Below are 72089 nucleotides of genomic sequence, written 5' to 3'. Positions count from 1 at the left end.
ATGGCAGACAATTCCAGAAAACAGGCTTATGGACAAGTAGAGGACGTGTTAGTAAAGGTTGAAGGCCTTTACATCCCTGCTGATTTCATAATCCTGGATACTGGGAAGGATGAGGATGAATCCATCATTCTTGGAAGACCCTTCCTAGCCACATCAAGAGCTGTGATTGATGTAGACAGAGGAGAATTGCTCCTTCAACTGAATGAGGACAACCTTGTGTTTAAAACTCAAGAATCTCCTTCTGTAACAATGGAGAGGAAGCATAGAAAGCTTCTCTCAGTACAGAGTCAACTAAAGCCCCCACAGTCAAACTCTAAGTTTGGTGTTGGGAGGCCTCAGCCAAACTCTAAGTTTGGTGTTGAACTCCCATATCCAAACTCTAAGTTTGGTGTTGGGAGTCTATAAAATTGACCTGATCACCTGTGTGGCTCCATGAGAGCCCACTGTCAAGCTATTGACATTAAAGAAGCGCTTGTTGGGAGGCAACCCAATTTTTATTTATCTAATTTTATTTTTATTTTTATTGTTCTTTCATGTTTTATTAAGTTCATGATCATGTGGAGTCACAAAATAAATACAAAAATTAAAAACAGAATCAAAAATAGCAGAAGAAAAATCACACCCTAGAGGAAGAGCTTACTGGCGTTTAAACGCCAGTAAGGAGCATCTGGCTGGCGTTCAACGCCAGAACAGAGCATGGATCTGGCGTTGAACGCCCAAAACAAGCAGCATCCTGGCGTTCAGACGCCAGGAATGCACACTGAGAAAAGCTGGCGCTGAACGCCAGAAACAAGCATAGAACTGGCGTTCAACGCCAGAAACATGCTGCATCTGGGCGTTGAACACCCAAAACAAGCACCAATTCGGCGTTTAAACGCTAGAATTGCATGCAAAGGCATTTTACATGCCTAATTGGTGCAGGGATGTAAATCCTTGACACCTCAGGATCTGTAGACCCCACAGGATCCCTACCTACCTCCACTCATATTCTTCCCTCTTCTCAATGTTCATCCTCTCTTTCAAATAAACACCCTTCCCTAAAACCCTTCACCAATTACCTCAATCTCTCTTCCCTATTACCACCTACCACCACTCACATCCATCCACTCTTCTCCATACACCCCACCTACCTTCAAAAATTCAATATCTCTTTCCCACCCAATCCCACCCATATAGCCGAATACACACATCCCTCCATCTCCTCCATATCTTCTTCTTTTTCTTCTTCTATTCTTTCTTCTTTTTCTCGAGGGTGAGCAACATTCTAAGTTTGGTGTGGAAAAAGCATTGCTTTTTTGTTTTTTCATTACCATTGATGGCACCTAAGACCGGAGAATCCTCTAGAAAAGGGAAAGGGAAGACAAAAGCTTCCACCTCCAAGTCATGGGAGATGGAAAGATTCATCTCCAAAGCCCATCAAGACCATTTCTATGATGTTGTGACCAAGAAGAAGGTGATCCCCGAGGTCTCTTTCAAACTCAAGAAGAATGAGTATCCGGAGATCCGACATGAGATCCAAAGAAGAGGTTGGGAAGTTCTAACAAACCCCATCCAACAAGTCAGAATTCTAATGGTTCAAGAGTTCTATGCTAATGCATGGATCACTAGGAACCATGATCAAAGTAAGAACCCAAACCCAAAGAATTATCTCACCATGGTTCGGGGGAAATACTTAGATTTTAGTCCGGAAAATGTGAGGTTGGCATTCAACTTGCCAATGATAGAAGAGAACGCACGCCCCTACACAAGGAGAGTCAACTTTGATCAAAGGTTGGACCAAGTCCTCATGGACATATGTGTAGAAGGAGCTCAATGGAAGATTGACTCAAAAGGCAAACCGGTTCAACTGAGAAGACTGGACCTTAAGCCTGTAGCTAGAGGATGGTTGGAGTTCATTCAACGCTCAATCATTCCCACTAGCAACCGGTCTGAAGTTACTATAGACCGGGCCATCATGATCCATAGCATCATGATTGGAGAAGAGGTGGAGGTTCATGAGATTATACCTCAAGAACTCTACAAGGTGGCTGACAAGTCCTCCACTATGGCAAGGTTAGCTTTTCCTTACCTCATTTGCCATCTATGCAATTCGGCTGGGATTGACATAGAGGGAGATCTCCTTATTGATGAGGACAAGCCCATCACTAAGAAAATGATGGAGCAAACAAGAGAGCCTATTCATGGATCTCAAGAGATGCATGAAGAAGCTCATCACCAAGAAATCCCTGAGATGCCTCAAGGGATGCACTTTCCTCCACAGAACTTTTGGGAGCAAATCAACACCTCCCTAAGAGAACTGAGTTCCAACATGGGATAACTAAGGGTGGAACATCAAGAGCACTCAATCATCCTCCATGAAATTAGAGAAGATCAAAGAGCTATGAGGGATGAGCAACAAAGACAAGGAAGAGACATAGAAGAGCTCAAGGACATCATTGGTACCTCAAGAAGAAAACGCCACCATCACTAAGGTGGACTCATTCCTTGTTCTCAAATTTTTTGTTTTTTGTTTTCTTATGTTAAATGTTTATCTATGTTTGTGTCTTTATTACATGATCATTAGTGTCTAAGTGTCTATGCCTTAAAGTAGTGAATATGAATCCATCACCACTCTTAAATGAAAAATGTTTTAAAAACAAAAGAACAAGAAGTACATGAGTTTCGAATTCATCCTTGAACTTAGTTTAATTATATTGATGTGGAGACAATACTTTTTGTTTTCTGAATGAATGCTTGAACAGTGCATATGTATTTTGAAGTTGTTGTTTATGAATGTTAAATATGTTGGCTCTTGAAAGAATGATGACAAGGAGACATGTTATTTGATAATCTGAAAAATCATAAAAATGATTCTTGAAGCAAGAAAAAGCAGTGAATACAAAAAGCTTGCAGAAAAAAAAAGAGAAGAAAAATGGCAAAAAAAAATGGAAAGAAAAAGAAAAAGCAAGCAGAAAAAGCCAAAAGCTCTTAAAACCAAGAGGCAAGAGCAAAAAGCCAGTAACCCTTAAAACCAAAAGGCAAGGGTAAATAAAAAAGATCCCAAGGCTTTGAGCATCAGTGGATAGGAGGGCCTAAAGGAATAAAATCCTGGCCTAAGCGGCTAAACCAAGCTGTCCCTAACCATGTGCTTGTGGCGTGAAGGTGTCAAGTGAAAACTTGAGACTGAGCGGTTAAAGTCAAGGTCCAAAGCAAAAAAGAGTGTGCTTAAGAACCCTGGACACCTCTAATTGGGGACTTTAGCAAAGCTGAGTCACAATCTGAAAAGGTTCACCCAATTATGTGTCTGTGGCATTTATGTATCCGGGGGTAATACTGGAAAACAAAGTGCTTAGGGCCACGACCAAGACTCATAAAGTAGCTGTGTTCAAGAATCAACATACTGAACTAGGAGAATCAATAACACTATCTGAACTCTAAGTTCCTATAGATGCCAATCATTCTGAACCTCAATGGATAAAGTGAGATGCCAAAACTATTCAAGAGGCAAAAAGCTACAAGTCCCGCTCATCTGATTGGGGCTATGTTTCATTGAAATTTTGGAATTTATAGTATATTCTCTTCTTTTTATCTTATTTGATTTTCAGTTGCTTGGGGACAAACAACAATTTAAGTTTGGTGTTGTGATGAGCGGATAATTTATACGCTTTTTGGCATTGTTTTTAGTATATTTTTAGTAGGATCTAGTTACTTTTAGGGATGTTTTTATTAGTTTTTATGTTAAATTCACATTTCTGGACTTTACTATGAGTTTGTGTGTTTTTCTGTGATTTCAGGTATTTTCTGGCTGAAATTGAGGGACTTGAGCAAAAATCAGATTCAGAGGTTGAAGAAGGACTGCTGATGCTGTTGGATTCTGACCTCCCTGCACTCAAAGTGGATTTTCTGGAGCTACAGAACTCCAAATGGCGCGCTCTCAATGGCGTTGGAAAGCAGACATACAGGGCTTTCCAGCAATATATAATAGTCCATACTTTGCCTGAGTTTAGATGACGCAAAAGGGCGTTGAACACCAGTTCTACGCTGCAGTCTGGAGTTAAACGCCAGAAACACGTCACGAACCAGAGTTGAACGCCAAAAATACGTTATAACTTGGCGTTCAACTCCAAAAGAAGCCTCTGCACGTGTAAACTTCAAGCTCAGCCCAAGCACACACCAAGTGGGCCCCGGAAGTGGATTTATGCATTAATTACTTACTTCTGTAAACCCTAGTAACTAGTTTAGTATAAATAGGACTTTTTACTATTGTATTTGGATCTTTTGATAATCTTTAGTTTGATCTTCGGATCATCTTGGGACGTCTAGTTCTTAGATCATGGGGGCTGGCCATTCGGCCATGCCTGAACCTTCATTACTTATGTATTTACAACGGTAGAGTTTCTGCACTCCATAGATTAAGGTGTGGAGCTCTGCTGTTCCTCATGATTTAATGCAAAGACTACTGTTTTATATTCAATTCAACTTATTCCGCTTCTAAGATATCCATTCGCACCCAAGAACATGATGAATGTGATGATTATGTGACGCTCATCATCACTCTCACTTATGAACGCGTGCCTGACAAACACTTCCGTTCTACATGCAAACAAGCTAGAATGAGTATCTCTTAGATATCTAATACAGAGGACCGAGTCCGAGATATTAGAATCTTCGTGGTATAAGTTAGAACCCATGGATGGCCATTCCTGAGATCCGGAAAGTCTAAACCTTGTCTGTGGTGTTTCGAGTAGGATCTGGGAAGGGATGGCTGTGACGAACTTCAAACTCGCGAGTGCTGGGCGTAGTGACAGACGCAAAAGGAGGGTGAATCCTATTCCAGTATGATCGAGAACCTCCAGATGATTAGCCGTGCCGTGACAGAGCATTTGGACCTTTTTCATAGAGAGGATGGGATGTAGCCATTGATAACGGTGATGCCCTATATAAAGCTTGCCATGGAAAGGAGTAGGAATGATTGGATGAAGACAGCAGGAAAGCAGAGGTTCAGAGGAACGAAAGCATCTCTATACTCTTATCTGAAATTCTCACCAATGATTTACATAAGTATTTCTATCTTTATTTTCTGTTTATTTATTATTATTATTCGAAAACTCCATAACCATTTGATATCTGCCTGATTGAGATTTACAAGATGACCATAGCTTGCTTCATACCAACAATCTCCGTTGGATCGACCCTTACTCACGTAAGGTTTTATTACTTGGACGACCCAGTGCACTTGTTGGTTAGTTGTATCGAAGTTGTGACAAATTATGAATTAAGATTAGAGCACCAAGTTTTTGAAGCCATTATCAGGGATCACAATTTCGTGCACTAGCAGTAAAGTCACCAAGCACCTTCCTTGCATTGTTGGCATTGTTGTTGTTTTCGGCTGCCATGGCTTCTTCTTGTTTGAAATTTTCTGTTAGGTCCTCTATAGAGAGTTGTACTTTAGCTTCTTTTAGCTTTCTCTTCAAGGTCCTTTCAGGTTCAGGATCAACTTCAATAAGAATGCCCTTGTCCTTGCTCCTGCTCATATGAAAAGAGAGGAGAAGAAAATATGGAATCCTCTATGTCACAGTATAGAGATTCCTTGAGGTGTCAGAGGAAAATAAAAATAGAAAGATGAGGTAGAGAAGAGAGAATTCGAACTTATCAAGAGGGACAGAGTTCGAATTGCTGATAATGGAGAAGTGTTGGTCCTTTAAATAGAAGGATTTGAGAAGAGGGGAAGAATTTTCGAAATTAAAGTAAAAAGATTTTGAAATAATTAAAAGAAATTTTGAAAATTTGGTAAATGATTTTCGAAAACTAAGATTGGGAAAGAAATTAAGTGATTTTTGGAAAAGATTTTGAAATTAGAAATAAAAAAGATATGATTGAAAATTAATTTTGAAAAAGATGTGATTGAAAATATATGATTGAGAAGATATGATTGAGAATCAAATTAAAAAGAGAAATTTTTAAAATTAAAGTTGATTACTTGACTGACAGGAAATTAAAAGATATGATTCTAGAATTAAAATTTGATCATTTCTTAATAGGCAAGTAACAACTTGAAAATTTTGAATTAAATCACTAATTGTAGCAAGGATTTTTGAAAATAGTAATAAATTAAAAAATTGAAAAGAAATTGATTTTGAAAAGATATGATTTGAAAAAAATTTGATTTTGAAAAATTATGAAAATTTGAAAAAAGATTTGAATTAAAAACAAAATCTTCCCTCTAGTGTCCTCCTGGCGTTAAACGCCAAGAATGGCATCCATTCTGGCGTTTAACGCCCAAAATGTTACCTTTTTGGGCGTTTAACGCCCAGCCAGGTACCCTGGCTGGCGTTTAAACGCCAGTTTTCCTTCTTCACTGGGCGTTTTGAACGCCCAGCTTTTTTTTTTGTGTGTAAATCATTAAGAACAACTTGAAGATCAATGAAGAACATAATGCATGTAATTTTCGAAAATTAGAAGAATGAAGACATGCAATTGACACCAAACTTAAAATTAGATGCTAGACTCAAACAAGAAACATAAAATATTTTTGATTTTAAGATTTTAAAAATTTTTTTGTAATTTTTTTGAAAATTAATTGGAAGAAGAGAAAGTAAGGAATTCAAAATTTTTAATGAGAATTCCAGGAATCATGCAATGTTAGTCTAAAACTCCGGTCTAGGAATTAGACATGGCTTACTAGCCAGCCAAAGCTTTCAGTGAAAGCTTCGGTCCAAAACACTAGACATGGCCAATGGCCAGCCAGCTTTAGCAGATCATTACTTTCAACAGCAAGATTGATAGAAATCATCAAGCTCTTGTGATGATAAGTTGAAACCTCGATCCAAAAGTTTAGACATGGTTTCACAACCAGCCAAATTTTAACAAATCATCATGAAACTCTAGAATTCATTCTTAAAACTCTGAAGAACAAAATAGAAATATTTTTGTATTTTTGAAATTTTTTTTTCGAAAATAAAAAGAAAAAAAGCTTAAACATAAAATAAAATTACCTAATCTAAGCAACAAGATGAACCGTCAGTTGTCCAAACTCGAACAATCCCCGGCAACGGCGCCAAAAACTTGGTGCACGAAATCGTGATCGTTCATTCCTTAGTAACGGCGCTAAAAACTTAATACGCACGTTCATAATCTTAGTTCTTTTTCACAACTTCGCACAACTAACCAGCAAGTGCACTGGGTCGTCCAAGTAATAAACCTTACGTGAGTAAGGGTCGATCCCACGGAGATTGTCGGCTTGAAGCAAGCTATGGTCATCTTGTAAATCTCAGTCAGACGGATTCAAATGGTTATGGATAATTGATAATTAAAAGATGAATAAAACATAAAATAAAGATAGAGATACTTATGTAATTCATTGGTAGGAATTTCAGATAAGCATATGAAGATGCTTTGTTCCTTTTGAACCTCTACTTTCCTATTGCCTTCTTCCAATCATTCATACTCCTTTCCATGGCAAGCTTTATGTTGGGCATCACCGTTGTCAATGGCTACTTCTCGTCCTCTCAGTGAAAATGTTCCAAATGCGCTGTCACCGCACGGCTAATCATCTGTCGGTTCTCGATCATGTTGGAATAGGATCCATTGATCCTTTTGCGTCTGTCACTACGCCCAACACTCGCGAGTTTGAAGCTCGTCACAGTCATTCCTTCCCAGATCCTACTCGGAATACCACAGACAAGGTTTAGACTTTCTGGATCTCAGGAATGGCCGCCAATTGATTCTAGCCTATACCACGAAGACTCTGATCGTAGATCAGAAGGCTAAGAGATACACATTCAAGCTTATTTGCATGTAGAACGGAAGTGTTTGTCAGGCACGCATTCATAAGTGAGAATGATGATGAGCGTCACATAATCATCACATTCATCATGTTCTTGTGTGCGAATGAATATCTTAGAGAATAAATAGGCTTGAATTGAATAGAAAAACAATAGTACTTTGCATTAATTCATGAAGAACAGCAGAGCTCCACACCTTAATCTATGGTGTGTAGAAACTCCACCGTTGAAAATACATAAGTGAAAATAGTCTAAGCATGGCCGAATGGCCAGCCTCAAAGGTCTAAGGACTAAACGTCCAAAGATCATTCTTTAAATACAATAGTAAAAGGTCCTATTTGTAGAAAACTAGTAACCTAGGGTTTACAGAAATGAGTAAATGATGTAGAATCCACTTCTGGGCCCACTTGGTGTGTGCTTGGGCTGAGTATTGAAGCTTTCACATGTAGAGACTTTTCTTGGAGTTAAACGCCAGCTTTTGTGCCAGTTTGGGCGTTTAACTCCAGCTTTTATGCCAGTTCTGGCGTTTTGACGCTAGAATTTCTATGCTGACTTGGAATGCCGGTTTGGGCCATCAAATCTCGGGTAAAGTATGGACTATTATATATTTCTGGAAAGCCCAGGATGTCTAATTTCCAAAGCAATTGAGAGCACACCAATTGGGCTTCTGTAGCTCTAGAAAATCCACTTCGAGTGCAGGGAGGTCAGAATCCAACAACATCTGCAGTCCTTTTTAACTTTTTAAGCCTCTGAATCAGATTTTTGCTCAGGTCCCTCAATTTCAGCCAGAAAATACCTGAAATCACAGAAAAATACACAAACTCATAGTAAAGTCCAGAATTGTGATTTTTATTTAAAAACTAATAAAAACCTAATAAAAACTAACTAAAAATACTAAAAATATACTAAAAATAATGCCAAAAAGCGTATAAATTATCCGCTCATCATGTAACCACACAATTAGGCTCAAACCTCACATGCTTGTGTTCTTAGCTCAAAAATCATGTTCCACAAAGTATATAATTCAAGCAAGTTCTAAATTTTTTTTTCAATTGGGGTGCCCTATAGATAAAATCCTTGGAAAATATCATGATTTTGACTAAGCTTAATATATACATATGCAATGCAACCAAAAATTCTAAAAGACCTAAAAATGAAATGCAAAAGTGTTGGGATTAGAAATTTGTCACCCAAAAATGCCGAGCGGTCGGACGACCTCCCTACACTTAAAAGTTTGCACCGTCCTCGGTGCATCCAAAGATGAACAAGGGGGTACGGGGACTCTCCTAGTTGCTACCTTCTGCTGGTAGGTCAACCAATGCTGCGTGTTCTTCTCTCACTTCCGTTTTTACTTATGATGACTCATCCTGAACATAGAAAATAGGAGATAATAAGACAAGTAAATGCACAAGCAAGGAAGCATGGATTGTTGGAATGAGGTAAATCACTAGAATTGGGTGAGTGAATTAGTGTGACATTAATGAAAAATAAGTGTGTGGGTCCTAACTTGCATGCAGTTTAGAACTCACACTCTAGTATTTAGAAACCATGTCACAATTATACAAAAGAAGACACACATTTCACTCATTCTAGTGTGCTTGAAATACTTCAAAAGACTTGTAGGTTAAGTCAACCACACAAGTAGTGAAGAAGCATGGAAGCATTCAAGCAAAAATCAAGCAATTGTGAAGTTGGATAACGCATGGACATTGATTGATATGTAGGTAGACTTAGTGAACAAAATGGTATATGAAACTCACACAACAATCAATGACACATATTGAAGTTGTTGCAACACCTAAGTGACATAGAGGTGAAACACATGGGTGCTATGGAACTTAGGAAAAAGAAGATAGAAGTGGAAATCAATTACATAGCAAGCATGGCCCACAAAGCTTTACAAAGCTCAAAAATATATCACTAGGTAAGCTTTCGATTCAATTTCTCAACCGCACAATTTCAATGCATGAAATAGGTGATATGAGTATGGGTAAATCATAAACAAGTATCACCTAAAAAAATGCAATGATAATATACAATTGCCTAACAATGGATGATGAATGCATGGTGGCCAAAACATGTAATTCAAAAGAGTTAAGAAGCTTATAGGCAATGTAACATTCACTTGGTGCTCACAGATGTTAAACACGAAGACTCAAAACTAAGTGACAAAATATAACCTCAACAATTAAATCCAACAATAAAAATTAAAAATAATGATGTTAAAATAACATCTCGTCAATAATCAGCAGCAAGAAACAGTAAACAATATTAATAATCTAACACTTATAAAGAAAAATAGAAAACAAAATAAAAATGTACTGGTGCACGAAAATTACTTCACACTATGTAATTCCGCACAACTAACCAGCAAGTGCACTGGGTCGTCCAAGTAATACCTTACGTGAGTAAGGGTCGATCCCACGGAGATTGTTGGCTTGAAGCAAGCTATGGTTATTTTGTTATTCTTAGTCAGGATATCAATTATAATTATCAGTTTGAATAACAAAAAAATAAAGGAGTATGAAATAAATACTTATGATGCAGTAATGGAGAATATGTTGGGGTTTTGGAGATGCTTTGTCTTCTGAATTTCAGCCTTTCTCTTGTATTCCTCTTCCCTTATGCATGCAAAAGTGCAAAGTTCCTTCCATGGCAAGCTGTGTGTTGGTGGATCACCGTTGTCAATGGCTACCATCCGTCCTCTCAGTTAAAAGGGTCCACGTGTGCTGTCACTACACGGCTAATCATCTGTCGGTTCCCACTCATGCTGAAATAGGATCTATTGATCCTTTTGCGTCTGTCACTACGCCCAACACTCGCGAGTTTGAAGCTCATCACAGCCATCCAATCCCAGAATCCTACTCGGAATACAACAGACAAGGTTTAGACTTTCCGGATTTTCATGAATGCCGCCATCAATCTAGCTTATACCACAAAGATTCTGATTAAGGAGTCTAAGAGATACTCATTCAATCTGTTGTAGAATGGAGGTGGTTGTCAGACACACGTTCATGGATTGAGGAAGGTGATGAGTGTCACGGATCATCACCTTCTCTATAATTAAGCACGAATGAATATCTTAGATAGGAACACGCATGTTTGAATGGAAAATAGAAATACTTGCATTAATTCATCGAGACGCTGCAGAGCTCCTCACCCCCAACAATGGGGTTTAGAGACTCATGCTACCAAAAGGTACAAATTTCAGATCTAAAAATGTCATGAGATACAAAATAAATCTCTAAAAGTTGTTTAAATACTAAACTAGTAACCTAGGTTTACAGAAAATGAGTAAACTATGATAGATTGTGCAGAAATCCATTTCTGGGGCCCACTTGGTGTGTGCTGGGGCTGAGACTTAAGCTTCTCACGTGCCTGGGCTGTTTTGGGCATTCAATGTCAGGTTGTAACCTGTTTCTGGCCGTTGAACTCCAACATGTAACCTGTTTCTGGCGCTGGACGCCAGACTGCAACATGGAACTGGCGTTAAACGCCAGTTTACGTCATCTATCCTTGAGCAAAGTATGGACTATTATATATTGCTGGAAAGACCTGGATGTCTACTTTCCAACTCAATTGGAAGCGCGCCAATTGGACTCCTGTAGCTCCAGAAAATCCATTCCGAGTATTGAGAGGTCAGAATCCAACAGCATCAGCAGTCCTTTTTCAGCCTGAATAAGATTTTTGCTCAGCTCCCTCAATTTCAGCCAGAAAATACCTGAAATTACAGAAAAACACACAAACTCATAGTAAAGTCTAGAAATATGAATTTTGCCTAAAAACTAATGAAAATATACTAAAAACTAACCAAATCATACTAAAAACTATATGAAATTAACCCCAAAAGCGTATAAAATATCCGCTCATCATGTACTAATCAAACAATTAACTAACTAACTAAAATAAGTGGTTATGGATGGTGTTTGGTAGTGTTGGGTGATGATTGAGAGGTGGAAAGAGAAGAGAAGAAGGAAAGAAATGGAAAGGAGAGAAGAAAAAGAGGTGGGTGAAACAGGGCAATCCACGCGTGCGCGTCATGTGTGCATAAGCGTGGATTGATGAAATGGAAGCGACACGTACACACGACTGACGCGTACGCATGCTTGGCAAAGCAGAGAGTCGACACGTACGCGTAAGGTACGCGTGCGCGTGCCTTGAGCACAAAGTTGGCACACTTCAGGCACAACTCTCTGGTGAATGTATGGGAAGTGGAAAAATTCAATCCACGCGTACGCGTACATGACGCGTGCGTGTGGATGGTCGAAATGGCTTGATTATCGCGTACGCGTAAAGCACGCATGCGCATGGATGGTGCTCTATTTTTCACAATTTTTTCTATGTTTTTGCACCAAACCAAGCATTCCAAACCTCCAAACAACTACCAAAACATCACAAAACCTTATTTAACACACTAAACTACCAAACAAACTTAACAAATCAATCAAAACATGAAATTAAACCTATTTTATCAATATGTACAAAAGAGAAAAATGAAAGGATATTACCATGGTGGGGTGTCTCCCACCTAGCACTTTTGTTTATTGTCATTAAGTTGGACTTATGAGGAGCTCCTCATCAAGGTGGCTTGTGCTTGAATCCATCCTTGAACATCCACCAATGCTTGGACTTCCATTGTGCTTCATCATTCAAGGTTAATAACTCCAAGCTTTGATGGAGTTCTTCACAAACCATAGGCTCCCAAATTTGATCTTCCTTGTGCGATCTGGGATCTCACACTTTGTTTTCACACCCGTCCTTGAGTTTATCATGGTGATTTCCTCCGGGTGGCAAGAGAGATGAATTCTCATGGAAGCGCCAAACTATCCTCCTAGACCAATTCAATTGAGCACTACACCAATCCATGCTTCTCAATTTTGAGCTTCCAACCATAATGAGCTTAGACTTACAACGCCAACCACTAAACATCCTCCTTTTACACTTAATTCCACAAAGCGTCCTAAGTTGGCCATCCGTCTCAAGCAAACCATATTCAAGTGGGATAATAAAACTAAGAGTTAGAAGTTTTACCTACTCAAATGAAGGATTAGATGACAGCCTAGGTGGAGGAGTTCCCAACGGTCTTGACAAAATACGCTCCACTCCCGTCCATCCTTTTTGGAAGGCTTCCACCACTTGGCAAGATACTTCATGCTCTACCTCTTGCCAAGCTTCCTCAAGTTCACATTCTTCTTCACCAATGTCCTCTAGCTCTTCCCCATCACTCAAATCATACATAGGAGGTTGAGTGAAATCTACCTCATCATCAATTCTGAGCATAGTGGGGAAGGATTCTTCAAGCTGAAAAAGATCATATGTTGGTATGGAATCATCATAAATAGGAGGGCCTATTACTTGGGACACTTCTTCCAATTCTTCAATCACATTGTGCCTTGGAGGTTGTGCACTCTCCTCCTCAACATCAACTTCGAACTCTATGGAAGAAGGCTCTTCAATTTGTGCTTCCTCTATGTACTCAACATATCCTAAGGCTCCAACCACTACTTCCTCTTATTCAGTAATCTCTACCTCCTCCTCTTGGTGCATTTCTTGCTTTAACTCCTCTTCTTCACCTTGGAGCTTCAAGTTCACTCCCTCACTAAACTCCTTGGTTGCTTCTCCATATTCAACAATGGGAGTGCCTTGATCGCATAGGCTTAGGCAGGATGAGACTATGTTGCCAACGGCTTCTACCATGATAGCCATTTTCACTCTTAACTCCTCAAACTTCTTTTCATCCTCCTCGTGTCGCCTTAAGATATGATATTCAAGATCTCTCAATTCTAGCATGTGGGCTTCATCGGGAGGTGATGGTGGAAGAGAGAGTTCATTGTTTGAGGGAAGGTTATTGTAATTGGAAGGTGGTTCATATTGGTGAAATTCTTGAGGTGGTGTGTGTGGACTTTGTGGTTCTTGAGAGTATTGGTATTGGAATAGTGGTGGCTCTAGGTATGGTTGATATGGTAGTTGGTATGATGGATACGGGTTGGGATCATATGGAGGTGGATGGTGGTAGAAGGCTTGTGAGTGTGGTGGAGGGTTATGTTGAGGAGGGCGTTCATATGCATGTGGTGGTTGTGGTTGACAATCACAATAAGGGTCATCACACACATTAGATTGGTATGCATTAGGATAAGAAGTATACCCATGAGAATCCGAAGAGTAGTCACGTTGGGGTGGCGCTTGGACGGCTTGGGTGGCAATAAATGCCCTTTGGTCGTCGCGCATCTCCGTGAAGATAGTAGTCATGTCCCCAATCACTCTTGCCAAACTTTGATCTCCAAATCCTTGATGCGTGTTGTCATTTAAGCTTCCATCTCCTACAACATAGTTTGAACCAAACTCATAGCCAAAGTGATGAGAATTCGTGGTGACAAGAGAAAACAAAAATAAACTCTAACAAGAAACAAAGAAAACCCAATCCTAAAACTAGCAAAGACTAACTAACAAACCCAAAAATCAAGCTATTCACAATATATACAATAGCCAACAATATAACACCATTGCAACTCCCCAGCAACGGCGCCATTTTGATAGACGAGAATTTTTCGTATCGGTCTAGACTTTCTTCCTAAAGAAAGGAATTACTTCGTTGTAAGCATAGCTCCAAACCAACAAACAATTCTCACATAAAAAATTTTGGTTGTCACATGTACAAACCCCAAATAAGAATTAACCGGAGTATTCGGACTCCAGGTCGTCTCACGAGGAATTACAATGAAGTGTATGCTTATTGGCTATGAAGGAACAAGGCGGTTTGATTTATAAGGGGCAGAAAATAAATGGCAAGAAAAGTAAATCAAGCAATCAATTAAAGAAAGCAAAATAAAGAAAAGCAATTAATAAAGAGAGACATTCATGGCAAGAATTGAGATCATAGGCCTTCCATCCTAGTCACTAATAACAATAATTAACAAGAATTTATCTTATTACGTCATCCCCAATGATGGAAGAAGATATAGGTTATCTTCCATGAGAGAAAGTCTAACAAGACTAGCTAATCTCAATCCAAATGTCCTAATCAACTCACTAATTGGATTAGCAAGAGATTAGAGTCAATGAAAATCATACTAGCTAACAACTCTAGATCACCAACATAAGTTGGGTTTTCATGACTCAAGATTGCCTAATTACTCTTTCCAAGCCAAGAATGTTCAAAATCTACTCTAACATCCAACCAAGCATTTTGTCAAACACTTGGAAGGCATAAAAGGAAAGCATAATAAATGACAAGAAATAGTAAAATCTACCAACTACAAATTACAAGAAGACAAGATCACCAACTCAAATTCACAATAAAAGACATCAAACATCAATTACATTAATAGAAAATCCAAATCCAACAAGTGTTCATCAATCCTAAACAAAGAGGCATGAAAAGGAAATTAACAAGAGGGAACAAGAAGATTACATCACTAGAGCATGAAAATGTAGAAGAAACAAGATGAAAGCAAGGAATTAAACATGGATCTATGATGCAATTAATCCTAAGAACCCTAATTCTAGAGAGAAGAGGGAGCTTCTCTCTCTAGAAACTAAGCTACATGATGCAAAAAACTTCAAACAATTGCTTCCCCTTTGCTTGGACTTCAATTCTGCATGAAATACACATAGAAACAAGTTGAATTTGGGCCTGGGCAGCTTAGAAATCACCCCCAGCGTTTTGCCTTTAAGTGGGTCACGTGCTAGTATCGGCACGTACGTGCCATGTGCGCGTGCGCGTCGATTGGCTGTTTCTTCACCCGCGCGGACGCATCTTGTACGCGTGCGCGTCTCTATGCAAAACCACTTTTGCGCGCGCGCGCCTTGTACACGTGCGCGCCCATTGATGCATTCCCAATCTTTGTTTCTTCATGCATTCTCCACTTTGTATGCTTTTCTCCTCATTTCTTCCATCCAATACTTGCCTTATGAACCTAAAATCACTCAACAAACATATCAAGGCATCGAATGGAATTAAAGTGAATTAAAATCATCAATTTAAGGGCCTAAAAAGCATGTTTTTACACTTAAGCACAATTCAAGGGAGAATTACAAAATCATGCTATTTCATTGAATAAATGTGGAAAAAGGTGATAAAATTCCCTAAAATAAGCACAAGATAAACCACGAAACCGGGGTTTATCAATTTTACTGTACAAAAATGGCATACTAAGCAAAATCTGTGCTATCAGATATTCTATCTTCTATCTATAAATTCTATGCTGGAAAGAAAAGTTTCCTACTTAGACAATTTATTTCATTGCAACCTTGCAGAACAACTAATATGATGGCTTCATCTATCATTAAGAAGCATTCTTAGCACACTCTTCATATTTGGTCTTACTTTTGGAGATGTACTAACACAAACAAGAGCAATCTGCAGAATTGCTAGCATCTGGTTTCTCACAGCTTAAGATGTTTTGCTAACTTTGGAATCAAGAATGTAGTCTTTATCCATCAAATTATGCAAAACCCACTTCATCAATTTGGTTTCTTCTGTCACTTCTTCTTGATTCTTTATTACACCATCAACAGAGAAAGGAGAGTGATGACAAAGAATGGTGACTGACCAAAGCTAAAAAGTAGTCACACCATCACCCAAAATTTGTTCTTTGACTTTCTTTGCTTGGTAATAACCAACAATGTTATCTTCTTCTCCTTCTAATTCAAAAATTCTGATCATTCCTCTTGTTCCATTAGAACTCTGTTAGAACAACTGAATCACAAGCCAAGAAAGGGATGGCCAGAGCTTGGAGGGAAACTAACCAAGAAAGGAAGAGAGAGCTTGAACCGAGTGTGGCCAAGAGTGAACTCCAACGAGGTAGGGATTAGGCTAGTTTAATTGCATGTTTGTGATTATGTGATTGATGATAAAATGAATGGTTGCTTGATATATTTGCCGCCGATTAAGTATAATGATTAGGACTATAGTGCTATTATGATGAATTGTTGCACTACATTGCTCTTGGATGATTATATGATGAACGAATGATGAAATGAACAACAGCTGAGCTCTTGGGACTATAAGACAAAGATGAAAATTCTAAGAGAGTCTAAGAATAGAATCATGATTAGAAGAGGATTGGAAGCTTAGGTAATCGAATTGGTCAGTTAAAACCTAAGCCAATAGCTGCAGAATCTGTTACCAAATTAGGCAGCAACTTACTCGAATTTCTGGGAAATATCTAGCCATCCAAAATTAAGAAAATAAATATTTTAGTAATCCTTGATGAGTACATAACATTTCCTAAAAATTTCATAATTTTTTATGAGTAGGTTAGAAGATAAAAATTGTTGAAAGTAAATCGTTTCTGTTGAAAAACCTGTTTTAAAGCTATTGCAGCAGCAACTTCCAACCTATGTAACTTTTAAATTTTGATGAGATTTAAGATACAACTAAAAAGAGAGTTGAGATATTGACAAATATCAAGAATAGTGTGACCAAATTTTAGGACAAAATCATTTTTATATAATTAATTATCCAATTTACAAAATGACATGTTCACTGTTTTATTAACATGCAATCCTGTAACTCGTTTAGTTATACCAGCCACTTGTGTGAGCTACCGGTTGATCCAGAACTCGATTTGATGTGAAACTACTTGAGAGTAAAACTTTAGGGTGTCTAATTTTATTTTCTAAAAAGCTCATAATTTTTGGAGTTATACATTGGGAGTTATAAATTTTAAAAAATTACTGCTCACTGTTGGCTAAACAGTATCTCTAGATTTAGAGCAGTGACTTCCTAGATGTATAACTTCTAATCCAGAAGGCACTACAACAAACAAGGATTTTCGCAACGGTCAAAAACCGTTCCCATAGATCGAAAAACTGTTCCTAAAACCTTAGACAATGCTTTGGCAACGGTTTTTGACCTGTGGTATATGCGGCCGTTACCAATACTCATAGGCAACGGTTTTTTACCTAAGGCAGTGGCAACAAAAAAACCGTTGCCATAGTTACCGGCATAGACAACGGTTTTGACAACAATTTTTAAAGAACGGTTTAGAACCGTTACTGGATAGGCAACGGTTTAGAACCATTCTCTTTCATGACGTAACGGTTTAAAACCATAACTGGATAGGCAACGGTTTTAAACTGTTGTAGTTTTATTATTCACAAAGCCAACGGTTTTAAAGCGTTGCCATTAGTGTTATTTTTTGGCAACGGTTTTAATACTATTGCTATTTTGTAATTGTCTTTGACAACGGTTTTAACACCATTGCCTTTTGTGACTTTTGACAACGGTTTTTTGTAATATATAATTCTTTATTTACAATAATTTTCTCATGAATAAAATTAGTTCCAACATTTTTTTAATTTAGTCTCAATAAATAAACTAAACTATTTGAATCAAATTACTAAAGAAATCTAAATTGAACATTTACCATCAAATTTGACTTATAAAAATTGTTGTAAGATCCACAATCACATTATATCATCATTGCAAAATAACATAATACTAGTCTAGGTCATAACTACTTTTACTTATATCTGACATCATTTTTCAAAATACCATAATACTATAGCCTAAGGGTGACAATTTCTTCATTTTTCTTCAACAAATTTGGCGTGGTAACTCTTCCGTGACATCGCACTCGTCCTGCCTTCTCTTTCCCAAATATGGATTGGAAAGCTCTAATTGCTGATTCTTTAGACCTTTATTCTCAGCTTGCACTTGTGCCTATATTAATTTTAAGAAAAATAAGAATAATTAAAAAAAATACACAATTGGACTAAAAACATATATCATTTGACAATATCAAAGCAAAAAGTAGAAATTAAGAATAATATCAAGAGTCTTTAACTCAACTACAAGCGTAAAAGTAACAACTGATGGACAAATTAGCAAGACACAAGAAATCCATAACCTATTTTAACCAAATTAACTCCTAATACTTATAATAAAATCCAAATTGTCTTATCCAAAAGGATTGTTTATTAGAGAGCAAGATTGACCAAAACCAATTGTTGTACCTTTTGAAGCATTTCAAGTTAAAGAGAAACTACAAAAATGCTTCTCAAACTTTTGTGGGGAGCTCTAGACCAGGTTCAAATTCACTTAGAGGTGAGAAGTACTGATCCACCATGTCTTGAGACACCTTTTCCAATGTTGGAGAATCCCACTGCATATATATAGATATCAATTATTATATTATAGTGTTTAAAGATAAATATGAAGAAAACCATTGATGAGATTCTTCGAAATGAATTATCTGTGTCAAAACCAATGATATGCATAACACTGTTGCTTTTAACATATGATATTATCAGAAACTTTGATAAGATCTTCAACTTGGTACCTTTGGTGCAAAGTCCATGTCCACCACACGAGCCCTTATCCCCTAAAAACAATTCAAAGCAATTCACGTTAAATTAGATACAAGTAATTTGTTTCATTTGCTAGATTGAGTGACCCTAATTCAGCATAATCACATAAAATCAGAATTTTCAACAATTCCATCAAAATCAGAAAACCAATATCAGTCACAGCCTCAAACCAAAATTAATCTTGTCAATTAATCACCCACAACAACAAAACCAGTCACATCCACAGCCATAACCTAAACTCAATAAACTAATTGAAACACTAAAACATCATCTCAATATCAAACTAATCTAAATTTTACAACCTCAAACCAAGCTTATTTATACAAATTAATCACACAAGACATGTATAAATTATTTGCAGTTACTCACTAAACTTCAATGACATTCATAAATTAAAACGGTTAATTTTAAAATAAATCTCCTACCTTCGAGTGTCGAAATTAGAAGAAATCCGAGACGGGTTGTGGCGGCAGTGGCTGAGCCAGGGTAAACAGCAGCAGAAACAGGGGCCGAGAAAGGACAGTGGCTCCAATAGTGGCATTTTCCGGCGTCAATGGCGGTGTTCCCCAGCGACCAGCGGTGTGGCGGCAAAACCTCCCTCTCCTCCGGGAGTTTCTCCTCCCTCTTCACGTTCTGTTCATCCCATCAACGTAGCAACTTCTAATCAATGGCGATGAGAAAGCCTCGTTCTCCTCCTTCTCCGTCAGAGCATCCTTTGCGGGTCATTCCCCCCCCTTCTCTCTCTCTCTCTCTCTCTCTCTCTCTCTCTCTCTCTCTCTCTCTCAGACACGTCTTCTTCAGCAGCGGCGAAACCAATCGGCTGCGACAACCCCAAGTAGAAACGGTGACGGCTTCGAAGCTTCCTTTTCCCTCTTCTGTTCGCACATCCTTCCTCCTCCTCTGCTACAGCATCGACGGCGACTGCGACGGCTAGGGTTCGACAGTAACGGTGGTGGCATCTTCGACGACGATCTCAACAGTGACCAGGCGCGACAGAGTTGGCGTCATCCTCTCCTCCATCGCGTTTCCCGCAACGGCAGCTCTCTGCCTCGCACGGTTCAGATTAACGATGACATGACGGCAGCGACGCGTGTGTTAGGCTCCACGGTGGTGAGGCGCGACACCAGCGCGCTCTTCTCCCTCTCCTTCCCTTCTTCTTCCTCGCGGTCTTTAGCTTTCTCTCTTCTATCTGCGTTTCTTGTTTCTCATAAGGGGTGGGGTTCTAGGATTTGGGTTTCTTAAATTGAAAATTTAGAATTAGGGTTAAGTTTTTATAAAAGAATATAAATAAAATAGATATTTTGATAAAATTGGTGAATAGAATAATAATTTTAAAATTAAATGTATTCTATTTAAATTTATTTTAATTTTATTTTTTTAAAAATAATATTTGTTATATATTTATAAAAAAATATATATAATATTTATTATAAATTTATTTTAATTTTGTTTTTTCTAAAAATAATATTTGTTATATATTTATAACAATAGTTTTGAGTATTCTATAAATTTAGTATTTATAGAAAAAATTGTTTAAATTTGTATGATTATTTATAATTATTTTTATATGTATCTTTTAATTTGTATAATTATTTAAATAATATTAAAAAATTATTATTTGATAAAAAATTGTTGTAATAGTTATAAAACCATTCTTTAAAATAGTCAAAGAGAACAGTTTTATTTTATTGGTATAACGTAATGAAAAATTAAATTTCAACAGCAACACTGTAAAAACCGTTGTCTAAGACCCTCTAGTAGAACGGTTTTAAAGTGTAGTATTTTGGCAACAGTTTTTATGCGTTTCTTTTGTACAATTATTTAAACAACAATAAAAAACCGTTGCTTAAAAACAAATCATGGTAACAGTTATAAAACCGTTCTTTAAAATAGTCAAAGAGAACGGTTTTACTTTGTTGCTATAAAATAATGAAAAATTGAATTCAACAGTAACACTATAAAAAATCGTTGTCTAAAACTATCTAAGAAAACGGTTTTAAGGCGTTACAAAATTTGGCGTTGCTAATGCCTATATTTTTTGTAGTGAGGGCTGTTGAGGTAAGATTAAAACCAAATAAAAGCGAATGATTTCTAGTTCATTTAGTTCAAATTTTAGAGCTATAGCAATTATAGAAAATTAGTTATGCACTTTGGAAGTTAACCGGTTTACTGATTAACCAAACAAAAACCTCTCAAAGACAGAATATGCATAACTTTTGTTTTTGAAATGAGAATGCTCTAAACTTAAACCATATTACACTTAGGAGAGTCTACTATAAATGGATTTTTTATGTTTTTTCAAAGTATACTACTACTTGCTGTTTTCTTTAAGAAGTTACCAAACAGGGCAGGTGATAAATCCCAATTTTGTGGTTTATCTTGTGCTTAATTTAGGGGATTTTATAAAATTTTCTCATATTTATTCAATGAAATAGCATGGTTTTTCAATTCTCCCTAAATTTGTGCTTAAGAGTGAAAACATGCTTTTTAGGCCTTAAAATAGCTAAATTTAATTCACCTTAATTCCATTCGATGCCTTGATATGTTTGTTGAGTAATTTCAGATTCATAAGGCAAGTATTGGATGGAAGAAGTGAAGAGAAAAGCATGCAAAGTGGATAATTCATGGAAAAACAAGGATTTGGAGCATTTAGAGCGACGTGCACGCATGACCGACGCGCATGCGTGAAGAGGAGGTTGTCCAGGCGACGCGTACGGGTGACAAGGAAAACGCCAGACGACGCGTACGCGTGACCCATGCGTATGCGTCACAGCCAGCACGTGACCTCATTAAAGTGAATTCGCTGGGGGCAATTTCTGAGCTGTACAGGCCCAAATCCAACTCATTTCTGATACTATTTCATGCAGAATTCAAGATGGGTCAAAGGGGGAGCAATTAGATTAGCAAGGATGATGCTTTAGTTAGTTTTCTAGAGAGAGAAGCTCCCTCTTCTCTCTAGAATTAGGGTTCTTAGGTTTATTTTCCTCTTAGATCTAGGTTTTAATTATTGTTTTCCTTTCAATTTCTTGTTATTACATCTTTGCTCTCTTAGTTCTCCTTGTTAATTTTCCCTTTTATGTCATTTTTGTGTTGATGAACTCTTATTAATTTCCCTTTTCTTTAATGCAATTTTATGTTTTATGTTTCTTTCTTACTTAATTGAGCTGTTATTATTTTTCTTGCATTGGATAGTTGTAGATTTATTATTCTTGCAATTTAACATGCTTTCGTTTTATGCCTTCCAAGTGTTTGACAAAATGCTTGGTTGGATGTTAGAGTAGCTTTTTGAGCATTCTTGGCTTGGAAGGAGAAATTAGGCAATCTTGAGTCATCAATACCCAATTTAGATTGGTGATCTATAGTTGTTATTTAATATTATTTCCATTGACTCTAACCTCTTGCTAATCCAATTAGTGAGTTGATTAGGACTTTTGGATTGAGATTAACTAGTCTTATTTGACTTTCTCTCAATATGAAGATGAAATTATTCCTTCTTCCTATGTTGGAGATGACGAAATAGGATTAACTCTTGTTAAGTGTTGTATTATGATTGATAACTAGGATAGATAGCCTATATTCTCAATCCTTGCCATGAATGTCTCTCTTTATTACTTGCTTTCTTTGGTTGTTTGCTTTACATTTCTTGCCATTTAATTTCTTGTCCCCTTATTTGCAAACCACCCCTTGGATACCATAACCAATAGTACGCACACCTCACTGTAATTTCTTTAAGAGACAATCCGAGACTAATACTCTCGGTTATTTTTATTGGGTTGGACTTGTGGCAACCAAAAATTAAACTTTGATTTGAGGATCTAATTTCGGTTTGGGCTATGCTCACAACGAAATTATTTTGCTAAATTCCGAACCGGTGTAAATCTTCATTTCAGCAAGCGAACTTTGAATATTTATAATAAATAATCCAATTCTTAATACGAACACCCAAAACTAAAACCAAACTGACCCTTAGAGTCCCTAGAATACCTCCATTAGTAATTTGAGTCGTTCTGCTAATATTTCATGATGTATATCCACCTTGCAAAGAAACAAGGTGCTTCTTGAAAAGCTAGCACAGGAGTCTTGGTTTCTCTTCAATAAGTTGAGCTAGACCATTCAGAAAAATGTGATTCTTAATTCTTTAGAAACTTTAGTTCTATATGGACGCATGAATATAAAATTTGCGGGATTTAAAGGTCGTTTGATATTTTTTAGTATAAAAAAGAAATTGGAACGTCGGAGACATTTTAGAGTGAAAGATGAGAAAAAAGTATTTAAATATTTGAAAAAATATTAAAAGTAGTGATCCCTTACAGAAGAAAAAATACAGAGTTAAAAGATTCACCTGAGATAAGAGCTAGCCCCAAGATGCCTTATGCCCCCAATCAAAGAAACATATTGACTGGACAGAAAAACTCCATCTGAGAAAACATATGGATGATAGAGAGAATTACGACGGTTCGGAATTTAGATAAAATAGAATTTCTTCCGTTGCAAGTATAGTCCGAACCGGCAATTTATCCTCTTAATCAAAGTTTAGATTTTCAAATACAAAACATATAAACCGAGAGTCTTTCAACCTCGGGTCGTTCTTCCTTGGGATGCAATTGAAGTGTTACGCTTTCGATTGTAAGGAAAAAGGGGTTTTTGAAATGAAGGAACAAAAGATTAAAAGAACTAAGAAATAAAAGAACTAAGAAATGATCAAAATTGGTATAAATGCAAGTAAAAAGGAAGCTAGATCAAAACTTAGTGAAAATGCAAAGATAAGTATAAAAGAGCCATGACTTGGGAATGAGACTCCAAGGAATCCTATCATAGTCATAACCACAACTATGGCAATTATGATGAGTCAATTTCACTTAGTTAACCCCTAACATCGAAGAGTAGGTCAAGCAAGTATAATTGATCTTAATCCATAAGTCCTAGCTAACTTACCAAATTAATTGGTAAAAAGCTAGCTTCAATGGAAACAAGAGTCAACTAAATACCCAAGAATTACGACTAAATGTTGGACATTATGACTCTAGTATCCTAGGAACTCAAATCCCAAGCCAAGGTGTGAAAATCTACTCAAAATTATCAAGTGGCATTTTCACAAACACTTGGTGGGCACAAAAGCAAAACATGGGAAATTGCAAAGGAAAATAGAAAACTATAACCAACTATTCACAATTCCAACTATAAACAAGTAATCAAGCATATATAAAGCATAAAACATGAATTTCATCAATCAAAACTTCAAGAAACTCAAAATTACAAATATTAACAAAGTGACTTGAACCAAAAGGAAATGAAAGTAAAGATGATGTAATTAAAGAGAGAAATTGAGAGTACTTATAATAAAAGAAGCAAAATCCAAGATCAAACTTGCTATAAAATGCTACAATCAAAACCCTAGGAGAGCATTTTCTATCTACACTACTCCTACTCCTAAGGATGATTTCTAACTAATGAAAACTAAAAACTAAAACCTAAAAAAAAAGCTTGTAATAATGCCTCCTTCATATGTATTGATATCCCCTTCATATAGCACTCCCATTCAGCATCAAACCTTCCCAAATTGGGCCAAAGGCCCCCAAAATCTCGGATCACGTGTTTTATTAATGAAACCACGTGTAGGGACCTGTGCGTACGCACAGAGGGTTATGCGCATGCACACATACTAATTCCTTCTTGTGTGTACGCACGCTTACTTGTGCGCACGCACACTTGGCTGTGTGTGCTTTTTCTTGTTTTCTTCATGTGTTCTCCCTTGTACATGATTTTTTCCACTTTTACCAACCCATTCTTGCCTAAATGACCTGAAATTACTCACAAAATATATCACGACATCGAATGGCATGAAAGTGGAATTAAAATCACTAATTTAAGCACAAAAACGCATGTTTTCACATTTAGGATCAATTTAGGGATACAATACAAAAGTATGCTATTTTGGTGCTTAAGTGTGAGTTTATGTGATGAAATCTATTCAAATCAAGCCAAAATATCTCATCAAATATGGACTCATCAACGGACCAGACAGAGACCCCAGCTAGAAAAAACGTACTAGCTAGGTAGAGTTGTATGTGGGAATGCCTACTTTAAAGTAGAGTTGTATCTGAGTGATATGGATTTGCCCATATGGTACCCCATTTCTCACTGAATGCTCATTTGCTATAGCAATATTACTATAGTAATATTATGATTATAGTTTTAGCCTGACTAATACGGATAAATCTGTGTGGCTTTGGTATCTGACTGACATGGGGATACCCATGTGGTACCTATGCTAACTGATTCAATGGAGAAAATATATCCAGGATTCGTCCCGGATAACGTTGGGTGTGGGTAGCTAACTGACGCATGAGCTCATGGCCTGCATTAGGAACATGCATGCATCGTATTGTTTGCACATTTGCTTGTATTTGTTTATTGTTCATTCTCTGTGTTTGCTATTTGCTATGTTCTTTGTGTGCTTCTTTATATTTATGATTTTTTGTGTTTATATGTAATCTGTAAGTTATGATAAGGATAAGAGAAAAGATTAATAAAGAAACTTTGAAAGTTACGAATACGGAAAGGAGAGAAGAGTTAGTAAAACAATTAAGGTTAAGAAACTAAGTAACAGAATAACTCATGATGTTAGAGCCAAGAACCCTAGGAGCAACAAGAGAGATACATTTTTGCGTTAGTACTTTATTGGGAATCATATAGGTTCTCACCCTTCCTTTTTCCTTTTTTCCACAGATGGAGGATTCCGACTTGATCGCCACCACTAGAGTTATATTCATAGAGGTACTAGAGGAGGATGTGTTTCAAGACCCCATAGGAGATGCTGCGAGTGATGCTCAAGACTGTGTGTGTGTGTGTATGTGATGGGGAGGATTCCGACTTGATCGCCACCACTGGAGTTATATTCATAGAGGTACCAGAGGAGCATGTGTTTCAAGACCCCACAGGAGATGCTATGAGTGATGCTCAAGACTGTGTGTGTGTGTGTGAACAAGTCAGTCAAGTCCGTTCAAACTAACTCTAAATGTATATATATGTGAATGACGTTTTGTTGTACTCTATGAATTATATGCCATTTGTTTTTTTTGAATACTATATTAATTGTTTTATATTATAATCTATATGGTGTATATACGCTGAAGTCTAAGTCTGATTTTAAAACAAATAAAATAAAAGTATAAACCTAACTAACATGTATGATTATGCTAGTGTGGTAGGCTCATATGTATTAAATATTAAAGGGTCTAGAGTTTTATAGGGTTACTGAGAAGTAGCACCTGATGATTGGCTCTTCTTCAGGTAATGCTTCTGAACTTCTCTTTTTCTAAAATAGGAATAAGGTCTGATTTGTTATTATAATTTTGGTTCTGATTAGTTATTATAATTTTGTGTTTGTTATTTTGGTTCTGATTTGTTATTATAATTTTGTGTTCATTATTTGCTTTTGATTTGTTTTGATTATAATTAAAATATGTTTTGAGGTGTTGTTGATTAAACTATTGGTTTGATGATGAACAAATTAAAAGACCTAAGTAGTTAGGAACTCAACTAATTAGTTAACTGATTAAGTTATTTTGTATATGTTGTGGCTATTTTTAAGTTTTAATTTATGATTGAGGTTGGTTGGATTTGTGGGAACCGTAAAGGTGGATATATGTCCAACTTTAGGGGAGGTTATGCCAAATTTTTTTTCTAAATAATATAAATATACACATGATTTGTGTTGTATTTGCCGATTTATGGGATTAAAATGTCTATAAATTTTATTTTTGCTATTGCACTGTTTCTGTGACTAGTGTTAATTGATATGCTCTTTGCAAACATAACGAGAGGTAGAGGTGTCACTAATCGACCTCGTGGTTGTGGTAGAGGAAAAGGTTCTACTGGTACCATTAGGACTTCTCAGTCGTCCTCCTCTACTCCAACTACCCCTGTGATGTCACAGACAATGGGTGCACAGGACCAGCCGGTTCATCATGGTCGCTAACCACAACTACATGACTCATACTGCTGTGCCACCCTCGCAACCAGGAAGTCATCCGTCTGTTTCGTCAGAGTGGACTCCTCCACCACCTCCATCCGCCTAGCAGCGCACTATCTCGACGATGCCGCCTCCAGTGATAGACACCGCGGTGTCAAAATCCTCTCACGGATTCCAGCTAGAAGCCCCTTCACCACCTCTCAAGTACTATTTTAAGTCTTTTTATATGCAAACCATTGTAGTTAGTCAGTTTAGTTTAGTTACACAACTTTCTAGTTTTAGTGGAGTTAGGTTGTTAAGAAATGCACGATTTAGGTTAATAGGCTTGAAATGCTTATTGTGTTTGATAATTCTTGACTTTTAATGGATGTTGCTGCTTAAGTCAAATAATAATGCCATATAAATGAAACTACTAATCTTAATTAATTGAACTACTTATTGTTGATTGATGGATGTTGCTACTTCATTCTTGTTTGTTGATTGTTGATAGATGTTGTTGTTTAAGTGAATTGTTGATGGATAGAGTTTTTGGCGCATTCTAGTTATAGATGAAACTCTACCGAAATTTCTAAAAAAATATAAATATAATTAAAGTTTATAGATTACTTCAAATAACTTTTTAGTAAACTACTAATCTTAAGTTTTGCGTTGATAGGTTTACGCCAAATAACAATGCAAGTACACAAGAGTGTACTAATGTCATCAAGCTTATGTACGATTACTGATAAACCCCAATTTTGTGGTTTATCTTGTGCTTAATTTAGGGGATTTTATCAACTTATCTCACATTTATTCAATGAAATAGCATGCTTTTGTAATTCTCCCTAAATTTGTGCTTAAGTATGAAAACATGCTTTTTAGGCCTTAAAATAGCTAAATTTAATTCACTTTGATTCCATTTGATGCCTTGATATATTTGTTGAGTGATTTCAGATTTATAAGGCAAGTATTGGATGGAAGAAGTGAAGAGATGGAGAATTCATGAAGAAATGAGCATTTGGAGGGTTCATGGCCACGTGCACGCCTCATCCACGCGTACGTGTGAGGAGGAAATTTGCCAGCGACGCGCATGGATCGTCCATGTGCACGCATGACACTGATCACGTGACCTCATTAAAGTGAATATACTGGGGGCGATTTCTGAGCTATCCAAGCCCAAATCCAACTTATTTATGAGGCTATTTCATGCAGAATTCAAGATGGGTCATGGGGGAAAATTAGATTAGCTTAGGATGATGTAGGGTAGTTTTCTAGAGAGAGAAGCTCTCTCTTCTCTCTAGAATTAGGGTTTTATGTTAATTTCATCTTAGATCTAGGGTTTAATTCTTGTTTTGATCTAGTTTTCATTGCAATTTCTTGTTCTAGTACTTTAATTCTCCTAGTTTCTCTTGCCATTTCCTTTATTTTGCCATTTTTCATGTTTATGAGCACTTTGTTGATTTTAATTTCAATTAATGCAATTTATGTTTCTTATAGTTAATTACTTTGTTAATTGTTACTTTTCCTTGCATTGGGTAGTTGTAGATTTATTATTCTTGCAATTTTACCATGTTTTCCTTTTATGCCTTCCAAGTGTTTGACAAAATGCTTGGTTGGATGTTAGAGTAGCTTTTTGAACATTCTTGGCTTGAAAAGAGAAATTGGGTGATCTTGAGTCATTAATATCCAACTTAGGTTGGTGATCTAGAGTTGTTAGTTAATATTGTTTTCATTGACTCTAATCTCTTGCTAATTCAATTTGTGAGTTGATTAGGACTTTTGGATTGAGATTAACTAGTCTTATTTGACTTTCTCTCAAGTGAAGATAACATTATTATCTTCTTCCTATGTTGGAGATGACTAAATAAGATTAGCTCTTGATAATTATTGTAATATGATTAGTGATTAGGATAGAAATCCTAGATTCTCAATCCTTGCCATGAATGTCTCTCTTTATTACTTGCTTTCTTTAATTGTTTGCTTTATTTTCTTGCCTTTTTAATTTCTTGTTTTATCAACCCAACCTCCTTGCATCTCATAACCAATAATTGAGCACTCGATTGTGATTCCTAGAGAGAACGACCCGGGACTAATACTCTCGGTTACTTTTACTGGGTTGGACTTGTGACAACCAAAAATTAAACTTTGATTTGAGCATTACTTGTCGGTTTGGAACTATACTTGCAACGAAGTTATTTTCTTCTAACCGAGAAGAAATTCTAAACCGACGAATTTTGCTCCATCAAGTTTTTGACGTTGTTGCCGGGGAGGTCACCGTCTTCGGTGGATTTTATTTTGGTGACCATTTCAGACATTCTTGTTTTATTTCGCCTTATTTTCAATATTCGCACTTTATTTTACTGCACTTTCAGCTTTTGTATATATTAGTTATTTTGGATACTTTTAAGTTTATCGCATTTTGTACTTTGGCTTGTATATACTCTAGATTGGTAGTTGGATTTGCATTTTTTAGTTTAGTAATATATATATATATATATATATTAGTAGTTGTGATTTAAAAAAATGTGGATTATTGAGCTTAGTTTACCCTTTTGCATATGAGAATTTGGTTTGATAAAAAATAGGGAGTGAACTAAAAATTTTTGGCTTTTCATAATCACAACATTTCATTTAGTATATATATATAGTAAATTTTGGTCAATTTGAAAAAAAAAATTTCAAGGAATGTTTCTTTTTCTTAGAAAGGGCATTGAAAATTCAAATTGATTTGAGTTGAAATTTTTGAACTTGCATGATGTATATATATAGTTTGGAATATGATTTTTGAGCTAAAAACAGACAACCTGTGAGTTTTTGAGCCTAGTGGTATGGTTACATCATTTAACCATGATTTTTATTCTTGTGTGTTTTCTTCTCTATGATTGCAATCTTTGGTTTGTTCCATTCTATATGTCCATTATTTAGTGTATATTCATGCATTTGTGTGATTGAGGCCATCACTTGATGATAAGCTCACTCAACCCAAAGAGCCTACCATTTCATTTACCCTTATTTGCCACTTTGAGCCTTTTAAACCTCTTTGTTCTTTATGCTACCACATTACTAGCTTTAAGCGGAAAATAATTTATTGACTTATTTGAATCTTTGATTAGCTTGAGATAGTGGTGTGTGTGTTGAGTAAATATGGGAAAAAGGTGAAATTCTTGGGTGATGAAAGTGTGTTTTGTTTTTGTTGAGAAATATTGAAGAAATTGGGTGATCTTGAGTCATTAATACCCAACTTAGGTTGGTGATCTAGAGTTGTTAGTTAATATTGTTTTCATTGACTCTAATCTCTTGCTAATTCAATTAGTGAGTTGATTAAGACTTTTGGATTGAGATTAACTAGTCTTATTTGACTTTCTCTCAAGTGAAGATAACATTATTACCTTTTCCTATGTTGGAGATGACTAAATAAGATTAGCTTTTGATAATTATTGTAATATGATTAGTGACTAGGATAGAAAGCCTAGATTCTCAATCCTTGCCATGAATGCCTCTCTTTATTACTTGCTTTCTTTAATTATTTGCTTTATTTTCTTGCCTTTTTTATTTCTTGTTTTATCAACCCAACCCCCTTGCATCTCATAACCAATAATTGAGCACTCGATTGTGATTCATAGGGAGAACGACTCGGGACTAATACTCTCGGTTACTTTTATTGGGTTGGACTTGTGACAACCAAAAATTAAACTTTGATTTGAGCATTACTTGTCGGTTTGGAACTGTACTTGCAACGAAGTTATTTTCCTCTAACTGAGAAGAAATTCTAAGCCGACAGGTTTTGCTCCATCAAGTTTTTGGCGCCCTTGCTGGGGAGTTGCAATGTGTGCTTGTTATTGGTTATTGTATATATGTTGATAGTGTGAATAGGTTTGCTCTTGTTTCTTTATCTCTTAATAGTTTTGTTTTTGTTTTTCCTTTTCACTATGAATTCTCATCCCTTTGGCTTCGAATTTGGTTCAAACTATGTTGTAGGAAATAGAAATGAAAGCTTCAATAGAGGTTTGTATCAAGGATTTAGAAATCAAAGGTGGGAGGAGCCTCAAGTATATAGACAAACTTCTTGGCAACAACCTCCTCCGGTTTCTTATGGGTATAATCCAACTCCTAATGTTTACTAATCTAATGGATGTGGTGACCCTAATTGTGGTTGTCAACCACAACCACCACATGCATACAATTCTTTTCCTCAATATAGCCCTCAACAACCTTACTCACAAGCCCCATACCACCAATCACCTCCAAACGATCCTAATCCATATCCACCATACCAACAACCATATGAGCCATATTTAGAGCCACCACCATTTCAATACGAATACTCACAAAGACCACCACTTTCATACACACCACCTCCATACTTTCACCAAGATGAACCACCTTCCAACTATGATACCTTTCCTCCAAACAATAAACCCTCTCTTCTACCACCGCCTTCATTGGACGAATCTCTTAAACCCCTAATGCAAGAACAAAAAGATCTCTATTCTCGCCTTCAAAATAAAGAAGAAGAGCATAAGGGGTTGGAAGCCATGTTGGAAACTATGAATGAAGCCGTTAGCCGCATAGTCTCCCACCTAAGCTCATGCAATCAAGGCACTTCCATTGATGAATGTGGAGAATCAACCAAAGATAGTGAGGGAGTGAATTTGAAGCTTCAAGGTGAAAAAGAGGAGCTGAAGCAGGATTTCCATCAAGAGGAGGAAGTCGAGGTCATTGATGTTAAGGAAGTGGATAAAGAGTTGAGGGAAATTGATCAAGAAGTGGATTCCATCATTAGTAATTTTTTGTCCACATTGATCAATCCCCTTGATGATCTTGTTGAGTCTTCTTCCATTGGAATAGAAAACGATGTTAAGGAGGATGTGCAACCTCCAAGGCATATGTTAAGTAATGAAGGATTGGAAGAAGTTGAGCAAGTGACAAGTCTTGTTATTGAAGATAATTCCGCACCAACCAATGTGTTATTAGAGATTGTTGAATTGTCCTCATTGTGTTGTGAATTTGATATTGAGGAGGCTAATGCACAACCTCCGACACATTACTTAAGCAATGAGAAATGTGTAGAAGAAGTTGGTGAACAAGGAATTGAAATTGAAGATGCTTGTCAAGAGGTGGAGGAATTTAAAGAGAAGCACAAGGGAGTGGACCTTGCACTGCCAAAATGTGGGGAGGCCCCCCTTCCTAAGTCACCATCGTTCCTTACATCATGAAAGTGGGTAAAGCTCTTATCTCTAAGATTTATCATTCCACTTGAATATGGTTTGCTTGAAATGGATGGTCAACTTAGAGCTCTCTGTGGAATGGGAAGTAAGAGAAAGTTGGTTAGTGGTCGGCACCGCAATTTAAGGTTCACTATGGTTGAGTTTTCAAGCTCTAAGTGCAAATGGGAGCATAATACTCAATTGAGAAGATCTAGGAGAGGTGGGTACTTCAAGGAGAGTTCACAAGTCTTGTCGCCCGGATTGAACTATGGTAGTCAACTTGAAGATGGGTGTAAGAACAAGATTTGGAACCCCGGAATCCACTTCAACACTCAACAACTTTGGGGCCTTGTCACTTGTTTCAATTTGCTTGAAGGCTTTATGCGCCTAATTTGGGATCCCGGTGGACATTGGATATGCAAACATTGGTGGGGATTCAAGGAAGGATTCAAGCACAAGCCGCCTTGACAAGCACCCCATCAATGGTCCAACTTAAGGACTTTAAATAAAAGTGCTAGGTGGGAGACACCCCACCATGGTAAACTCTTTCCATTTCTCTTGTAGATATAATCAATGAATGAATTGAGTTGCCATTATTAGGTAGTTCTTTCCTTTTATTCTTTTGCATATTTTGTTTTGGTTGCTAGGTTGTTTGTTGGTTTTATGCTTCGAATAAGGATGATTCTTTGAATTTGAGTTTTTGCTTGAATTGCAAGTTTTCTCAAATTTTGTGAAAAACCCTCAAAAACTCAAAAATATTGTTAATTTGCATTTTGGTTGGTTTGGAGTTATAGAAAGTGTTAGGAAAATTTTAAGCTCTGTTTTGGTGTTTCTAAAAAAAAAAAAGAGGCCGTCACATGTACGCGTGACCGACGCGTACACGTCAACGCCTCAATGCTGCACCACCAATACAAAATCCAGAGAGTTGCACGAGAGAAGCGCTGAAATTGTGCGTTTAGCACAATTGTGCCCCACGCGTATGCGTGATCGACGCGTACACGTCAATTTCATTTCTCTCCTTTCACGCGTGCGCGAAAACGACGCGTGTGCGTCGTACTCTCTTTACCTTCTCTCATGCCTACGCATTCTGGACGCGTACACGTCAACGTCTTTTTTTTTCCCGTCCACACGCGCATTATCCAAACGTACTCGTGGATTTGAATTCACTAACTCCCCTAACGCGAGAGAACCCTAGCCACTCGCGTCACTTTTCACCTTCTTCCCTCCAACGTCCCTTTCTCTTCCTCTTCAAACTCACAGAACCCCCATTGAGCGACCTTCAACCACTGCCACCCATCATCGCCGGCGAACCCATTACCGCCGGCCGCCAACCCCTTTCTTACCTTTCTTCCCTCTTTCTTCCGCTTCTCCTCTCTCGCTCCACCTTCTCCTCACTGCCATCAAGCACCGCCGCGGCCACCCATTGCCGCTGGCAATCTCCACCCTCTACCACAACCACTCGCCCTCCCTTCTTCTCCATTTCACTTCACTCCACCGTCTCTGTACCAGAACGAAAATCTGGTGCTCCCCCTGCTCCCTGAGTTCAGCGCCTTTATTCAGCGCCTCAGTTCTGCCGTCACCACCGCTATCAGTAGCCGCCGTCCCTGGGTCGGCACTGCTCTTCTCCCCCTTCTAGTCTCCATCTCTGTTTCTGCTTCCCTCCCTGGTTTCCCATGTTCTCCTTTCTGCGCTCTTTTTATTCTGTTAAAGTAGTATAGTTAGCATTGCTTAATTTCTGTTCAATTAGTTAGTTAGAAATTCACGTTAGTTGATTCTAGGTGGTTAGGTAATTTTAGTTTTTTATTAGTGGATTTAGGATTAAATGTTTATTGATTTTGCTGTCTGATATGGTACATGCTTCATTGATTCATGTATTTGATTTTGGTATTTGTTCTCATTGATTTACTTGCTGTATTTGATGCCATGATATTAAGTGCTGCTCTTATTTGACTCACTTAAGCTTGCAATGTTCTATTTTGGTTCGTTCTATTTGAGGTTCAATTGAGTTGTATATTGCTGCTATGCTGATCTAGCTTAATGTTGTCTGAATCATATGGATTTACTGTTTGTTGTACCTCTTTGAATTGTTCTGAATTCATATGAGTTGTTGTTTTGCTGCTGTTTTAATCCGGAAACGTCCAATTTACTGCTGGAATGTTGCCAAAATTTTCTAAAAAAAAACATTGTTTGTTTTTAACTCCCAACTCATGAATTGGATTTGGTACTTTTTGTTTTGAAACTCATTTAGCTTTTCCCAAATTTAGTTCATGGGTTGATTTGTTGGCATTTCTGTGTTTCTTTTGGTTCCTTTTCATGTGCATTTGTGATTGACAAAATCAAGGAACTATTTGACGGATTTCTGTGTCAAATAGGGCCTTGGTTAACCAAGTCAATGCGAACCTTCTTTGTGTTTTCAATATTTCAAGTTTAATTCATAGCCTTTTCGTCTTCTTGGTTCAAGTGCAATTTCCATTTCCCTTAACCAATGAAGCTGTTTTCGTAACTTGGCCATTTGACTTGAACTTGTTTTCTTTTAATTGAGGTTCTTTATATTTGTAACAAATTGGTGCTTTTCACTGGTGTATACCTTTTCAAATGAAAATTGATTTCAACCCTCTTTTGGTTACACAAAGTGCATATTTCAATTCCATCACACCAATTTTTACAAATTTAGTCATCAAACGCATTGATGATGATTTCAATCCTCTTTGTGCTTCTTGCATTACATATTTTATCATCAATGACTTGCATTGTATACATGGATGTGAGCTTGCTTGTTCTTAAACTTTGTGAACTTCTTTTGGTTAAGAACTACATTACCATGCCACTGATTTCTAACCCACTTTTCTAACTTTTGACTTAATTGACTTTCTAACTTTTTTTCTTTTTAGTTTTTCAAACTAACTCTTTTATATTCTTTTGGGCATGATAATTATTGTTTCTTAATAAACAAGCATCTTTACTATCATTGCATGAATTATTGGATTGTTTCTGATTGATGTCTGAATTCTATTTTTCTTGCGTTCCAAGAATTTATTTCTTTGGCTCACTTCATGAATGTACCTCAATACCCTTCTGTTTCCTATTTTCTGTCTGTTGTTTATATACTTGCTTTCCATTCCTCTGCTTTGCTTAATATTCTGTATCTTGTAATTTCTGTTTTTCAAGATGTCCGACAGAGGTAAAGGGAAAGCCAAGATCACCTCCAATAAAAGGAAGAGGTCTCAGTCATCTACTGAGCGGGTGACCTCCGGTCTATTTGAGAAGCGTCTCTCTGAGAAGGAGAAGGCGGATCAAGCCACGCCTCCTACCAACTCAGAGAAGTTTACCAATCTATGTTGTGAGCTCCGATTTCAGCACTTTGAGCATCGGAAGCTCATTTTGGAGAAGAAGCTAGTTATCCCCTCCGATCTAAGGCAGTATACTGAGTGCCGGATTGAGGAGAGGGGCTGAGCCTTCCTAGACAGAGAGCTAGTGAGAGTGAATGAGTCTTGGGTCCAAGAGTTCTATTGCAATTTCTTCAAAGTGACCCTTGACTTAGTTCACCTCAGAGACAGGCAGGTCATGGTCACAGAGGTGGATATTGAGGAGATCCTCCACTGTCAGCCTAAAATCAGTGATAAGGATGCTTTCCACAGGGTTGAGGAGGAGTTGCACAGCATGACCTTTGATTATGATGCACTACATAGTGTGGTTGCCCAGCCTAATTCCCCTTGGGAGATGGGTACCTCTCAAGTGACTCTCAAGGGCATGAAGTTTGATTATCTGACCGAATCGGCGGTTAACCGATAAACCGACTGAACCGGCCAATTTTTTGAAAGGCCCGATTTTGTAATCCAAATTCAGAAACGGCATCGTTTTGACGCCATAAAAAAAAGAAACCCTAAGTCACTAACCCAGTCCCCCAATTCCCAACCCAGCCTCACGAGAACGCCTACCCTCTCCCTCTCCCTTCCAAGTTCCAACCCTAGTTTCCTGGGTAAAGTACTAAATTGGTCCTCTACATTTGGGCATAATTCTGTTTTGGTCCTTAAGGTTTAAAGTATTCTATTTGAATCCAAAAAAATTTCATTTATCTTCAATATAGTCCCATCGTGAGATCAAAGTTAAATAATTAACAGAATGTCCTACATGACAGCAGTACAAGAACAAGGTCGAAAATATGGAGAACAAGTACAAGCTCCAAAGGCACAAAATCAACCATGAATGCATTAATATATTTATTTATCATTCTCCTTAGTTTTATAGAAAATATTTCATTTAAATTGTAAGAAAAATGATAAATAAATATTTTTGATTCATCCACGATTGATTTTGTACCTCTGAAGCTTGTATTTGTTCTCCAAATTATCGACCTTGTTCTTGTACTGCTGTCATGTAGGACATTCCGTTAATTATTTAACTTTGACCTCACGGTGGGACTACATTGAAGTTAAATAAAATTTTTTTGGATTCAAATAGGACACTTTAAAGTTTAAAGACCAAAACAAGATTACGCCCAAACGTAGGGGACCAATTTAGTACTTTACCCTTAATTTCCTTTAAGTCTCCAATGACAGAAGGAACACCTCCACGATTCCTACCACTATCGACGTCAGCCTCTGTCTGCCACCGTGGACACAGCTTCTGCTACATGTGCATCACCACTCACCTTTGCAACAAGAGCGATTGCCCTTGCTGCAACCATTACCTCACCAATAGCCACCTCTTCCTTAACTTCTTGCTCGACAAGATTCACCTCTTCGCATTTTTTGTTCTCCCTTTCAATTCAGTAGGGTTTGTTTCCCAGAGCTAGAAACTTCGAATTCAGTTCGTTTGGATTGGAATCGGTTGTTTCATTTACGTTTAAGAGAGGAATATATGCGTGCTTCGTTGTGAAAAGAGAAAAAAATCTTTTGAATTTTTCTTTTCGCGCTTTAGGTGATATTAATCTTTTTCCAGATTGAAATTGTTCCTGTTGCGTTTAAGAATTACTTTTAATAAACACAAGCAACAATAATTGTGTTTGGTAGCTTTTAAAATTTTAAAATACTATAATAAGCATAAATGTAAGTTAAATTTGGAAATTATTTAATGTATGAGGTTATATTAGATTTTTTAATTTTGATAAGCACTAGCTAACTTTGAAAAGCTCCACCTTAGGTGCTTTCAAAAGCAACCCCATCTTTTAAAAGCCGCAAGCACAAGGACATAATCTTTTTTATTTATTAAACACAAAATGAAGAGCTTATGCTTTTGAAAAGTACAAGCACTTTTTCAAAAAGTTTTACCAAAATAAGCCTAAGTGATATCACAGCGCACATCTGTCAATCGCGATCTCAGATGTGTCGATATCAACCACCCGTCGAGCAGGGACGAAATCGGCCTTAGTGATCCGACGGTGCCGAGTAGAAGGGCCATCGCTCAACTAATTGGCTGTTAACATGAGAAGTTTATGAAATTAGATCAAATCAATTCTAATTGAGGAATTTCAATGCCTCAAGATCTCATCAATTTGGGATCTGATTTAATCTAATTTCATAAATTTATCATGTTAGTAGCAAATTAAGACTATCATATGTGTGTTGTAGTTAGTGTGATGACATTTAACGTACCACAAGCAAATTTTGACGCAATCGATAATGGAAGAGACGGATGAACTAATATGACTAACTTAAAATTTTTGAAGGACAAATTTAATTAAAAAAAATCTTGAAAGCCAATTTAAAAAACAAATAATATTTTAATAATTCAATGATAAATTTGACCATTTATTCTAAGTTTTATTATCCGTTACTATTGCACAAAAGAGTTTGGTTAATTGCACTAAAATAAGATTATTCCAGTAAATTATGATTTGAATTGCAGCATCAACATCAAATATATGAATGTTATTTAGTCTATTAAGCTTATTTTTTTCCACAATATTCCCCATCTTAATAAATTAAGAACTAATCTGCTATTGATTTGTCACTTATCAATAAATTATTATATATAAAAGACAAAATTTAAACCCCTCAACACTTACTTTAGCAAACGAATAAACGACCAATTCAAATTGACTATTTAGTCTATTAAGCAATGAAATATGTATGGGACACTAATGAAATAAATATGCATATACACTGACTTGCAAATTTCAAATTTTTGTTAAAAGATAGAGACATCGTATATATAAAATATAAAGAATTTTATAAATAAATTATAATTTCTTAATATTTATTGATATTAGCATAAAAAAATTTATTAGTTTTAATATATTTTTTAATTATATAAAAGATTTTAGATTTTTTTTTAGTAATGAATTAATATTAATGAGACATTATTCTTAACTCATTTTCAAGAATATAGACAAATAAGATTGGACACCTAATACATGATCATATTTGAGTTTATTTAAATTATTTTTTAATTTTTATTAATACAAAACTACACACAAGACATGTTTATTAGATGAGTATCATCCAAAATATACCCGACACATACAACTCAACAAAGTGTCAGTATTTCATAGCTAGCTATTAAATGAGAAATGTATAGCGAATCATCTCATCATGAAAATAAGTACCATCAACATGGCTTAGGTAATCAGGAATTCTTCGTGCCATGGCTAGAGATAAAAATAGAATCATGAAGAGACTGGCACCAAAACTTTGTATGATTGATATGGAGGGTGAACAAATTTCACCATGAAAGTAAACAGAATAAATTACATATGATGTAATCAAACATCACTAAAGAATTTGAATAGTGTAAGAATTGAATAATCAACCGTGGGAAGAGACGTGATAGATCAACTGAGATCAGGAAGAAACAACACAGCAGTGTCAACGGATGTCCAAGATATACCAGGTCAGCATCTGCTTCACAGTTGAAAACACCCCCCCAAGAGTTTTGATGAATCAAATAGTTTTTACACACTACACATATCAACACCCAACAGAAACCTGTCACTCATGCTAAAATCACTATACAATTTCCACTATCTCTCACCATTTAGGAGGCTAAACCAGAGCTTCATTCACAAGAAGCAATGCAAAATCAAGATCAATTTGAAGGGGAAAAAATGATTTTTGCAAGTCTGTTACTTCTCACCCTGCCACAGTGCCGTCTATTACTTCTCACCATCCACAGAAATTCCAACGGCACACCAGTGAACCAACCACAATTAAATGACCGAAAATCACAATTCTATTTGTCGGGAATTCACGGTGCAAGCTTTAGTTAAAATGGAAAAGGCAAATAATCATCACTGACAAATTATCTCACAATATTCCATTCAAAACCCTCTGGTAATAGTCATACTGCCGTGTCCGCCATGCATCCAGGCTACTGCTGATCAGAGTAAGCACCAATGATACACATTGCTGCCAGAAGAGAAAATGAAAGAAAACACAAATGTAACAATCACATTTAACAGATTGCATTTAAAAAGTCATTAATATTACTATTGAAACCTCTTCCGTTAAACTGAGGTGGAATCGCTTCCGTAGGTTCTGTATTGTCCGTGGACCATTTTTAAAGCAGGGGAAACCAGAGTCCTAATACAAACATTAGGGAAAAAAAAGAATCAGTACAGAGGGATATTTCCTTCTGTTCTCTGTAAGCATCACGAAAGAGGCCCACGTACAGCAGCAGTTGTGTCAAAGGTAACATAAGATATCACGTAAGAATATGTGAACCTCATATCACGTAACCAGATAAGTGAAACGGATAGGTTACAGTCAAGTATGGGAGAAAGGAGAAAGCTCTGTTTCTCTAACTGCTTATCAAACAAATGTAGTGTATTGTAACCTTTTTGCACAAATTTCTGTTCAATGTCAAATACAATGCATTTTCCTTTCACTATGTTTTGGGTTGGAAGGACCATTCTCAAGACAGTGAAATTTGTTTCTCAACCCTGTTCTAAGCAACTCAAGATGTTATTTGCCACCCACTGCCCATTATCCAAAACAATCATGTTCATTCATTCAACTGACAAAGTCATGCTGAATCCCCCCCCCCCCCCCCCCCCAAAAAAAAAAAAAGAAAAAAGAATTGTTTCAATCTCAGAATTCAAAGATGTCTAATGTCTATCCAGGTACTCTTAAGCACTTCACTACCCCAGTAGTATGACAGTTAAGCAACCAAGATTCACTAGGAATCATATTGGATAGGTGCTATTTGCACAATATATGAGCATCCAATCAATCACATTCTTTTTTTTTTTCGGAGAAGAGTGGAAAAAAAAAACAAAAAACAAAACAAAAAGGGAGAAGAGAAAAACAAAGGGCATCAGCCTTAAATCACAGACAACTTCACAAGCAGACTATATACATGTTATATGACAGTGGGAGGAACCACAGGGAGGTAACAATTACATACCTGTAACATCTCAACAAGAAGAATTATTCGCTCAGCATGCTTACGGCAAGTAAGAAAGCCTTGAATGCATAAAACCTGGGTTACAGGGACAAAATGGACATGTTTAGTGCTAATAGATGCAGAGGTAATGTGCAGACTGTATATTCACCACTGCTACCTTGAAATAATCAAAGAATTCGCTTGGAATGCCCTCAGCATCAGAATCCATGACCTATCACAATTGCATTTGTTCATTTTATAGAGCTGACCATTTAGCAAATGAACGACAAAAAAATCAAGTCAATAACAGACAGAAAATTATCTCAGTTTACCTCAAGAAGCTCTCGGGTTAATTTGAAAGGTGCACTTTCAAAATTAACACCACCAGGTGAATTGGAAAGCATGAAGCCAAAATCAATATGTATAATATGACCTTCTTCATCCAATAAGAGGTTCCCATTGTGCCTATCCTTCACCTGAATGACAACAAACAAAAAAATGATAAGTGGGTAGAAAACTAACTCCACAACAACAATAAACAGCACAAATAATGACACAAATTACAATTTAATGCAGTGCTGCACCAGTTATAAAGAATGAATTCATGCATGTACATGATCAGATGTTTCAGACCTGCAGAAGGTAGCAGACTAGGGAATATCCAACCATACTTTCAACGAAGTTCCTCTATACAAAAATAATAAAAAAAATGGTTACATTTTGTCACAGAAGAGATATCTTGTCCAATTTTAACATGGAATTAAGGCTTTCACCATATAATAAGTAAAATGATACAAGAAACATCATGCAAATCATTCAAATGAGAGACGAGGAAATAACCATTTACATTTAGAAGATGATGCACTATACAATACCAGAAGAAGAATGAAGAGTTAAGATTTAAGAATTAGTAGCACATTTTTTCAGATTAACAAGATCAGTTCACAATAATGAGCATATCTTTGCATCTCTATATTTACCTGGGCAAGTTTGAAACTTGGAGAATTTTCTTGATACTTGGCAATAAAGAACCCACGTAAACTTGAGATGTTGGGATATCTACTCTTGATCGAATGTAGAGAAGCCTGCAATAAAGAGAAAAAGACCGATATTAAGCTGGAAATATTATTAATAAGGTGAACTATATATTAGAATATTTTGCCTATACTCTCTATACTAATAATAAGGTCAAGTAGTACTAAAAGTGAAAGACAAGCCTAGTAAACGTAATAGTAGAAACCTAATTGAATAAGTGAAAAATCAGGAACTATAAGAAATCAGCATATAATTCCTAAAAATTATTTCTTTACTTACATGGCTAGTTTGATTTCACAACATATGATACATATATTCTAAGGTAATCTAAGCATAACCTAAATAACCTCCCTAAATTTCATTTGAAATGTCAAAGCACAGAATTACCGTGTCTGGAATAGTTTCAATAAGAGCTGTGTAAGATGATGTACACAAAACTTCATAAGGGCGTAGCCAGAGAGGTAGGCCTGCTTCTTGGAAGATATCTGGCATCAAAGGCTGATAATTGTAAGCAACACATCAAGAAATTCCTAGAGTAGTTTGATATCTGAAAACTCATGAAAGTGCAATTATGCGAGTCAATAAATCTTAAGCACATCCAATCTATTCACTAGACAAATTCCTCTCTAATTAGAAATTTCCAACTAACACGTTGAAAACCACAACCAAGTAGACTGACAGCCAAAATGATACATAGAATGATTTGTGTTGCCTTACCTTTCCTTTTAATAATAGTAATGAAATTAATAGAAACAATGACATTAATTTCCACTACATTGTTTTAAGAAAAGTAAACAGGCTCCACTTCAATCCAGAAAGGCAAGTGGAGAATTTTATTTTATTTTTTATTTTTTGAAAAAAGATTAATTTTATGGTTTAGAAACATCTTTGCGATTTCTTTTCACTTCCCTTAAGTTTGTCTCAATGTCAATTCACTCTATGCTCATCAACAAAAACAATAATTTCTCAAAAGGTGTTATGGCAACACAATGGACACCGTATATGTGAAATTCTGAATATATTTAATTTGACATAATCTTTCCCTTTGGGCTTCATCCCAATATCAACACCAAAAACAAAGGGAAGAGAAGTAAAAGAGACCCCCCACCATAGAAATGTGAAATTAGTTGAACCGCCAGATGCTCCTGTCTGCAATCATCACCGCTCTTTACAATAACCTATGTAAAAAGGAATATTGTGTCATCTTGCTTGAAAGAATATCATCTTGAAGCATTTATTCTCAACCAAAGTACAGAAAGAACCATATGGGAGAAAAAAGAAAAAAAGAGGGTTTTTTTTTTGGGGGGGGAAGACAGTTTTATTGCTTGGATGAATAGTTTTAATACAAAGCTCTAAACAAACAAATGACCTTACTTTAGGCGACAAACAACTATTGATCATCAGATATTTTATTTATTGAAATCAAGACTCCATGACTTCAGAAAATAACAGCATAGCTTTTTTTTTTTTTTTAATTAATAAATGTACTTACAGATCTCAAGTCCCAACCAGGTGAATTGCCGTGAATGGAAGCCTTGCGTATCCTCTCTTTCTTTGCCTCCCAAAGTTCACCAGACAAGGCATCACTCGCTTTGCGGGCAATTCCATTAGCCTGTCAAGAGGAACAGGTCATACTAACAGCTCGTATTTCAAAACAATAAGAACTTCTACAACATGTCTTACCCTTGGTTGTGCATCTGATGAATCCTGACCAGCACCTTTCAAAGGAAGTCCAAGAGGTGCTTCCCCTTTAGCAGCCGCCGCCTAGAAAAGTTGAAATGTCAGCAAAAACTATTACAGTAACATTGATTGGGAGGAATCATACAAAGAAATGAATTATCTACATGTCATGGTCTGTTTTAGAGTTGTGTAGATCTAACAACCCCAGAAGCTAGCTGGTGAGGGTGAGAAGCCCAAGCAATTATAAAGGCTATCATGCCCATATCTCCAAGCAATGGACACAACACACAAACTCTAAACCTAGGGATGGCATCTACAGTGGCCCAATAACAACAATAGATTAGGGTCTAACACATCTCAAAACTGAGTAGGTCTAAATTAATACCAAAAGCTAGCAGAAGGGAAGAGGGATGTCCAAAGACTTAATAAACCGACAATGGCAATATCCCCAAGCAAAGTGGAACTAACCAGTGTGAAATGCATAATCAACGCATAATCTTTAACTAAATGAAGTCATGGATCCGCATTACAGATTAATATCAACAATCTACCTACTGCATGCATGAGTAACTTAATGATTCGAGTTACTCATTATATTATTGTAATAAGATAACTTGGCCAGTCTTTTCAAATTAAAAACTAATTATGTTGACTGGCAGACATGTGTATACATACAACGAAACAGTTGACTTCATGCTGCTGAAATAACTACATTGTAAAATCACTGAATTATTTATTTTGCAATATGGGCACTGATAAAGGAAACCAGATCAAGTGTTTTGAAAACAAAGCTTGAATGCAATATAGAAGAAAGTAATGCAAATAGCAGCATCAATATCACCAAATCAACAGAAGACTCACTTTTACTTCCTCTATTGCCACTGTACTTGGCACACGACGATGTTCCCTCCGCCGTCTAGGTGCTTGTTCCCCAATATCTTCCATTCTAAGCCCAGGATCAGTGGTCAGCACTACCCGTACGCACTTCACATCACTGTTACGTCCTCCCCTTGCCATTTCACCAACACTGTTACTATAAGGACCTCGACTGCTAACATGCAGATTCACTTCAGTTTTCTCTGGCTGAACATGTAATTGTGATTCTACAGAAAGACTCACACTAACAAAGTTGACTTTTGCCTCGGATACATGAGTCATTGCCTGGTCAATTGCCCGCGCAGTTGATCTTGACATCCTATCATTGCTATTACGATAAACCTCTTGTGTTGTCCACAATGGATAAGCCCATGGTGGTGGTTTTGGCAAGAGAGCATCTCCATTTGCCAAGGGAATTCCACCTTTGGAAAGTTTATGAGGACTGGACGTGTCCTTGGAATTGCTATGATAAATGTTTTGTAGTGAAGGGAATATATCAGAAATATGTTTCTCATTTTATGAACTGCTATATTCTTTAAAACTCATGGGGATTACTATTGAAGTAATACCTTGTCATGTCACATCTCAATACTTCAACACAGATCATGTAAGGCGCCTTCTCCCTAGAATTCAAGAGAACAGCTTCATCTTCAGGAATATAAAGCACACGGTACATGCCCTTTCCCAGAGGAAAACAAACTCCTAGGAATAAGGAAAGCAAGATTCATAGATAAATAAGAACCAAGTGAACCCATAAATAAAAGAATGCATACACACAAATTACACACCAAAAAAGTGAGTTTAAAAGCAAAGAACTAACAACAGCCAACAATTCCTTGAGTGCACAAATGAAAAGTTGATTAACAGTACCACTAACAAAATGGCCCCCCCCAATAAACATCAGAATGGAAGTTTCTAAACATGCAAAGCAAGGCAACTAAAGAAGTATGGAAATTGGTGCCATTGCCACAAGGAGAATTTCTCAGACTAGATTTTGGGAATAAAATGACATCTGATTCTGTTCGGACGAAACACATGACAAATAGTAAATCCTTTCAGCATCAAAGAACAATATTGACATCATATCATTCACAGTTAAGAAGTACCTCCAGTATTCTGTGCCTCTGTCAAATGTAAATTGATCTCTGCTAGAGACTTAAAAGTTAAAACACAGAAACAGCAACAAATAGGTGTCAGAAGCCAATGATGGAACAGGTTCAAATAAGTAAATATATACATACATATTATCATTAAAAATATAATAAAAAAATAACCTCATGCAAAGCATGTTTGCGGTCTTCAACTGGAAATACATCAACTAACCCAAATGATGTCTCGCATAATGACAGCACAAATTCCAATGACTCATGGTAAGCTACTTTACGGAAATGTGATTGATTGAACGGAAGTGGAGGTTTTGTTGCAAATTTCTCAGGTGATTCAGGATGCTTCTGCTAAAGTAACATAAAATTAACAGCATCCAACTGAGGTATAAGGATGTCATACATGAGAGAATGCCCTATCACCATTTCTCAATAGTAAAAACCCAACAAAGTATACAACAAAGAAATGACAACAGATTTCAGAATCCATAAATACAAATATTTCTCTTCTAACTCTAACCAGCAAATGCAGTAAGAGATTTCATTTGTAAATATCATAATCAAGACTCTGTCAGGTTTGCATTATGTCTTGCACTCATGCACATAACATTGATAATGAGTCCATATAGAAAAGTATGTGGATATTGAATAAATAAACCAATGCCAAAATCTATATTAAAATTATAAAAGCAGACTTCAAATCAAGATGTTAGAGTGCCTTTATGACTTATCATAAAAAGAAAATTAATCAATGTGTCACGTGTATGAATATGGGGTTCCACTAAAAGAATATTTGGTTTACTTTCTTCCAGAAGACAAACACAAATATTAATTGTTAGTAAATATGCAACAGACCTCTTTCTGCTTATTTGACCCCCATAGTTCTGAATCTTCAACTGAACGTTCACGATCTCTAAACAATTTGCGGAAGAAATTTTCTGTACCTGGACTACTTTCACCGTTGTTTTCATTGGTTGAACTACTTTTACCATCTTCAGGGTGCACACGAAATAATCTTTTGAACAAAGGAAATTCAGAAGGCTCTTCCTCCTCAATAGTGGCAGTACCTTCTTCAATTTTATCATTTGCATCTTTCTTGTCTTCAAATATATCCTTAACAAATTTTCGGAAAAACCCTTCTTTTTCATCCTGTTCAGAATGCTTTGCACCTCTCTCTTCGGAATTAGCATTTTCTCCTTCATCATTCAAATCCTTCTTATCTTCAAATTTTTCCCTGAAAAACTTACGGAAAAATCCTTCTTTCTCCTCTTCTGCCATCATTTTGGTCGGTGTTTTATCCTCAGAATCATTCTTGCTATCACGAAACAATCTCTTAAAAATTCCATCCGAACTTGAGGGAGAACCCTCCACCTCGCCTTTATTGTCCCTCAAGAGCCTTTTAAAGAATCCATCCTTTTCAGAGTCTTCATCATCACCTCTATTGTCCCTTAAGATCCTTTTAAAGAAATTATCCTTGTCAGAGTCTTCATCATATTTCTCGGTTGACTTTCTGAAGTGAAATGCATCTCGGATTTTCTGGCCCAACTCATCCTCACCTTTGCTATCCCTTAAAAGCCTCTTGAAAAAGCCATCCTTCTCAGAATCATTGTCATCTTTTTCCGCTGACTTCCTAAACAGCAAAGCATCTCTAAACTTTGGACTTGGCAACAATTTCTTAAACAAGTTGTTTTCATCAGGAGACTGCGGACTAACGTTCACCTGCAAATTCTTTCCTGAAGAAGGCGAGAAAGACATGGACTTCTGAGGAGGAGGCGTAGGTGTTATCGACAACCGGCGTGTTGAAGACAAGAACCTATTGAAAACTTGGTTCTTGCCTCCAACGCTGGAAGATGAACCTTGAGACCTAATCAGGGGCACCCACTCACCCATCAAGGTGGCCGCAATCCGGCACTTCTCCTGCATCCTACTAATAGCTTCATTATCATTATCATCATCATTGTCCTCAAGCTCAGCCAATAAGAACCAATGCACCTTCAAAGCAATCTTAAGAGACTTGGAGCAAATATCAATGACAAACTTATCCAAAGAGGGGCTAGGCTTATGTATCATCATGTAACACACTTGGAACAGATAGCTCTCAATTCCCTGCAATGGAAGTGTGTACATTCTATTGCAGAGGTAATCGCGCACCCCTGCATGGTCATGCTTGTACAAGTAGCTAACTGCGATCCACTCGCAGAAGAAGGAGGAATCAAAGAACCTGATAAGCCACCCATTCTCACTGGTCTCACTGGTCAAATTGGACCTCGACGTGATTTCTCTGGGCTCATCGGCCCAGACACGACTCAATCCTAAAAGCTTCACCATCCTCCTCAATCTACCATCATCAAACCCTGATGGGGTTAACCGCTACCAACCCCGCAACAGGATCCTAATTCCAATTCAACAACCAGCTAAAGCACAGTAGGATCCTCATCATAAAACCCTACGAATCCCTAAAACCTTCGTTGTAAACCCTAATCCAGCCACGAATAGAATCCCTCACCCTCATCGGTTATCCGAATCGGGTATCTAATGGAGATTCCGATAAAAAACGATGTTGAACAGGAAAATCTTACAGCGTTCATGGAAATAACGGGACAACGCAATCGGGGCAAACTCGAGCAGCGAAAAATTGGAGCTGAAGCAGGAAGAATCGGAGGATTCAGCCTATAAATCAAAACGAGGCTTCAATTCGATAAAAATGAATGTATCTGAATAGCGTAGAAGACGAAATGTGAATCTGATTCGAACCGCACGAGAACGTGGAAGCGAATCGAATGCCACAACGGATCTCTTCGAAACGACGGCGTTCTGGTGGAGGTTGTTGCGGTGGTGGTCGTCGTCGTTTTTTTCGGTATAGACAGATCAACGACAAAGGTAAAGTACGAGTTAATTAGAATAGATAAAAATAAAAATAAAAATAAAAAATAAAATTGAAGGTGCGTCTTCTGAAAGAGTGAAAGTTGCGCACTCCTACTTTCCTAGGAGTAAGAGTTAGATAGAGGGGGGTTGGTTTTGTCTTCTATTGATATATTTAAAGTTGGTTAAACTACTAAAATGTTATCCAAAATTTTACTGATAAAAAAAAAAATTTAAGTATAAAATATGTTTTTTATTTTTAATATTTTGAAATTTTTTAAAATTATTTTTAATGTTTAATTTAATTTAATTTAATTTTTAATATTTTAATAAATTTTAATTTTATTCCTGTTGTTAATTTTTAAGCAGTCAATAATTAGTCAATTATTTTTTTAATTTTATTTTTAACTAAAATTTTAATTTTAACTCCAGTCCATTCAAAAATTCTATCACCTTCTTATTAAATTAGAATTTTTGAGGGGATTGGGGTTAAAGTTAGAATTTTGGTTAAAGGTAAAATTGGAAGAAAATAATTGACTAATTATTGACTGTTTAAAAAATTGACGATAATGATAAAATTGAATCAAATTAAACGTTAGGGACAAAAAGCATCTTACCCAAACCTTAAAAAATATTAATGATAAATAAATTTTTAAAAAATTAAAAAATGTAATAGAAAAAATTATATATTAAATATATATCCTAAAAGTAAATTTTAGAGATTAAATTTTCATACAAAGTTTTACAACTATTATTAAAAGAAAAATGGACAAAAATACACATAAAATTCACACAGAAAATACAATTACGCCTCAATTATTTAATGAGTCATGTGTACACACGAATATAATGCTCCGTAGTCACATCCACCATTTCGACAAAGAAAATGTGTCTCCGTTAATAAAAGTGTACACGTGTAATAATTTTGTTTCATCTGACATTATGTTCACTAGCGGCTCAAAAGGCACTAACGTGCTTATTCAGCCGCTTTTTTATTGTTTTTAAGAAATTAATTTTATTTTTTTTTTGTTAATATATCATTCACTCTTCAAATTTATTAGATAAATATGTTTTTATTTTAATATTGACGTGACTTTATTTATATCATATTTTATTAAAATTAAAATTACTATAAACCAAAATATAATTCAAAAAATAATGATAATAACATTATTCTAATTCAAAAAGAGTATATATAAACCAAAATACATGTTAGTTATTTACAAAAGATAATTTTTACTTAAATGTCTTGGATATTCATATTTGTCTTCATCTTTTTTAAGTGGTAGGCCAAAATATGAATCTAAATATAAAGAGGTCTTCATTTTTTTATAAATAGTAAAAAATAGAATAAATGAGAATTCTTATTTTTTTCGTTTTTAAATATCAAAATATAAGAATAATTAATAAATAAAATAGGAGAGTATAAAAATTGTGTATCTGAAAAAAATTCTTCGTAATTCATCATACATCTTCTTATCAATAACTTCTTTAGTCTTGAAAAACTGTCATATTTATTGACCATAAAAATAAATATATAAGCACTTCAAGATTATTCAATTAAAAATTATGCGTAACAAAATCAAAATAAAAATTTAAAAATATTATTTACAAATTAATTATTTATAAATGTTATTAAGTTTAATTATTTATTTTTAATTAGTATTTAATTTGAAGCCGAGATAAAAATTTATATTCAAAACATTCTCTATCTTTATGCATAATTTCAATTGTTAAAAAATATTTTATTTTTCTTTTTAATTTTATATTTAATTTTTAAATTATCTTTAATTTTATTATATTTTCAAAATTAATAATTTATATTTTTATTATATCCCTTACAATATCAAAAACTATTCTTTCTCTTGCTATTATTCTCTATACACATACATGTCATTGTCTCATGGCCATTATTATTATTATATTACCTTATTCTCCTTTCTCGTTTTTTCCTTATCTTTCCATCTTCTCTTCACCCGACCGTACGTAATTAATTATCACAAAGTATTATTATCGCAAGTTCGCAACTTTTAATCTTGTCTATCACTTTGATTTATAACCATCAATTTTGTTAACTTTTATGAGTTGTTAAAGTTTCGCTAAAAAAAGGTAAGACATAAAACATTTAAAATTTTTACCCAAATTATCAAATTAACTTTTATAATATATAAAATTTATAAATTTAAATTAAATAAGATATTAAACAAATTTATTATGTTGTTATTATGCATAACAAAATTAAAATAAAAATTTAGAAACATTATTTATAAATTAAATATTTATAAATGTTATTAAGTTTAATTATTTCTTTTTAATAGTATTTAATTTGAAGTCAAGATAAAAATTTATATTCAAAGGACTCTTTATCTTCATGTATAATTTCAATTGATAAAAAATATTTTATTTTTTTAATTTTATATTTAATTTTTTAAATTTTCTTTAATTTTATTATTTTTCAAAATTATTAATTTGTAACTTTTATTATATCCTCTTACTATATCAAATACTATTCTTTCTCTTATTATTATTCTCTATACACATACCTGTTATTGTCTAGTCGCCATTATTAATTACTTTGTTATTTCTCGTTATTTTCTTCTCCTTCCACTTTCTCTTCACCCCACCATAATTAATTATTACCAAATATTTATATGTTACATCTTTTATACGTTAATCAAATAACCAGTGCCATATGCCAAACAAATAATATTATAGAAGTCAAAATAAATTATATTTTTGTAATATAATTTATTTATTTTAGTTTAATTTAAAAATAAATATTCATGTACTCAAATTTTAAAAATAATATTATCCCATATGAAGTAATTTAAAAAAATGAATTTAACAAAATATTAAACTTTTCAATTCATCATTGATAGGTACAGACATATTTAAAAAATAAAAGATACATATCAGATGAAAAAAATTAGTTCTTCCTTAGAAAGAGAAAAAGATAGAACACTATCTTTGTACGTAAAATATTGGGGACAAATTAAAAAGGTAAAAGAATGATAAAAATATTAATTGGGTAAGTAAATTAAAGAGAGAAAAAATATAGGTGGAAGTTATACGTGGATGTGTAGTAAAATTAAATGAAATTTGTAAAGATGGATGTGATGAAATCGATGGTGTTGAAGGTAAAAAAATAATGGCAGCAAGAGAAATATAATAAAGTGTATTAAGAGGTAAAAAAAAAAAGCAGTAGAATAAGGTAAACTGCTAGACAGACTATCAGAGTACAGTACTCACAGACATACTCAAAATAATACTATACAAATAAAGACTAACATAAAATTAAACAAAATATAATTTAAATGAATACCTCAGAATATAATAAGATCTATAAAAAAAACTATTTATCACCACTGGTTAAATACTTGTTGGCTTCTAATTATTCTTTTTTCATTTCATATATGGCCACAAAAAAATAAAAAAAATAAAAAAGAGGGATTGTGGAAGTAAAGAATTGAATAGAAGTTATGTGTGAGTTTCTGTAACTGTGAGTGAAATATGTTAGAGAAATAAGTAACTGTAAAATATTTTTGAATTATGTTAGTAGGTTAAAATAGGAAATAGAAAATTGGACACCAAATCCCATCTATTGGCATTATATATTGTTAGGTAGCGTTTGTTTTGAGGTACTGAGACAGAGACGGAGAGACTGAGACTCAGTATTATGTTTGTTGCTTCAGAGACTGGTACTAAAATTTCTGTCTGTCTCTACAATTTCAGTATTTTAGTACCTCCAAAAAGTGGAGACACAGGAGACTAAAATTTTTAAAGATAGAGACTGAAACTTTAATAATATTTTATACTTAAAATACCCTCATTTCAATTAATTAATTCCAATTTTATCTTTTGTGCAAATTAAATTAGAATTTCATTCTTGTTTCAATTTTTGTCTCCCATTTTGCACCAAACAGAATACTGAGATTTATTTCAATCTCTATCTTTTAGTCTTTGTCTCTCAGTCTCAATCTTTCTATCTCTGTCTCTCCACCAAATACTACCTAAAAGCTGCATTCATGAATTGTTATTGGGCTGAATTGAGCCTTGGGCCCATTTTGGGCCCAGTTCGCCCGGTTCGGCCCAATCTTGAGCCAAATTCTTTGAAATTAGTGTCAAAATTCTCGTTTTAATTAGCTCTATCCTAATTTAATATAATATTCATATTTTTAATTTTCTTTATTAAAATTTAATTTGTTGACTAATTATTCGCTAACTTAACGGGATTTACATCTTACACTATCTACATTATTAGCCAACTCTTTTTGTGTAGCATTTTCCTCCTTAAATTATTTCAACAAATTCATAATCATTTCTAGTGTAAAGATAAATCTCTCGTTATCTTGGCAAGCAATGTTAGCTAGTTGTCTAAACCAATCAATCAAACAACTATATTGACTTAGCATCAAAGAATCCCACCTAAATCTAGCCATGTTTTGCAAACCTACTTTGACAATCTTGGTCCACCTAGGCAAGACTAATGACCTTGAAAACTCATCTATATCTTCATGCACCAAGACACAAACTATATGTTCACAAGGTATGCCAAATGATTCCATTCTCATGCATGAACAGTTGAACTCCATCTCAATGTCACAAAAGAATACATGCCACATCTCATTTGGCGTTCGGTCCAAACCGACAAAGTAAATCACATAAGAGCTAGTTTGCCTCATATTTAATACCTTTATTGATGCAGCTCATACAAGAATTGGTTGGAATATATAAAATATTGATAGGTGTAAATATTGGCAACAATCCTCTCTAATTGTTTAAAACACGTTTGCATATTGGGTTTCTTATTCACAGATGCGAGGTCAGCTTGGACCTCTGTCCACCGAATATGGTCAACACTTAAAGTGTTGAATGGACTCAACTTGATTGTACCTTGAATTGATATACTTTGGAATGATCGAGTTTAATCCCTCGCACTAAGAAGTAGTTTGAAAATCAGCAAAAAAACTTCCCTCTTATATGTGTAGTTGTCCACGAATGTCTCTTCTTATACATATCTAGAATCCAATTCTTGTTTTTGACATCAAATTCTTCAACCATTTTAAACCACTTTTGGTGAAATACATCAATTTTATAGTCGCCTAGCATAAACTTTTTAAACATGGAGGTGAATTGGGGCTTGCTAATATTACTTGTTGCATTGCGAATCATACGCCATGCACATAACCTTAGGAAACTCTTTCTCAATGGCGAACTTCATTGATAGATCACCATCCATGATAACCGAAACAGGTGCTTTCCCATTCATTGTACCTTCAATTGTTGTAACAACCATCTATATGTGTCTTTTTCCTCATCGCAGATTAAAGCAATGGCAAAAATAATTGTTTAGCTATGATGATTAACACCAGAAAATACCATCAATAGACACATATATTTATTCCTCTTATAGGTAGCATCAAAATCCAACACATCACCAAATAATGAGTAATCTACCATGCTGAGACCATCGCACCAGAATAAATTTGCAAAGTACTATCGGCATCCATGTGATGATTAAAATACAGAGAAGGGTCATTTGTTACTTGATCTTCCAGATACTTCAAAGCTAGATATGCATCACCCAGTAACTGGCACCTCTGCTTTGCTATTTTATTATACAGGTCCCTTTGGATGAAAGAGAGATACTCACAGCCACCTGCCTGATTTGCTAATGCTCGATATATCTGCCCAACACTAATCCCACCCTTTTTCATGTTAATCATGTGGCCAATATCAGCCTTAAACATGAATTTATGCCCACAAAGCAATCCAGTCAACCAAGGATTCAGAAGTGGATGATTGTGTTCATCAGAAAAATAAGAAATAAACGAACGACCACCAGGTGTATTTAAATGAATCTCCATCATTGTACTACACCCATACCTTGTCTTTGGCGTATGTTTCTTCTTATAGTTTCCAATGCCATAATTATTTTGTGGTATAAATCCTTCACGATGACTGACGATCGGGATTTTTGCCAGTAAAGAATTTCATAAAAATAGTCGCGTTGTAGATATAGTCTCTAAACCGACAGAAATCCCTTCGTACAAAAGTTTTGGTTGTCACAAGTAACAAACCCTATAAAATTGATAACCGAGTATTTAAACCTCGGGTCGTCTTCTCAAGGAATTGCAGGGAGGTATGTTCTTATTATTGGTTATGAGTTTGTAAATTGGGGTTTTGGAAGTAAGGTGGGAATATGTTATATGACAAATAATTTAAATGGCAATTAAAAATAAATAAATACTGTAAAACAAACTTTTGGGCAAGGTATGAGAAATTGGAAGTCCAGACTTAGTTACCCTTATCAATAACAATGAAAGTCGAATCTTAATTCCACTTAGTTGACCTTTACTAAAGCAAAGGAAAGTCAAAGGACTAATTAGTTTGATCTTCGAATCCTATTTATTTCCTAAGAAAAGACTGGGATTATTGAAGTTCAACTCAATTGGCAAGATAACAATTATCAATTATGCTGTTGAATTGGATAACTCCTGAGTTACTGATTTCTTAACCAAAACCAAAAGGGAAAAAGTAAATCTACTGGAATAAAAATGCCTTCAGATGGGAAGCAACAGTAACATAAGTTAAAAAGAGCAATCATAAATATGAAATACCTCAAAATATATTAAATAGAAAATCAATCTAAACATAAAGAGTCATGAACAAAATTGAGAAAATAAATTAAAGAATATTGAACCTGGGATTGAGAGTCACTCCTAAAACTAAGAGAAGTCCTAAATCCTAATCCTAAGAGAGAGGAGAGAACCTCTCTCTCTAAAAACTACATCTACTCCTAAAATTGTGAATGTGAAAGCCTCTTTATGAATGGATATATTTTCCCACTTTATAGCCTCTAATATGTGTTTTCTGGGCCGCAAACTGGGTCAGAAACAGCCCAGAAATTGCTGGAGAAGAATTCAAACACGTTGATTTTCGTTACTGCGACGCGGCCGCATGGAGCACGCGGTCGCGTCACCTAGCGTCAGGGAAACTATGGCATATTATATATCAAATCGAAACTCCAGACGTTAGCTTTCCAACGCAACTAGAACCGCATCGTTTGGACCTCTGTAGCTAAAGTTATAGCCGTTTGAGTGCGAAGAGGTCAGGCTGGACAGCTTAGCAATTTCTCCAGCTTCTTGTATTCCTTCCACTTTTGCATGCTTCCTTTCCATCCTCTGAGCCATTCCTGCCCTGTAATCTCTGAAATCACTTAACACACATATCAAGGCATCTAATGGTGATAAGAGAGGATTAATATTAGAAATTATAAGTCCAAAGAAGCATGTTTTCAATCAAAGCTCATAATTAGGAAGGCAAATGTAAAACCATGCAAATAGTATGAATAAGTGGGTAAAGAGTTGATAAAAACCACTCAAATGAGCACAAGATAAACCATAAAATAGAGGTTTATCAATGACAGACAAAGTTTTTCAACTTAAGTATGCTCGCACGACTCTTCCTAGTCCTGTTCTTCCGAGCACTAAAGCCTCTTGTCCTTGCATATCTATTATAGAACTCAAATGCAATGTCGACATCAGAAAAGTGAAAGTGACATACATCTTTGTCCCTGATGTTCCGAAATTCAATCATCTCAATGTCTTCGAGTGAATCAATGCCATACCCTTCATCAAAGCCGTCGTCAAACATTAGTTCCACATTTGTGTTGTCCTCATCCATATACTTCCCGTCAACTTTCTCCTGTTTTTTTTTTTTTGTTCTGCCCATACTGGTCATATGATATATGCTCACTCTTAACTTTTTCATGAGAAAATTTCTGACCCATTACTTTCTAAAAACCAATACACAATTCAAAATGAAACCTAAGTTTGTATATAAACTGCCAAAAATGATAAGAACAAATATTTTTAAAATAGAAACCAAATTCTGAATATATCATACACACATTTATTCTTAAACCAACCATGCAAATTAGAGGAAAAAAAATAACTACTTCAACACTTTTTTCTTTCATGAATAACTCAAGTTTCTTAATAATTTTTCAAGAGAAGAAGAATTTTTAAATTATATTCTAGTTAACTCTTAGAATTTAATCCATGCAGAAAAGTTTGAGTGGAATATAAATAACTAAATAACTTGCATATAAAGTAGTGAGGAATATGTTAAGTACTAATTGGGCTACATCTATGTGTGAAAAACAAGGTTGAACATATTAAAAAGACACTTACAAGTTGAGACAAACCATTTTATTTTTTGAAGAATTGAAAATTAGATAGTTTCAACAATATAAAAGTATAGACAGAAATATTACCCCAAGCCACAGTGAATTCCTCGCTAAAGTCAAGCTCCTTATTTTTTGTTTTTATTTACTTGAATAAACTATAGTATAAGAGAGATTGGTAGATGACAAAGTCAACACCAATGAATCCCAAAAGCTATTTCTACAATACTTCTAAAGACTGAATAAAAGTAAGCATGTTAGTGCAACTTTTTAAATAACAAAAAAAGCTAGTTGAAACAACAAGAACAGAAGCTACAAACCTCAACAAGCAATTTTTTATGACATTCTTTCACAAACAAGATAAAAGTTAGCTGAAACAACAAGAACAGATGATACGTAAATGGTTAAAATAATAAGTAACTTATAATAGTGCAATCAAGTAAATCAAATAATCAACTATAATTAAACCAGAAAGTTAAAGGGCAAAAGATAAGAATAATTGAGGTGTGCAAAAATTTTCAAATATTGCACACAAAAAAATGCTAGATAATTGAAGAACAAAAGGAAAATTAAGAAAAATTTGGTAAGTTTTTTATCAGAAACTTTGTAAATCATTGCACTTCACAATTAACATGACTATAATTAAACCAAAAAGTTAACGTTTAGAAATTTAAACTATATACGTCACAACTTTATGCTAATAGATTCAATATTGTGACTCCTGGTGCTTCTTAAGTATCAAGATTATCAATTCTACCAAGATGAGGAAGCTATTAGGAGAAGGAAAGACTTAAAAAGTAGTGAGAGAGGCATAAATCAGTGGTCTCACCCATATCAAGGGAATCACTCAGGTATCTATTTCAGTCTACACTATATTTTATGCACAAAATTTAAGATTGATGACCAACGAACACAAATATTGATTATTAAGTTGTGCACATTCTATATATATGGATACATCTAACCTAACCATGTTACATGTCAATCAAATTTACAGCTTTCTTTTGGTTGTCATATTCTATGTGAAAGGCTATGGCGAAAGGTAATGCAAACTATCATGATTCTCACAAATGCAAAATATATATCATCACTCACATATAAGGACGAGAAATTTTTAATTGAAAACTGGTTTACTATACAATTCTTTTGAAATCAAAACAACATTCAAGTAAAACTATTAAATAAATTTACTGCCAATAAAAATTGCACATTTGCACACTTCTCAAAAGGCATATTTTGGAAAATAACTTTATAAAGATTTTATTGTGGGATCTTACCTGAACAAGAATTTTCAAATTCACTTAAATAACAAATAATGAATTAGGAATACAGAGGATGAACAGTGCCTATTCCCCTTGCTCACAACTGAAGCCTGCTTTCTTATTTATTGACAGTGAATACTGAATACAACTCTACTACATTAGGATGACAGGAAGTATATTTAATTGTGTATAACTAAAAGAAGATGCTAGGAAAAGAATCCAAAATTAATTAAGATAGTTTTTTGCTAGAAGAGATTAAGATTTCAATTATCATAAAGACATGTTCGATCAATTAATTCTCTACGCAAACACATTACAAAATAATAACTAATCAATTATTAAATCTAACAATCCTATAAACAACAAGATTTAACTTCCAATTGATAAAGAAAGACCACTACAAGGGAGGCGGGAATTGGCGGTTGTTTTTTTTTTTTATTAGCGGCGGTTTTAAACCGCCGCAAAATCAAATGCCGGCGATTAACCAGACCGCCATGGATATTGGCGCCGGGATTGGGTTTGGTGGCGGTTTCCAGCAACCGCTGGTATAACCACCGCTAAATCAAAATTTCGCAGCACACCAATAGAAAATCGCCACAGAATGAGCATGTCACGATTTGCTTCATAATTACTGGCGGTTTCCAAACCGTCGCAATTCAGCTCGATATGTCCAACTTCCCGCACGTTTAGCGGCGGTTTTAAACCGCCGCTAAGTGGTCCTATAGGTTCATTCAAGAAAGAAAACACTCGGAATTGAAGGAGTATTAAGTACATCTGCTCTGCTATTCCAATCATGACCCTGAGTGAAGTAAACAACGTAGCTGAATCTTTTTACCATGGGTTAATCCAATAATAATTAACACTAACTAAAAAAGGACAAGAAACTAAGGATTTGAACCTTACCCTCCCAGGCCAGTTGGTCTTTTTACATGACTAGCATTTTGTGAAGTTGGAGAATTGCTTTGGCTTGAGTCTTCCTCTCCTATGAACTTGGATCGTCCCATTGCAGCATACCCAAACTTGACAATGTCATTATATCTGATAGTATTATTAGAAAGTCTAATTTTTAAGACAAACTCAAACATGACTTGAAGCACCAAATTAGTAAATCCAGAGTATAAATTCACCAAAATTCACCACATTGATACCAAAATTCAGTCATAAGACTGCACAAAGATAGAAAACAATGAAAGTGTCAAATAATGACAATCTTACCTTACTTTTGGTTTATGCATATTTTAATCTCCCAAATAAAAAAGAAAGGCAAATTCAACAAACCCTTACCCACTATTCCTGCAATAGGAATATGAGTAAGAACAAGGAAAAAGATGAAAAGGAATTTGATTTATATGCAACAGAAAAAAGCAATATATCACAAATGAATAGCTAATCATCAGGTTCAACAAAAATAAAATAAAACAAAAAAAAAACTAACAAACAAACAACATATAATCCCTTCAAAGAAACTCCAAGTAATCTAACTCCACTACTACCTACCAAATTTAAACACAACCAAATAAGCAAAAGAAAACCAAAATAGAAACATCACACTAAAGCTTTCAAATAGCTGCTATCATTAACAGAAAAAAAAATCATTTCTAACGCTTTGGACTTTTTTACAATTTACTACAAAGATGTTGATAAAACCGCCATACAGGCACATACAAAAACCCGAGGTTAACTTTAACATCAGTTACACTGCAAATACCAATACTAATAACCACAACCATGACTGACATTTTCACTTCCCTTGAGTAGTGCTTGCTGTAAAGGATTCATTCCATCACACAAACCACTGGAGTCATGCTAGTTTTGATCAAATGAGTTATTAAATCAAACACTCCTTAATCCTTGCTTAGAATTTTATATACACTAAGATTACTCTTCCCTATAACATAAATTTTATGTTTATCTCATAAAACTAGAAACATCTAAATTCTTATCACTCATCAGCATGAGGCAACTTCAACTGACCAACTTTTCAATGAATTAAAATAACCAAATTAAGCTAATTAGATATGATTTCTTTTTTGCATGTTGATATAAATACATATATATTCCTATTCCTATATAATTAACACAGAATCTTTATCTCAACAAGAATAGAAAATGTTAAACATAACCAGGTAGAGAAACATGTAATGCCTTTTAATTTCTTTTTTAATAACTAGGTAGAGAAAATGATAGGATTCTTTTGGTCACACAGTGAATCCCAGCATGGAGGCAATAAAGATGGCTCGAACACACCCCCTCATGAACTTGAATCACATTCACTAAGTCAAGGTAGCACCAATCATATCCATCATCTTCTAATAGATTATAAATTAATTCACATAAACAACATTCAAACTTCACTTAGTTAACCACATACACTTCACTAAAATAATAGATCGCAATCAGATTGAAATTAAAAATTAATAATCATAATAATAATACAGAGATTAAAAATTACAACAGGCTAAGTTGTATTATATATTTCAGAAACCACAAAATAAAAAATTGCAAAATAAAGAACAATTTCCAACTAGGAGAGCTTCAATGAAAAAATCCACATACCAAATCAGCAGAAGAGCCTCCTTATAATGCAGCAACGAGAAAGTTTAACTCTGTTGTGGTTCATCAGTGAAGCTTGAAAGATGGCTTTGAATTCTGAAATTGATGAGTTTTAGGTCAATCATCAATGGAGGTTTTGTATTTGTTGTGCGCGAGAAAGAAAAGATCAAAGAGACCAAAGTTAGAGTTGAAGAATGAAACTGCAGACAGAAAAAGAGAGAGAGTAACTAAACGAGTGTGACGAAGCGACGACGAACGTGAGAGCAACGGAGTGAAAACGGCGCGGCGGCACTGGAGAGGGAAGGTTGGTGAAATGGCGAAGGGAAAATGGAGAAGGCGCGAATTGGGGGAAATGGTGAAATGGCGGAGGTAAAATGTAAGTGGTGAATTAGGGGAAACAGGGGACACGAGAAATAAACGCGGGTACCAATCTTTTGTTGATAAAAATCGACGACAACTTGGTCGATTTTAGTTAAAATAAAAATCAACATTCTAACCGTCTATTTTATATAATAAATCTACACCATTCATTAGATTTTAAAGAGGGATCTTCATCGTTTAAGTTTATCGACGACAAAGTGGTCGATATTACAAATATTAAAATAGACGGTCTTTCCATCGATTTTAAAGAAAAAATTTTTCCACCCACATTTCTGTCGATTATGTGACGATAATATTAAATTATTATAAGGCCACTAAAATAATAGACGACCTGGTCGTCGATTTTAATATTTCATTTTTAATTTAAATTTTTTTATTTTATCGACGGCAAACCGTTGAAAAATATCGACAAAAATATGGCCGTCAATTTTTAGCGTCGATAATTACGCTATTTCTTGTAGTGGGGGTATAAGGATTGAGAAGCAGATGAACTTACTAATAGCGGAGTTGGGGTATTTCATAAAAGGAGTTCTACTAATTTTGCAGGTCTTTGAATTTGTGAAAAACCCAAATCCCTAATATAGCATTTTAAAGCAAAATTAATAATAATAACCGGAATGATTAGTAACAGAAGCCATCTGAAAAATAAAAAATATTAACAATGAAGCAAAATAGGTGGGTTGATATTCTAAATTTTAAAATAATAATAATAATAATAATAATAATAATAATAATAATAATAATAATAATAATTAGTACTTACACCGATTTGCATGAACTTTGGCTATAAAGTGTTTGTTTTGAAAAATGAGTAATTAAATTAATTTTTAAAAGATAATTTTAATAAACTAATAGTATTTATTTTTCATAAATTAAACTAAAAATTATATAAAGTTATATTAAAGATTTTTAATTTTAATAAAAATAAATTAATAACTTTCAGCAATATTTCTATAAGAGAGAAATATAAAAATATTTCATATTCACTTTATTATAGACTTATTCATTCAACAGACTCTTTTAGTACTCTTTTTAAGTCTTCTCAATAATCTTATTATTATTATTATTATTATTATTATTATTATTATTATTATTATTATTATTGATCAATTTTTTATTTACTTTGACCAAAAAGGTCAACAATTCATATATTTATATTTATTATAATAATTTAAAAATTAAAAAATTATTTATTTAATATAATTATTATTAGTTGTGCTTATTGAAAATTATTTTCAATTTAATTCATCAAAAATAAATACTAAAAGTTTATTTAAAATTTATCTTTTAAAAACTAATTTAATAAATACTGGCAATTAATTTTGCCTACATTTGACTCTCGTAGTAAATATTAGCAATTTTTTTAATTGGCGTCTTCTGGATGTGCAGCTCATATCATCATCACGACCACTTCCTTCAACTCTATCAGAAAAGCTTCCTTAAGAAAATGAAAAAGAAAACAAAGGTAAAAGTTAGATTTATAAAATAATTATAACATAAAATATGACTAAATAATCATAATAGATAGATAATAAAATCTTGAACTTGTAGATATATGATTCTAGATATGCTTCTAAGAATATTTGAGCCCGATTTTTCTGTCCATGTCAAAGTTAAATATTTCGTGGTTAGTTTGGATAGTTTAGTCCTCATTTAAGCAAAATTTCTTTGCTTTGATATTTAAAGAATTTAGCAGAAATGTATGATGTATCGTTTCACACATAAGGATATTTATACTATGAACAATGTTATATACATAACTTATCCACATAAGATTCTAAATAATGAGCTCTAGTAGATATATTGCTGCTACAACTTAAATATTAACTTAACACTTTATATGTCATGTGCATGCTGGTTACAAATAGATTCAATCAAAAGAGTTTTGTATGACAAAGTCAATATATCAGCTAGTTGTTCATTGTCATATACAAACCACATGAGTGAATTTCTCTAAATCTTTAGTATTATAATTATTTGAACTATCATCCATAATAAATCATTTTCATGCATACAAGAAAATGACATGGAAAGTGGATTAAACTCATTATTTTACGGTTGTAACTAGGAATAGTAATTAAAAAGTGGTTTCTTAGATCTATATGCCTTTGTAAAGGAATTTCAAACCCAAGCTTTGTTCCCATATTTTCTTTTATGTTGGTACCTCTGCCCCTAAATCCCTATCACAGGTAATTACCATAGATACCCATCTCGATGTATTTTCTAGTTACTACTAATTTCATTGTGGTACAAATAATTGGTTCAACAAGAAAGAACATAAAAAAATACAAGAAAAAAGGCAGGGTAAGAAGAGTAAGGCATAAAAAAATGAACCAAAAATGCTAGCAGATAAAATATTGAGACTAGGTAAAACTCTGATTAAATTGCCTCTAAAAACAACTCTAACTAAATGATATCCATTGAATTGTTGTTAGTCTAACAAACCGAGTAGTAATGGAGCTCTTCTAAACTCAATTTGAAAGACCATTTCCAATTGAATTCATCAAATAGACCTAATTCCAAACATTAATACAAACAGTGTTGATTAGAACCTTCTCTTTTCCAATCCCATGTGAAATCAGTTGCTATGGATTCCTTCAAAAGTATCAATATTTTTTATTAGAAAGAAATATTTGCTTATTTGCTTCTTAAAAGAAATATTTTTTCTTCCAAAATTGAGCATTAGAAAGTAACAAATGGATTGTTGCATTCATAAAATTTCAGACAGTTGCACTGGTTGGAGAAAGTGAAAGTGGAAAGTCAACAGTGATAGCATTGCTACAAAGATTTTATGACCCTGATTCAAGTCACAGTACACTTGATGGAAAGGATATCCAAACACTTCAAGTTAAGTGGCTAAGACAACAGGTGGTTTGGTTAGCTAAGAGACTGTGTTGTTCAACGACACGACCCGAACCAACATCGCACATGAAAAAGGAGGAGATGTAACAGAAGCAAAAATCATAGCTGTAGCAGAACTTGCTAATGCTCACAAGTTCATTAGTAGTTTGCAGCAGGTAATTAAATTTCCAAGTTTCAGTCCTGATTGATACTATTAGCAGATAAGATAACTCAAAATTATATAGGTAGACTTCAAATATAGCATACATGGTTTACATAAAAAGACTCGAGTGGGATCCCACTTCACATCCCAACTGGATTCAATACTCTCAATCACTTCATAGAAATTGAAATTTAAGTTCTCTTGATAAATATTTGCAGTGATAATTACTTTATCGACACTTTCCCTAGGCAAATTATAAGCAAAATAAATACCTCTTTTATTCTCGTATGACAATTCTAATTACTGCATGCAAAACTAAAAAAAAAAGGAAACTTTTTTTCTGAATGTGAACTATATAGTATATACACCAAGTTGAACTGAAAAAAAGAAAAATGTTGAAGGAAACATACAGCAGATTTTCAGGTGAAAACAAAAACTGAAGGTAGAGAGAGAATAAGATCTGATAAAACCGTGTTAGGCACTTAACTGTTACCTTATATGTTACAAGTTAATTCTTCAAATTTTATTGATGATGAAGAGCAGTTTCGGTACTTTATCATTGAAAGAATATGAAGGGTTTCTAACTTAGTCTTCTTCACTTACCCCAAAGGCACTCTGTGCCACACGACCTGTAAAGTTTCCATCTTCTTTTTTCCCCTCTCTTTTTTGATTATTTTTACATTTTGCGGTTTGTTTAAAGGCTCATAAGAGAGTTATCTATATCACCATAGATAGCTTGAATTCATAAATAGTTTGCACAATCCATGACCGTTCATTCCTCTCATAATGATAATGACCGTTTTTTTTCATTTATCTACCAATACTATCAATTTCAATACATAGCAGCCATTAAAATAAAAAAAAGTGGTACCTTCAAATCTGACCAAGTTTCTAATGCGTTTTTCCAACAGTCCTATATGATCTTTAGCAATGAATGGCAAAATGTAAAACACAATAGAAGGTAGATTGAAGCATACTGAAATTTAGTAAATTGAAAATTCTCCATTCTCATTTGGAAGACCTGTCCTTTGTATGCTATATTTAGCATTAGTGAATAGGACTTGATCTGGCACCATGTATTAGTTGGAGTTTTACATTCAAACAAGTGTAACTTCAATAATATGGTTTGAATTTTGATTGTGTAATTTTAAGAATTTGAGTCATAAGAATGAGAAACGTTGACTACTATATGTTAGGGGACCATAATCATATAACTATCTCTAAATGTAGTACCATTCCTTGATGAAATTTTCCTTGGAGCTTTGAGTGCTTAATCATAAGAACTGATATGGATTAAGGAATATTCAATGAATTAATGCATTAACTTGCAACATTGCCCCAGAAAATTGAGGTCTTATGATACATTTTTTCCATGTCTCTTTCAACAACAGTAATTAGCTTTTTGTTGTTGTGTTAGAAACTTGTATTATGATCTTAGAATATTATATATGCTTTTGTATGACACTGAGTTTATTAGTCTGTGATATTTTAATTTTATTGGCAAAAGATCATAATCATTTGAATTTTCTAAAGTCAAGAATGAATATAGGAGTGGCATCATTAACTCAAACTCATTATCAAATACACACATCAACTAACAGGAAGGAACATCATAGAAGCCTGATACTATTAAATTCATAATATAATGTGGCAAAATTAGTTAAAGGTTCATAAGAGAGTTAGCTATATCACTATAGAGAGCTTGAATTCATAAATAGATTGCACAATCCATGACCGATTCATTCCTCTCATAATGATAATGACCAGTTTTTTTCATTTATCTACCAATACTATCAATTTCAATACATAGCATCCATTAACATACAGAAAAAGTGGTACCTTCAAATCCAAAGCTCTAAACAGCAGCAATAAACCTAAATTAATGACAGATATAGATAAATTCTTTTCAAAATTTTGAACCAAGAATGAAAACAAGAAGGAAAGATAAGAGTGGAAGAACGCACCAGTAACAGGGGAAAGGCAGTGATGGCCGAGATTGGCGCACTGTGGAGCAGGGTGTCATGGTTTCAATTGAGGAGATAGGAAACTTCGTTGCTGGTGGGATAAGCTCGGATGGCAGCTGCGCGTCTCGACAACCTGGGGCAGAGGTTGTGGATTTCGCACACCGTGGATGAGGGACTTTGGGTTTCAGGAGTTATGGATGAGAGGCAAAACCTCGACGCTAGATAAAAGAGGATGGATCGGCAGCAGTTGGGCACGGTATTGTAGCGATGGCGGTGTTTCGCGTGCTACCCAGCTCCCTTCGCGGGTAATTTAGCAAAATTGGGGGAAATCGATGATTAAATATGATAATGTAAAATAAGTGTTTGAGATAAAGAAGGGGGGTAAACAGAAATTGAATTAGCATTCGATCCTCACCTGTGGCGTTTCTAGACGCAATCACCGCTGTTATTGCGGTAGATGAAGGGATAACTCTTCCGCATGGTTATTTTGCGGTGCCAAGGTGAAATGCCCCAATTTCTCCACCGCTATGCTCCGTTCCTGGTGTAGTGGACCAATTCTGCATGATGTATCTCTCGGACTCATGTCTCACATAATTAAGATTGCTTCAATGACTTACAACAATTTTTTTCGAAAAAGCAAAAAAAGTAGGGCAGAGGGATAAAATAAAATAAAAACTATGGTGTGAAGATAGCAGAAAAATCTCCAAAATCACAAAAATTTCCACAGAAAAAAGCAATAAAACAAAATAAAGTAAAATAAAATCTGAGTAGTTTGCAGGGGCAGAGATGAAGCACAACAACGCAGAGGATCCAAAAAGTGTGGTGTGGTGGCAGTAGAAGGAGTGGTGGCGGTGCCAAGTGCAGACAGCGACATCGACGGTGATAGCTGTAGAGGTTGGACATAGGGCCTTCAAAATAGGCCAAGTCCATCGGACTAGCCCGTTTATCCGTTTAAATGGGCGGGCTTTTGTCTCTAATCTAGGTCCATTTAAATTTCGAGCTAAATGGGCTGAGCTTGATTAACTCGAAAAAAATTGCGGGTTAAACGGGTTAGCCTGTGGGCTAAACGGGGGCCCGCATAAAATTTAGTTTTTCTTTTTTAAAAAAACAAAATTTCAGATTTTGGCCAAGCATCGTTAGAAAAAACCTGACCCGACCCGTACAAAAAAAAAAGATTTAGAAAATAAAAAAACTATTAAGCCAATAAATCATGGACTATAAGCCCAATTAATCAAATACCAATAGTCCAATACTATGCAAGATAAAAAAAATCCAGCCCAAAAGATAACCCAATTCATATACAATATAAGAGTACAAAAATAAAAAAACTCTCTCTAATACTCACTAAAAATTCAAACGTACAAACTACAAAGGAAAAAGAAATAGCCATAACCCATATGTCCATAAGCCCATATGCCCTAAATGCTAAATCTCTAATTCTTCATTTCTTCTACACAGCAAACGTTCAAAGGAAAAAGAGAAAGCACTCTGAAGTAGCATAAATCCCTAATTTTTCTGCACAGCACCACAGCCTCATAAATTTATGCATGTGTCCATCCTTCTTCCAACGACAGTAACTTCTTTGTCAGTGTCATCGATGAGCATCCCACCATTAGAGCCTTGCGAGGCTCTCATCACCATTAGCCCTTTAGTTTTCGTTACTTCATCTATTCTTCAGTCTTCACTCAGATTCTACTCTTCTTCAGTTTTCGTAGCCTTCGCTCATCACACTCATCAATTTTCAGCCAACTATTCTAAGATTAGTTTCTTGTCTTAATAATAAAATATGCATGTTATTTTTTTTCTCTTAAATCTTAGGTTCTCAACATTTAGATGAATAGTATGACACTAACATCAATTATTTATCTATTCTGTTTTGTTCTGGGTTATAGTAAGGATTAATCTGATTTTGTGTTTTTATTTTTTGTTAGTGATTTAATTTAGAGTTACGGATGACTATACAAGAGATATTGTTGATTCAAATGCTGAGGTAGAACAAATTTTCTTGGACTCAGACTCTGATGATGACTTTGATGATCTTGTTGATGACAAAGTCTTATCGGAAGTAACTCAAGCGACACCTCTTGTAAGTATTCCACCTACTGCTATTGATGGGTCAAATTCTAAAAAGATAAAACGGTTAACTACATCTAATGCCTGGGAATACAACGGTGTGGAAAAGAATACAAAGGTGGGGATAGTACTCATGGTACCTCTACATTGAGACGACATATCCCTGTGTGTCGTGAACTCTCCAAGTTTCATGATTTGGGAAAAATGATGCTTGATGAAGCTGGGAGGTTAAGGGCTAGACAAGTTGATCCTATGGTTTTTCGTGAATTAATTGCAATAGCAATCATAGAACATGATTTGCCTTTCTCATTTGTTGAGTATAGAAGAATTAGGGATGTTTTTAAGTACTTGAATCCTGATGCTAAGATGTTTTCTCAAAACACTGCTGTAGCTGATATTTTCAAATTTTATATTGCTGAAAAAGAAAAGTTAAAATGCCAGTTAGGGAAACTTCGAAGTAAGATATGTTTAACTACTGATATTTGGACTTCATGTATAACAGAGAGTTATATGACTTTGACTGCCCATTATGTTGATTCTAGATGGAACTTAAATTTTAAGATACTCTCATTTTCTCACATGCCCCCTCCACATACGGGACATCAATTAGCAAATAAAGTGCTTGAGTTGTTATTTGAATGGGGAATAGAGAAGAAAATATTTTCAATAACCTTAGACATTGCTTCATCTAATGATAGCATACAAACTTTACTCAAGTGAAACCTTCTTTTAAGTGATGGGTTATTGTGTAATGGGAACTTTTTCCATGTGAGGTGTTGTGCTCATATTTTAAACTTGATAGTTCAAGATGGGTTAAAGTTTGCTAGTTCTACTTTTCATAATATCAGAGAGAGTATCAAGTATGTGAGAGCATCAGAGGCACGAGCTATCCAATTTAGAGATGTTCTTAAGTCACTTGAAATTTCTGACATTATAGTGAACTTAGATGTGCCTACTAGATGGAATTCTACTTTCTTGATGTTGGAGAGTGCTTTGAGATGTGAGCATAATTTTGTTAGACTCTCTTTGAAGGATAACAATTTCAAAGATTGTCCGTCGAAAGAAGAGTGGAAAAGAGGAAGAGAAATCTGTAAATTTTTGAATCCATTTTATAAAATTACTACCTTGATGTCTGGTCAATCTTATCCTACTTCAAATTTATATTTTATGCAAATTTGGAGGATTGAGTGTTTGCTGAAAGAATACTCATTAGTGAGGATGAGGTCATAAGAAAAATGGTGCAACCAATAAAAGCCAAATTTGATGAGTATTGGAGCGATTATTCCATAATTCTCTCTCTAGGAGCTATTCTCGATCCATGAATGAAATTTCATGTTTTGGAATATTGTTTGAATAAAGTGAATCCATGTACTGTTAATGAGAAATTGACCACCATCAAGAAAAAGCCGTATTTGTTGTTTGAAGCATATTCAGAAATTTTGTCACATAATGCCTCTTCTAATGATTCTGGTGGTCAAATAAGAATTCCAACTTCTAGAGAAGATGATTCACTTTCATTTGATGTGCCTGATGTAAGTTTTATTTCTGTTGTGCATTATGTTAATATAATTTTCTTTTATATGTTTCTGTCAATATGTTACTTTCTTAATTGTTTTATTATTTTTTTTAATATTGTAGGAGTTGAGAAATATAAATTTTCAAACTAATACTTCACAAAGAAAGTCTTCTTTAGATATCTATTTGGAAGAGTCAACTCTTGATATGAACTCTAAAATAGATGTCTTATAATATTGAGGTCTCAAGCCCATCGCTTTTCTGATTTAGCTTCCATGGCTTGTGATGTGCTTAGTATTCCAATAACTACGGTAGTTTCAGAATCGGCCTTTTCCATTGGTGCACATGTCCTAAATAAGTATAGAAAATCTATTTTGGATAAGAATGTGCAAGCTCTTATTTGTGCTTGTAATTGGATACATGGATTTGAAGATGATGGTAATTCACTTTTTAAATTTATTTTGTTAACTTCTATTGGCAATAAATAATGAATGACTTGCATATTATATTTATTTAGTTTTCTACTAACTAACTTTAAATTGTAGATGCTGAATTTGAGTGTCAAAATGAAAGTGACAAAAAACATTATAAAGATAAAGTGGATTCAATTAATATGATGCCTGATATTTTATTAGTATTGTCTAATTGTTTCAAACCATGCATTTTTAATTCAATTCTATTGAAATCCTTTTTCTGCCACTAAGTCACTAACTTTTATTTGATAATTTATTTTTCTTTCTATTGCAAGTGTTGACTAATTTGGTGGATTGGATAAAAGATTTTGGGGATTACATTGCTTGCTGCTTTTATAAAATATTTGCATGCCATGTAATCTGTTAAATACTTTCTTTTCACTTTTGTGTGGCTTTTTGGTAGAATTATGATGTTGCTATGTTGGTTTATAATACTCTGTTAACTATATGAGGGGAATTACAAATATCCCTTTAATTAGAAATATTAAAATTAGAAATATGGAATCACTAATTGAGGTAAAAGAACATATTTAGAGCATAATAGTTGCTCAAATCAAATATATTTAGTTGTTTACTAGAACTTTAATTTTATGTGTGCCAAACAAGATTTTTTTGTTCAAATATATACACCAGTTTTTCTCCTCAAAATTGGACTTTTTTAGTTTTTTTTTCAAAAACATTTCAAAAAAAAATTCCAACAAATAAATGGGCCAGCCCATTTAACCCGTTGGGCTGGCCATAAACAGTCCGGGCTATAAAATTTAGGCCCGCGAACAAAGTGGACTTAAATGGGCTAGCCCGTATAACCCGTGGGCTAATCGGTCTGGGTTTAAATGGGCTGGGCTGGCCCATTTGACAGCCCTAGTTGGACGAGAACATGAATATTAGTGGAAAAACATAGCAGTGACATATCTCTCATATCTGAAATTATGATTAAAAGAAAAGGGAAAAAGTGTTAAAAGCAAAACCAAAGAGGCAAAATATTAATTATTAATTTTTTCAAAAATAAAAAAATGGGGTTCAATTTGTAAATATTTTTAGGTGGGTTAACGGTACTCCCACACAAAAATGAGATTAAGAAATCCATGGCTAATAAAAAATATAAAAATAACCGATAAATGTGGAAAAATTTATATTTTTTCCTACATCACTCATCTAGTTTATGGTAAAAAAGAATATATAAACATATATCTCATCTATAATGTGTATTTTGTTTACAAATAAAATAATATACGTTATTTATCTCGTTTATGTTATCAATAAGATAAGTGTTAGCGGTGGCAAAACGGGTCGAACCGGCCGGGCCAAACCGCCAAAAAAGACGGGTAGAGACGAGATTTTGAATCCGCCAGATTTTAAAAGTCTGTCAAAACTGCACCGCTAAAACCGTGGGCCAAGGCAGGGCGGACTGGCCCCGGGGGCTCCCATCCTTTTTTTAAAGGATATTTCAGTAGATTTACATGTGGAATAAATTGACAATTAGGGTTTTCTTTCCACAAACAACTCACATCACACATGCCACAGCCACCTAAGTCCTGACCTTTCGTCCTTTCGTTGACCTAGTGACCCTGACTTCGTAAGCTTCAGCAGCTCAGCTCCCACCTCACTCTTCGGTCTTCGTTGTTTCAGTGCTCCCTGCATTGGTGGCCTTGCCTCAGTCTCGCGGTCCTCACTCCTCAGTGTTCCCTGAGATCCCTGCGGTTGCAGCCTTGCCTCAGTCTTGCGATTCTCAGTCTCGTGGGGTCATAAATTGCGGTTCGTAGCAGCTGGGCGGTGCGCTCCAGTTCTTCTTCTCTGTGAGCTGCCCTTCATCATCGCCTCTGCTCTGCCTTTTGCTCTTCTCTCCTTCTCTGTCTCTCGGCGGTTCTGTGACCCTCGAACTCCTGGCGACGCTTCTCTCTCCTCTTCTGCCTCTCGACGGATTTGTGATTTAATAAGTGATTTACAGCTCTGCCTCATCAATAACTGAATATGTATGTGATAAATAGTCAAATACCAATCTTTAATTTGAGATTAAAATATTAATCAAGCTTATGAATATTAGAACAGAAAAGATATTGTTGTAATACTTGATATTATAATGCTTGTTTGTTTTTCTTCCCAAATCTTTCATAAAGATGCTTGTTTGTTTTCTTTCCAAATCTTTCATATCCAATTGTTCTATAATAGATTAAAATGAAGATATTTATTTTCTTCTATTTTTTTAAATAAGGAACTGTGTTTACTTATATTTATCTTTGATTACTAAACTTTTTTATATGAAAGTATATAACAGTAGATGAAAAGAAAAAAAAATAAATGTAGGTTACGTTTTTTTCTGGTGACTGTAAGTGATGACGTAGTTAGTACTAGTTGATTATGTTTGATTATCGTTTGAATATTTTCTGACTGATTTAGATATTGTTATGTATTTATATTATTTAGCTTGAGTTGTTAATTCTGCAATGGATAATTCTGTCTCTATGAAAGTTGATGGTGAAAATGTAACACAAAATTCTGAAAATGAAGAAAGATCTGAAATTGCAGAAGATATTAAAAAGAAAAAGATAAAGGCAACAACA

At 35.0% G+C, this 72089-nt stretch overlaps 1 protein-coding gene and 2 long non-coding RNA genes across 18 annotated transcripts; 1 reads left to right on the top strand and 2 right to left on the bottom strand.

Moving 5' to 3' along the window:
• Positions 1-33330: 33330 nt before the first annotated feature.
• LOC140182654 (uncharacterized) lies at positions 33331-36542 on the top strand. Of its 2 annotated transcripts, none has more exons than XR_011878636.1 (2): positions 33331-33845; positions 35406-36542. It is a non-coding gene; the product is annotated as an uncharacterized lncRNA (long non-coding RNA). The 2 variants fall into 2 exon arrangements; XR_011878637.1 differs by having other exon boundaries at positions 33403-33903.
• A 2314-nt stretch (positions 36543-38856) lies between these two features.
• LOC112784157 (phosphatidylinositol 4-kinase beta 1) lies at positions 38857-48286 on the bottom strand. 14 transcript variants are annotated; one of them, XR_011879202.1, is made up of 16 exons: positions 46109-48256; positions 45425-45601; positions 45257-45305; positions 44720-44852; positions 44136-44613; positions 43278-43358; positions 43087-43206; positions 42703-42772; positions 41982-42092; positions 41540-41644; positions 41193-41246; positions 40892-41035; positions 40738-40791; positions 40581-40655; positions 39674-39757; positions 38857-39583 (listed from the first exon to the last, which is right to left on the bottom strand). XR_011879202.1 is itself a non-coding variant. In XM_025827272.3 (16 exons), the coding sequence occupies exons 1-16, from the start codon at positions 47579-47581 to the stop codon at positions 39482-39484; spliced, it is 3297 nt and encodes a 1098-aa protein (XP_025683057.1). In that variant the 5' UTR covers positions 47582-48286; the 3' UTR covers positions 38857-39481. The 14 variants fall into 14 exon arrangements, 8 of the variants coding, with proteins under 8 accessions (XP_025683057.1, XP_025683056.1, XP_072086837.1 ...); XR_011879199.1 differs by having other exon boundaries at positions 45425-45604; positions 46109-48224; XM_025827272.3 differs by having other exon boundaries at positions 41982-42079; positions 46109-48286.
• Positions 48287-61767: 13481 nt separating this feature from the next.
• LOC112784935 (uncharacterized) lies at positions 61768-66192 on the bottom strand. 2 transcript variants are annotated; one of them, XR_003194111.2, is made up of 4 exons: positions 65883-66178; positions 65468-65764; positions 65343-65377; positions 61768-61937 (listed from the first exon to the last, which is right to left on the bottom strand). It is a non-coding gene; the product is annotated as an uncharacterized lncRNA (long non-coding RNA). The 2 variants fall into 2 exon arrangements; XR_003194112.2 differs by lacking the exon at positions 65343-65377 and having other exon boundaries at positions 65883-66192.
• Between the last annotated feature and the right edge of the window lie 5897 nt (positions 66193-72089).

The sequence above is a fragment of the Arachis hypogaea genome, chromosome 20, assembly GCF_003086295.3.
Source record: "Arachis hypogaea cultivar Tifrunner chromosome 20, arahy.Tifrunner.gnm2.J5K5, whole genome shotgun sequence".
Classification (NCBI taxonomy): domain Eukaryota; kingdom Viridiplantae; phylum Streptophyta; class Magnoliopsida; order Fabales; family Fabaceae; genus Arachis; species Arachis hypogaea.
This window is presented reverse-complemented; position numbering and strand designations above follow the sequence as displayed.

Coding starts and splice junctions, on each gene's coding strand:
- LOC112784157 (XM_025827271.3), bottom strand. CDS start 47,581: ATGGTGAAGCTTTTAGGATTGAGTCGTGTCTGGGCCGATGAGCCCAGA. Junction 44,614..44,719: donor TTGAGATGTGACATGACAAG/GTATTACTTCAA, acceptor CATTTATCATAG/CAATTCCAAGGACACGTCCA. Junction 39,584..39,673: donor ACCTCAGTTTAACGGAAGAG/GTTTCAATAGTA, acceptor CTCTTCTGGCAG/CAATGTGTATCATTGGTGCT.